This window comes from Zingiber officinale, chromosome 10B (assembly GCF_018446385.1).
Source record: "Zingiber officinale cultivar Zhangliang chromosome 10B, Zo_v1.1, whole genome shotgun sequence".
Taxonomy (NCBI): domain Eukaryota; kingdom Viridiplantae; phylum Streptophyta; class Magnoliopsida; order Zingiberales; family Zingiberaceae; genus Zingiber; species Zingiber officinale.
Genome location: NC_056005.1, coordinates 5,149,662 through 5,220,025, shown reverse-complemented (window position 1 = coordinate 5,220,025; position 70,364 = coordinate 5,149,662). Strand labels below are relative to the sequence as shown.

The window sequence follows — 70,364 nt, the reverse complement described above, 5'->3', positions numbered from 1 at the left end:
ATGCAGGGGTGAGTCAATTAGTGGGGCATTCCATACCAATTGAGAATAGATTCACGACTTATATGTGGCAACGCCATTGTGTGAATTTGTAGGATCATATAGAACGTGAGAAGAGAGGTGTATCACATTTTTACATAAACTTTTTTTTCGGTTTGAAAATCAATGCGTAGCGAAAAAATTGTATAAGAAAAAGAACAGAGGAATCAGAACATAGTTGGTTTTATTTGATTCGAAGCCTTCGACAACTCTCACTCCAAGACTCATGATCCATTCGACCGTATCAATTGGGCAATGCACTAACAATCGTAAAATGAAATACAGATAAAGAAAGTGTAACAACCTACACTTTCTAATGTAATAAAAAATTAACTTAAATCATTACCAACAGTAGATTGAAGATCATAGCTTGAGGTTGGTGTTGTTCTGACTACAACACTTGGGCATAGTAAAGTCATAGCAGAGTCGTAGCAAGAGAACGATGCACCAGAATGATTGAAGAAGTTCGTACAAAAGTTGTATTGAATGCACTGGTTGAATTCTCCTTTTAAAGGATATTGGAGGGGCCTCCAATATCTTCAGGGCACCTTCATTCGAGTGAATTCTATTCGTGAACTTTGGCCTCTATCCACTTGGAGGCACCTCCATTCTACTAAGGGCACCTCCAATACTCTGACCCAAGGCGCCTCCATTAACTCAAGTGCCTCTAGCACTTGAAGTTTTATCCTCAACACTTATCTGCTTAGGGCGCCTCCACTCACCCAAGGTACCTCTAAGCCTTCACTTGGGGCGTCCTCCATTACTCAAGGTGTCTCGATCATTGTTCATCCGAAGTTGATTTTTTACATTTAACTCCTGCAAGAAAGTGTTAGTCTAAATAACAAAATTTCCTAGAAAATAAAGTTAGCACAGATGTATAAATTAATTTATGAATTGGATAAATTTTTAAAATAGATCTAAGTTGGAGATGTATAAAGTTAGCACTCTGACCTATAGTCCCACTGGATCTTTCTCCTCCAATGACTTACCTTACTTACCATAATCACTTGATTTGTCGTCGACCCACCAGGTCTTCCTACTAGATGTCTTATTTAGATTTCAGCCAATTATCAGGCTCTACATGTCAAATTGGACTTCCTGTCAAATATGCGATCATCTTTTGATCTATGTAGGCTTTCTACGAGCTATTATGTTCTCCTGATTTAACTGGACTCCAACTTGATGTCAGGTCTTTCAAATTCATAAAGTCTTTTACTCTACCTACTTGATAAATATTATATAACATATTATTTAACTTTAATTTTTTTATTATTTATCAAAATTTAAATTTGATTATTAGTATTGACTGCACTAACATAATTATATGCGCCATCCCGTCATCAAAAACATGCATGTTAGCATCAACGAATCATTAAAATATTAAAGGATCTTTAGGTGAGATCTTGATTTGGTGACATTAGGCCCATTCCTAAGAAATGGGACAAATCTGTCTTCCTCTATTCATCGCTTCTTCCCTTTTTTTGACATGTGAATTTTGCCCTGTGCTAGATCGCCAAATATTACCGGAGAATGTCGGTACGTGTTTATTTGAAGTCAAAACAACTCGCGTCTGCATTTTGTTTTGGATTAAGGATCTCTTTCTGTTAATTTGAGGACAATTAGTTGGTTTAAGAATTGAATTACCTAAATACTTCGTTTTATTGAAATTAGGCACAGCCAAAGTCTTCAGTCGGTAGGAAGAATAACAGGCAGAGATAGTTTTTCAAAGTCAAACCCTGTTTTCATAAAGCACCCTGCGTTCTTTGCGTTCAATTTGCAATTTTATATGACCTGCGCGGTTTTCGCTTAAACTCGTTTTATACGTCGACTTGGACAACCATTTTTAAATCCTTGAATTTGTACGCATAAGAAAAAGTGCCTTGCTCAATTTGTCGTGGCTTAAAATGTCAATGTACAAGTCAACGAATCACAACTTGGTTTCAAGTTTTTCGCACCGATAAAGAGAAATAAAGAATAAACTGCATTTCCATGATTTTCAAGGATGGTAGGTGATCATGTCCGAGCGTTAAGTCGACGGATGCTCGGAACGTGGCATGCTCTGCTGTCTCCGACTGCTGATATAGATCTTCAGCGAACCTGCAAAGAAACCGAGCCGGGAGAGATTTCCCGGCGACGGCCCTCCGACACTCAAGTCAGGCGACGAGAAATGAGAGAGACAGCGTAACTGTGACTACAGTGAGATCGCGCATACCTTCGTCGACATCTAGGGGTCCTTATATAGGATCCCGGGGAGGCGCGGGTATGCTTCTCGATGTGTGCACGTTTCCCCAAACATACCTTAACGAGCCCGTGTCAGAAAAATATCTCTGACGTCATTCCGCAATCATCCGAGCATATCCCGGATGTGACGGTGGAAGCTTCCACCGTATAATCCTGTGTACGGCTCAGCCGCCAACTCTACTACTTGTCGACGGCAGATGTCTCGAGGATGATGTTATTCCCAGTCTCCTTTGTCCTCTTGCATTCCCTGTCTGTTCCTGGGCCTAGCGGTTCGGTCGCTTGGCAGACATATCACTTCTATCGCCGGTTATAGGTATCGGTTCGACCGGGAGGACTCCCGGTCATATGCTCGAATGAGATTGCTCTTGCCTGTCTGTTGCCTTGTGTCCCGGCCGAACGGACAGCCCGCTCGACCTTGAAACCTTCTTACCTTGAGCATCGGAAATCCGACCCTTAGTCGGGTTGTCTTTCATTCGACGGGGGGATTCACGGCCGGTCGACATGCTTCGTCTGATTGGTCGAATTTCGGGGTTGAATCTCTTGACCTTTGACCTCCATGTATCATTGATCTTCCGTCAATGAGAATCTCATGTCCTTACCACCGGATCAGTAGGAAATTTTCAATCCTAGAATGAAACTCTATGTCTTGTAAACTTTTCACTGTGACTTAATTGACTAGTGAATATGAAACAAAAGCGCCCAACCTCGCCACTTTGACTGAAATCCCCATCATGTTCTATAGCGTTGTAAAGTCGCACCAGATCCTCGACCTTGGATTTCAACACGCCATCCCTCGTCCAATTGGTGGGAGTAATATTAATTATTATCATAAGGCAGAAGATAATTGCTTTGCCCAGTTATTCTTATCTTATCGATAGTTTCATGAGGCGGTTTGGTGGCCACTGGGTGCAGCTCATTAAATCATTCCTCCATGAAACCCGTACTGATCTGTCCATTTAAATCACTAATAACCAGTCGCTCCATCATTGGATGCATAGTTTGTCTCTAATCCATAAATTACTAGCGTTTAGTACCGTTTGTTGGCATCTAAAATCATTCCTTCATCGAGCTCTAAAATCTTAAAAATCAATAAACTTTCTCTGACCAACGAAGCTTTGGCATAGGCACATGCATGCTTAAATGCTTAGCACAGTGGTTGGAAATTAAAGTGAGTTTGGATTTTGAATGGAAAATTTTTCTTCGCAAATAATACTTGGAATCCTAGGATTTTAATCCCACCCTGTTTCCAGGGTATCAGTTGGTTGGCATCTATGTTTTAGGTGTGAAGGTACAATTTAGAAAATTGCACAAATTAAGCCTAACATATAACACAGTTTGATAATTATAAGTAAGGTCTCATTAACAGTGTCTGAAAATGATGGAAGGAACCAATCATTTCGGGGCTATAATTCGTCTGAGATATTCCTGAGCTCCACGTGATAAAATACTGGTTGCTCAGTTGCCCATGCTGAAAATTATAGAATTGCTTTTTTAATATGTTGGGATGACTTCACAAATCCATCATTGGATCATCAAATCCATTTTATGATCTGCACCAGAAACGACCTACCTGTTAGCATTACTGCGCTCCCATTTAAGTCTTTGCCAAGATGAAAAAAATTATAAAGTAGGTGGGAATGGAAGTATGAATAGGAGAATTCTCAAGGCTACCGGTAAGTATTGAAGTAAATTCCACGCGAAGTAGAAGTTGTTCCAGATAGTATATAATAGACGGGCCGGTGCCCTTGTTTCAGAGGAAAAAGGAAGAGCCTTGACCTTCTGCTGCAGGTTGGTATTCTCGTTTCTGCCTTGATTGGTCTTTGGCTTCCGTAGTTCTACCACAAGTTTTCAATCTCTAATCAGATGATGTTATTTGGTTAGATCTATGGTTTTTTATTCTCTTTGATTAAAATGCTTCACTTCTGGGAAACTTTTGTTTGTAATCTGAGAAGTTGGCGATGATTCTTGAATCAGGTTTCACACCTATCTTTTATCAAGAGGACAGCCCGATCAGCATGGACACACAAACTGCAGCATGGTATTCTGACATGGTGAGTAGATAAATTTCAAGGCGTTTGAAGAAATATTAGAGGATTAAGAAAATCTAAGATACTTCGCTACTATTGATAGGGAATGGAAGGCAGCTTCTTTGATCATTGGAGAGTAATAGATCAGCTCACAGCTGACGAAATTGCAGCAGCTATAGGACAGGACTTCCGACAGTCCATCTCCTCAGAGAGCTACAACTCATTCACCGCTGACCAAGCTCCGATCAGCACCGAGAGTCCCAAGAAAGCTCTCAAGACCACTAGCTTGAGTTCTTGCACCACAGAGCAGAACTCGTCCCCAAGCATCCTCACCTTCGGCAACCCAGAATCGCCCTGCGAACAGAAGAACCTTTATGGGAGCCTTGTGGGAGTGGTGAAGCCAAAGAAGGAGGTGGTTGCTATGGTTGGATCCAAGAGGAGTTACGATGCCATGGTTGGGCAAGCGAGCAAGGGTTCCCATGTCAGGAGTAGATCAACCTATGACAATAAGGAACACATTATCGCTGAAAGGAAGAGAAGGGAGAAGCTCAGCCAGAGGTTCATAGCTTTGTCTACCATTGTGCCAGGCCTAAAGAAGGTAGCTTGTGGATTCAGACTTCAATTTCTTTGCCGAGAGATGAATCGGTGCAAATTTTCTCTATTTTTTTTTTTGACTTGCTTTTCTAGATGGACAAGGCTTCTGTTCTTGGCGATGCAATCAAGTATCTGAAACAACTGGAAGAAAAGGTGAAGGTCCTGGAAGAGCAATCGGCAAGGAGAACAGTTGAGTCTGCAGTCCTCGTGAAAAAATCTCAGCTCTGTGCAGATGATGGCAGCTCCTCCTGCGATGAGAACTTTGTTGGCCAACAGGAACTCGGTGAGTCTCTCCCAGAGATCGAAGCAAAGATGTCTGAAAAGTCCATCCTCATCAAAATTCACTGCGAGAATGGCAAAGGCGTGCTCGTGAAGGCACTCTCTGAGGTCGAGAAGTTCCACCTCTCTGTCCTCAGCACCAGTGTGATTCCGTTTGTTGGTTCTTCCCTTGATATCACTATAATGGCTCAGGTAAGATCATTATGAATCTTCTAACAATTCATCTCTCCTAATCAGTAAATTATCGTGAACATTATTTAATTTACAGACTGAAGAAGGATTTGATATGACAGTAAATGATCTAGTGAAGAAGCTGGGTGCTGCTTTCAGGAAGAATACATGAAAAAAAAATGGCATAAACTCTTTTATATTCTGAATTAGGTTCGTTAGTCTTTTTAAAGCTCTTTCTTCAAACAAGGGCATCCCCTCGTTTACCTCAAAGATCACCACTTTTGTTGCCTGAGCTTTTCTGGTTTCATCTGTTTCCCCTCCTCTGTTTTTTACTGTCTTGTCCAATTTTTGCATGATCAATTTTGTTGACCATGTTTGTGAGGAACAAGACATACCAATTGCTTGTATAATTCTACCTCGCTCCATGTTTTCTACCATCTTTTCGAGGGCTTCCTCGGGGAGTTTGATTTTGCTAAAATACAACTCTTCTTTCTCCCCTTTCAATTAGCCCTTTGCTTGATGTGGTTGACTTTACCAAGAACTACTTGCTTCCTATCTTCTTATCATCTTTGTTTCCAAAAAGCTTCCATGTGGAAAAAAAGTTGGTGATTACTTGGGGTTGTTCCTTGTTTAGGAAAAAAAGGGTGGTTCTTTTTCTAGGATCTCGAATCCTATTTGCATCTTTTCTGTGTGTAAGCAGCAGCAATGTATTTCTGATAGTTCACGATTTGAGCAATAAAGTAAGTTCTTGTTTCTGAGAAAGACAGCCACTAAATGTTGGTTATCATGTGCGATGCGATTGGAGGATCTTATCAAGAATCTATCATAATAACGTGGTGGTTGATGCTTAGAAATATTATAGAATTACAGTCAATTAGATGATTATAATTGCTGAAGCAGTTATATAGATTTTAATTTACATCCGGCATTCCTTTTTAAACTCCATTTGCACATGGCATCCTTTTTCCTCTATTTGGGGCTTCTTCCCGATGTCAAATACCACAATCAATCTACGTGGCAACCAATTAATCACTCTAAGACCCAAAGGCTTGAATATAAAACACCTGGTGCTAGCACAGTTCGCATCATACCAAACATTCTTTCATCACAGGGGTTTGGAACTTGCGACTTCCAAAAGTGTACAGAGAGTGGAATTATGAGCCAGAATTCTAGTCTAATCATTCGGCGAACGAAAGACGTCGTCACTGATGTCATCCAGACAGAAAAATAACTGCAAAAGGTGAAATTGCTAGCTACTAACCCACGGTCAAGTGATGGGTGAGGAGGATCCGGATCCGGATCCAGACAGAAAAACAAGAACTAAGAACGAGATGAGCTAGGAAGAAACGCGCACGCTCAGCCCAATAGATCCAAATGTCGCAGATCCATAAGCCCAGTGGAAAGAATTAAAAGCAACGCAGACGAGGGCCGAGGGGCCTCAGTGCCTCAATCATTCGACGAGGGGCCCCACTGAGTGCGAGATATGGAGATGTCACGAGCGCTACTGCGGCAGATAAGAGAGCGATGGCGGGCCACGCGGCTCGCGTCCTACCCTGGCGCTCCCGATTTCACAGGCCACAACCTTTATCGCTTTTCGAGATTTGAGGGAGAAACAGAGGCAACGTGGTGATTTTAAGGTATTTGATTGGGAGGAAGGGGCGATAAACAGGCGCGAGACAGATAGACAGAGACCGCGTTCCATGGGAGAGGAATCGGTTCTGCGTCAGTGTGCACTGCCCCCCACGCTCACTGTGGGCCAAACGCGCCATCATCCGCTACAATCCATCACTGCCCGCGGTCCCTTCTGCACAGCCCGTCGCTCGACGGCCACCACCTCTTTTCGTGCGAATCAACCAAGATGAGCGCTCGGCGGCGTCGCCATCTCGATCCAGTCGATAGAGATGTCGACAGTGCAGTAGTTGTACCATGACAATCTTTGTTTCTTATTTTCCTCATTCAGGCCTGCCAATTGGAGGAGATTTTATTAACTACCATTAACGAATAATTTAGTCCGTCCTCGATGTTAATTAAGTCTAAGTAGAAAAAATATAATGCTGTTATGTACTTTAATTAAGGAGAAGTTTTTTTAAATGAAAACATAGCGTACGACGTTGGAACGAACAGTGGGAAATTTTACCGTTGGCATACGAGTCCATGCCGTGTGAGCTCACTTGTTTTGTCATTTTTGTGTTAGTGGGGAGCTCGATCTCGACTGGACGGCTGACGCTTCATAAAGAACACCTCCGTGATGTGAACCAGTACAGCGGAATCTGTGTCTCATTACATCGGCCAAAAAACAAAAATGGATTGTATAATACATAAATTTTATATATATGGCGTAGATTTCGATAATTACCAGGAGAAAAAGAGAAAGAGGAGAGAAAAGTCTAATGAAGACAAAAGAACAGGGAGGAAGATGAGGAATGTCTTTAACAAACCAACTCTCCATCTCTCTCACCTTTTAATTGCCTCCTTTCTCACTTCATCATTTATAGACACTCAACTCACACCAAAAGAAAGCCAACCATTCCGTTCCCATTTCCATCCTTCTCTCTCTCTCTCTCTCTCTCTCTCTCTCACAATGTGATAGGTTGAGAGGGGAGAGCATAAAGCAGAGAGAGAGAGAGAGGGGGGAGGGAGAACTGATACTTTCTCTGCTGCCATGGCGAACGCCCAGAAGAAACCCTTTTTCCGCATCGCCTCCTCCACTGACGACACCGCCTCCGGGCCCGGCGGCACCGGAACCGGATCTGCGAGGGCATTTTCGCCAACGTAGACGTTTCTCTCTTCCCTCTACCTTCCTCCAAGGCAGACAGGATGGAGCCAGGCAACCAGAAGCAGAGCGGGCGAGTACGAGGAGGGAGGGGGGCGAGCCGTCTCTTCTTCGTATGTACGTACGGTACGGGATGATCTACCAATGTCGTCGTCGGATAGATCGATCGGCCAGTCGGTCATCGTGGTTTGATTGATTTTTTGTTTTCTTTTCAATCTTCCTCTCTAAAAAAAAAAAAAAAGGAGTGAAATGAAATGAAGTAGATTCATCTAGGTTCAGCGTTTCGGATGTGTGGTTTCCCCGATTGGTTAATGTCTTCATCCTGTTTTAACCCTCAACTTTTATAGCGTTCGACACGAAGACTTCGACATGCTCAAGTGTGGATTTCCCCTAATGTTCGTCTTTTTTCTTTTTTTTTTTTTTCTCACTATTTCTACAATGCGATGGGTGCTATCCAGGTGTTGTTGGTGCCAGCTTTGTTGTGAAGATGCTCGAGTTGATCGATTAATCTGATTGCTTGTTATTAATTTTTGTTCCTCTTTGGTATTGGATTGTGCTTTCACTGTTCCATTTACTTTCCCCTTTATTTGACTTAAGAATTGGCTCTCGATACTGGGCTATTTGGTTCTACTTTTTCTTCCCACAATGACGCAGCTTCATGTGTAATCATGACCACTTATCCGTTCAGGACTATAAGCTGTTCGCAACATCTTTGCTTTGCTCATCATGGTTCCCCAACTATGCCTATTGAAGTCGGGATATTGAATTGATCACACTGATTTTGCTACACTCGAATGTCATGCAATTTTAAAATAACTATCTTATGGGTTAAGGTAAGAAGGGTTTAAGGAATCCATTAAGGAAAAAAACGATCTTTATCTCTTTACAAAGAAGAGATCACTATGGGAGGTTATATCCTTGCTAATTAAAGAGCATCAAGATTAGCAAACATTAGTATAACAATAGATTCTGTTTGGCATTGTTATCTGACTTAACTAGGAAATTTGTTCTTCCTTTTAATCATTTTTTAGTGTGAAATTGCTAGATGCAAATGCTAATGATCAAATGATGTGCTCTCAACGATATTGATGTTGTTTTTTAGTGTGAAATTGCTAGATTATCTGGAATAATTTTGTTTTGTCTGTGATGTTGCCGTGCAGCTTATGATTTCATTTGACAGGTAATGGTAGTGCTTCATACTTAACACGGAAATATGTTCCTGCCGTTTTCGTGTTCATTAGTACCATAATCTCGAGGATTGTTCTCTCCATATTATTGTCCTGAAATTTCTAGCTTGCTCCTCTTATTCCATTTTCATGGCTGTCTTTATGTCCTTGCTGAATGCTGCTTGCTTAACCAAAATGAAAGAAATAAGGAATAAATTCAGACGAATAAAATATGCCCTACAATATTTTGGAATTTAACACTCATATCTCCCAGCTGCATCATTGATAATTTTCCAAGAACGTGACATGAAAATGATTAGTTTGGTTTACCTCGCAATCTTATTGGTGTTTTGTAATACATTTCACAGCAATGGCATGTGAACAACTTGACATGTGGGCAATACTTCCCTAAAGGACAAATGCCTTGTACTGTTGATCTCAGGACAATGCCCAATACAGGTGTTCGGGGTCCCATTAGTAAGGAAGTGTATCTGATTTTAGTTTGTACTAGCAAATGGTCAAGATGAAGAAAGCCATTGAGTCCGGAAAGTCATAAGAACACTGTAACTGAGTTAGCTAACTGTTAGTAAACATGCTTTCATAAAGCATGCATATAGACATATAATGATGGTTGCATTTCTGCAGTGCTGAGAATTATCCTTCACAGGAGCTGACATGATATGAAATAAACCTTTCATACTTTTTTTAGGTAGCAACACTACGCGAGTTAGGTTTATTTCAGGTTTTTTTTCTGGTTAGTTTATGCGCCGATGTATTAGAGTTGTGATAGACAATTTCTCAGTATTGCATTGGCTTTCATCACAAAAGTTTAACTTAACCTCAAAGTACCATCCACTTGGTGATAAACTACGCTTTCTGTTCTTATGGAAAAATACGCTAGGGGTGACATGTCCAACCGCCATGAGAAAATGAAAAACATTTGGAGCAACTATTAATTGAACAAGATAACGATGACGTTGAATAAGATAATGATTATCCTACCTGTTGACAAGAAAATATAATTGAGGAGAAGACCATGATAAAAAAAAAGCCAAAAACAAAGGAAAAAATGCCATTCGGTTTTATAAAAAAAAATATCAAAAATGCCATAATAAAAATTCTAACAAAAATAAATTAACAAAATAGGATACTAAACTCTAACTCATAAATATCAAAAATACTAAAAAATACTCTAAATATCATAAAAATAGTAAAGAGATCTTGAGAAGCTTTGAAAATAGCCTAAACAATATTTTTGGACCAAAACTTAGTGGTTACGAGTTCTCCGATAAAAAATATATATTTAAAAATTTTAAACGTGTAAACGCTCACAGAGCCTGATTTCGAGCCCTGAGTCAAAAATTATAACCCTTTGAAATTCAAAGGGTCATATTGGATTGATCCTATATCAACTCCAAGATGACTTATACTTAAAGAGACACTATCCAATGATACTAGAAGAAAGTCTATTGTGCTCCTAGAACTATAGTGTGATGGTAAAAGGTGGAATAGATTCCCTAGACAAGAGAATTTAAATCTCATCAGGACGTACTACATTTGGGAGTTTGAAAAATTTATGACACTGACTGTCCATTAGGATATCAAAGGAAATCAAAAGATATGTATTTACATTAGGGGTGATCAGATAGTTGCTCCTCATTCATCCCTTATTTTTATACTCCAGCACTTCTTGTATAAAAAAAAAAAAAAATGAGAGGTGCCGCCTCCTAGCTCTGCCTTGGCTTTAAAATTAGTCATATGAATACCTGAATTACTTAGAAGACAGTGTAGTGCTTGTAGTCTTTCTCGTGTATAAATCACCCAAACTGGGATGAGGTAACCTTAGGAAAATATAGTCGAGTGAATTTTTTGTCGAATACAATTGTTTATTCAGTCAAAACGCCAGTTTATGGTCTTGTTTGGTGAGAACCATTTGCCAATTTTCTAAAACACGTAAAAATCGAACAAAAATAAAATAAAATAAATACTGTACATATGTATTCCAAATGATATTTTATCTTTTGCAAAAAGCCACTTAAAAAAAATCAAACAATAAAAGTTCGACGACTGTTAATGATAGGCATTCAATAACCAAGGCCGAACTGATCATCTAGATTAATAAACTGGATATATAATATAATGTCAACTAAAAAAAGTGATTGAAGTCTAAAATATTGTCCAGCCTATGGTTCAAGCAAATATTATATTACCTGATTTGGAATATCCCATTCAGTCATCTAAATAGTAAGAGTATTCCACGTCATTGATGTTTGTACTGCAGTGCTGAAGATGAGAGCAGCCATCTTTGATTGGCTAAAATTTTGCAAGAGATTAAAAAATTGACATTTATTAAAAAAAAATTCAATAGTAGAATTGAGCAACAGTGATCTGAAACATACTATAAATACGGTTTCAAGATTTGTCTCGTCAGCCAAAGTTCAAGATTTACAAGGGGGCAATCTTTAGATAATCCCCCATTTAAAGGGGACCTATGAACAAGGCAGGTATAATAGAACTTGGTCTGAAATGTGAGAGGAAGTCAGTACAGATTCGGAGCCACCTGAGAGAGGCTTTCTTCCTCTAGCAGTGCATATGGATCTACGTGCGGTGGTGACGATACAGGCGCTCTGTTGCTGGCATCATGGACGAAGCTTGGCCCTAAATACTGTGCTCAACACAATACGTAGATCAGGTATGATAACAAAACGTATCAACAAATGATCTTGTTTATCAGCTTGTCATGGTTGCTGGAGAACAATGAGTATGAAAATATATATCAAGCATTTTAACTGGATTATAATCTATATGTATCGTTCATGAGTATATTTTTCCTTTATTGTGATGCAGGACCAACCCGATATGATCCTTTGAATTTGGTTATAACTTTTGACTTAGATTCGAAATCAAGCTCGCTCACGCGTATAAAATTTAAAAATTTATGTTTATTACGGGGACCAGTAAACGTCAAATTTCGAACTCAAAAAGCACCGTTTAGTCTCTTTTCAGAGATTCCTAAGATCTTTTTGCTATTTTTAATAATTTCTGTTTTTGGTATTTCTGGTATTATGATTAGGGTTTGTCTATATCAAAGTCATTTTGTTAATTTCTTTCTATTAGGATTTCTATTAAGAATTTTTTTTAATAGGAATTCTTTATTATGATTTTTTTTTCTTTTTTTAAAGTCTTGGGGTCTATTGTCTATATAAACATCTATTTAATTGTTAAAAATTTATCATCTACTATTAATGAAGTTTCATTTTTTTTTACAAACAGCGGATTTTTCTTTGTTCTCTTCTGTTCTCTTCTTACCTTCTCCTTAATTTTTCTTTCTCGTTAGTTTGTAGGATAATTGCTATGTTGTCCGACTTCATGTTGCTGCTCTACAAGGTTTCACATAAGTAGTAGCTGCCGGTTATCATCTTTGCTTGAGAAATAGCTTCTCATAGGTAAGGCCCCGATTCCTTTAGTGGAAGGAACTGACACCGTTATTCACCTTATTGTTGTGTTGGATTAGGTAACAAAAAAGTGCATGGTCGGGTTTCTCCTATAGTTTAGGTTGTCTGCAAATTAGGCAAATTATAATAGCCAAACACCTACAATTGTTATACTTTGCATAAATAAATAGTATTCACATTCCATCTTGCAAATTTCTACGTCACAAAACAAAAAAGTACGAAAATCAGGAATAGGAATATGAACACTTACAATGTACAGAGCAAGAAAAAGCGCAAATATGACAAGCATCACAGGCCCAAAGCCTAGAAAGAATGTTCCACCAATAGTTAGAAGCACTTTAGCCCTTGGAATTAATCCCTGTACAAAATATATATTGTTATCCTGATAAGAAAGACAGAGACAGATAAGCATTAAGTAAACCATGTGGCAAGTCTACCGAATCAAGTTTTCTATTCCAAAACTGTTAATGATTACGAATTGCTGCTACAGAGTGAGAGCTCAATAGCAGAGATAATTTTAGTAATTTCGTTCCTTCTAGCCGTTTTCCCTCTTTTCCTACTCAACAGAAAGTAATGAGCGTTATGGTGCTTACTCCCAGTCCCATCTTTCCTTTCCTTCCTCACCTCTCCCATCTGAAGTAACCAAAATCTCAAGTACAATATGATTTCTTATAATTTTATGTTGCTGGTGTAATTTACAAGGAAGAAAATACAAAAGCTTAATCCTGGGTAGCAATGAAACTGTGTGGGGTGAAAGAATTAAGGTTGAATTTAGTGCATCTCAAAATGGAAGCTACTAACAGAAATGGCACCAAAAATCAATCAGACATGGAATTTAGTGCCTTTGATTCATGCAATCGATAACCACTGCACAATTAGATGCTGATTGCAACAACCCTCAGTTTTGCGAGTTCAACTCTGAATCCAATCTACTGACTCGAGCTCAAAGGAAAGCATTGGATCTACACGTGGTTGAATATTGTTCTAGAAAACAACTGATCTAAAAAGAAAATTGCAAATCGAAGGAAATCACAGCGAAATCGTCGAATTCTTAGATAAGAACTGATTGATTGAACGAATGAAATCAGTAAAATCTCAACGATAAATAAAGAACAGCACGAATCTCTGTAAAAATATCCCCGGCGAAAACGTGCAATAAGAGCGTTGAGGCAAAGGGAATAAACCTCGAGGCCCTCGCTGTTCAGAGACATGGACAGTTCTCTTTGATCCGACAGCTTTTTTTCGAGCTCCGCCGACGCCACACCATTCCTCTTCGTCGACCCACCGTTCCCCTCGCCACCGCTGCTCTCTTCCTTCGACTCCAACGGTCCGATCGACGCACCCCCATCACCCTCCTCCAACAGCGTGGTGGGATCCAAACCCCTTCGCTTGAGCTCCTTCATGAACAACGACTCCGGCTGCACATCCCCTGAATCCACCTCCCCGACAAAGAGGACAGATTGAGAAACAACGAAAATAAACTTTCTAGCCGACCAAAAAGGACGAGACTCTAGCAATTCACTTGCCTTTGGACTCGCCGCCGTCCTCCTGCATGCGGCAGCGGAGAAAGACGGCGGAGGAGCGGGCCGAGCGGCGGTGAGGCGGGAAGGACCGCCGTAGACGGAGCGCCAGCGAGAAGCCCGGTCTGGCGAGCTGGAAAGCAGCCATGACTGCCTCAAAGGGTTCGGAGAAGTGAGCGGAGCCACGCAGCGTCGTGTGAAGGATCGAATCACCGTTCGTGTCGATTGCCGTACACACGCCACGAAGCGAGAAGCCGAGAACACGGGAGAGCATCGGTTAACGGATAAGAGAGGCCGGAGGGGTCCTCCTACTCCACTGGTTGTTTGCCTCGAGACGGGATTTGGTATCTCAGGCGTCGTGGATTGGTTCTCTCATGTTGTCCCCACGTGGCTCTTCGATTTGTGTCCATCCACACACACTTCTGTCAATGACACGCGGATGGCAGGCGCCGGAAGGGTCTAAAAAACACAGCCGCATTTGGCGTCCGCTTTCCGCGGGATTGCGTGGCGAAGGGGCAGCCTTGACGTGGACGTCGCCTTCGGCTGACACGCTATGCCTGCTGACACTGCATTGTGGTGTAACTTTGTGGGGGGCAACGTTGGGTCACCGAATCCAGCGATTTAAAAAGCCGTTTAAAAAATCGAACCGGACATGCTGGGTCAACTGTGAAAGGATGGCAACCCAAGTGGATGCGGATAAACATTAAACATACAGAGGCTGATCTCTGTTTGTAGATAAATTAAATATTACTGACTTAAAATAAAATAATTCACTTATTCAAATTCATAAGGATTTCAACGAACCTGATTTATTCATGTTTAACAGCCATCTTTTTCGTTCAACTACACACAGGAAGGAAAGAAAGAGGATTCCATAATTTGGGCTCCGCGGCAGAAGCAGTTGTGGCCGTCTGTATCACTGGAGTATTTAAAGTAATGATTTGACATATAAATATATTAAAAAAAATTTGCCAATTAGAGAATATTTTTCAGTCAAATTATTTTTCTTATAAAGATGCGATTAGGAATGTGATAGGAATTTCTTGACAGGTGATAATTTATTTTTTTTCGGAAATTACATCGTGGTTCATTGAAGTAAAAGCAATCCGTTGGTTGACGTTTCCGCTTCCCAACGGCAAAGCGAAACGGGCGGGGTCCAGACGGAGCTTCGTCAACGTCGCCGAGTCCAAGATCTCTTCCATTTCCGTGATTCCTTTCATGCTTTCACCGGAGTGAATGCCGCGCGAGTCGATACCGACTGTTATTTAATTCAATGCGATCCTTTCCTCTGCTGCATGCCCATGACGACCACCATCGCATTGGCGGACTCCGACGAGGAGATGGCGGATGAACCGAGGCCGCGGGCCTCCCTGGGCCTCGCGTGTTTCTCCTTCGCCGCCTACGCTAAATATCTGGTCGGCCACCTTCGCGCCTCCGGCGTCCCGGTCGCTCCTGGACTGTCCGAAGCAGAGCTCGCTGCCGTAGAGTCCGCCTACGCGTTCGCCTTCTCGCCGGACCTCCGTAATGTCCTCCGCGAGGGCCTCCCCGTTGGCCCCGGCTTCCCCAACTGGCGCTCCGCCTCACCGCAGCAGCTCCGCCTCCTCCTCGCCCTCCCAGCCGACGCCCTCCTCCGAGAGATAGCCGCGGGTGGCATCTGGCCCCGGGCTTGGGGACCGCGGCCGAGAGACAGAGCGGTCGCTGACGCGGTGGCGAAGGAGGCGCTTCTCAAGGCCCCGCGGCTCGTGCCGGTGTACCGCAATTTCTACCTTCCGTCAGCGCCCTGCCTCGCAGGAAACCCGGTGTTTTACGTCCGAGGCAGCGACGTCCGGCCCGCGGGGATCGACCTTTCCGACTTCTTCCGACGAGGGCAGCCGCGCGGGTGGGCCGCAGGAGCGCCGATGCCGGCGTGGGCGGCGACTTCTGCTAGAAAGGTGGAGCTATGGACGCAACTGGCGGAGGAAGGAGCGCCGCGGAAGTCACTGATGGATCGGCTGCTGGAGGAGGCGAGGCGGCGTCTAAGACAAGGGGGGTGGAGCGAGACGGAGGTGAGAGAGATGGCGGGGGACGACGACGGAGACGGTCCGAGGGCTTTCTGTCCTGCGAAAACCTCGTCGTTTCGAGTGCAGGGACAAGTGTCGCGGCAGTTGGGTCTGCTGTCCCTTGCGATGCTTCGCGGCGGTTGGAGCGCTGACGACGTGGTGGAGTCGATGGGGTGGCGGACGAGGACAAATTAAACGAATGGCCGAAGCCGATGAAGTTCTGTGAATAATTCTTATACTTTCGCAAGCTTCATTCGATTTGGGATTCTCTTGCACTCTGTTGCTAATTCTTTAAATCAGCCTAAAAAATAATTGAGGGAAGAATTAACTATTCGATAATAATTTTTAATTGGGATGACAAATCAAAAGGACTGACTTGCAGCAAGCAAGGAATTAGAAATGTTGGACTGGACTTGGTCTATTAATGTACGAACACTGTACATTTGGGTCCACTATGGAGCTTGGTTAACCACGTTCCTGCTGCAGTAGCTAAAACTTAAACCAACCCTGCTACGGCACCACCCTCTGACACATGAACAGTTTGTGCAGGTAAAATTAACCTTGAAATATTAAAAAAAAATGGTTTTTTTAAGAAGGAAAGGAAATAAGATGGCACTGTGTGGATGAAACTTTCAACCTTTTGACCACGGCAGCTTCCTTCATTTACATCATCTCTGCTCTGCCTTTCATTTCCTCTTCCTCTTTCTCGTCCTTGTCTTCCTCCTCCTTCGTCAACAGGTTCTCAGGGAAGGAAACAGGAAGAAGCCGCTCTTCTCTGGTATGCTCTGTTTTCTTTCTTCTCTTTTTAAGTTCCCATGTAAAAGAAAAGATTCGTTCTTTTGATGAGCTATGGGGTTTGTCTAGGGAGGGTGCTTCCGTTTTGATCGTATTTGGTGATCGAGTATTTTTGTTTCTTTTTTATGCTTCAATTTTTTAGGAGTGAAGCATGCAAAAAACATGCCCCACTGTGCATTAAACTCAACCGAAGTTGATTGCTACGAGGATTTTTTTTGTTTTTGTTTTTGTTTCTTTTTTTGGCAGACGCTGTTTCTCGGTGTCTGTATTGTGGAAGAGTGCGGGAGTAACTTGGGGGGCGAAAGAAGACAGAGTGTTGTTGTTGACGGGGATCAACATGCTGAGGCAGGTGTCGAGTAGAAACCATAGGGCCAGAGGAGGGTTTAGAGCAAAGACTGCTCTCCAGATATCTACCTTGGTTGCTGTTTGTATCTGGCTGCTCTATCAGATGAAGTACTCTCATGACCACAGGGAGGCTTATGAGGATAAGTTCAATATCGATGAGAAGCAGTCTGAGCTCACTAGTTTTGGCAGGAAGGATCTTGAAGAGGTCAAGCAAGGAGAAATCAAGGAGAAGGTGAGCCAAACTGAACATTCTGAGCAAAAGCTACAGATTGCGCAGAGAGTGGACCGAGATAGGAAGAAACGGAGCTCGCCCAACGAACATGAAGAACGCTCACATGAGGCTCGGGAGAAAAGCTTCAAGGGAGACGATGCCTCCAGTGAGGTAGTCCACAACACCGAAGAAGTGGAACACGACGAACGGACTCGCGAAGCTCGAGAACGGAGCTTCAAAGCTGATGATGCTTCAAGTGCTGTTGGCCATGTTCCCCTCAACGATTCTGAGTCTGAGATCGGAGGGTTTGTTTCGGTGGAAGAGAGTAATTCGAGTTTGGCTCATGAGTTCAACCAAACTCTTCCTGAGACACTGGAGAAGAGGAATGCTTCCTCTGGTGGTGAGCCAAGTGATTTGGAAACTGATCACATTAGAAATGAAACAGGAGTGCTGAAATTTCATGCCAATGAATCAGAAAGTCAAGTTGAGTTAGGTTTGAGATCCAGAGATCTGTCGAATAATCAAAGAAATGTTCAGAAGATTACGACTGTAACATCTAAAAATTCCACACAAGCTCAGAGCAACGAGACAACAGAGGTGGATCCAACAATTGTTGCCAGAGATCTACAAAATCAAACTTCTGTGCCTCCACTTCAAGCCTCAATTGATTCAGCTAACTCGGAACTTCCAACTTCAGAGAAGAAGTCAGATGGTGAAAATCCCAAGACATCTTCACCAGAAAATAAAAGAGAAAGACATCACCTCCCAAAGTCTTTGGACATTGAGAGCATAAAACAGGGCTACAAAGGAGGAGCTGCAAAGTGATAGTATGGATGTAAGTTTTTCATTGCAAGTCATCGATACTATCTATTAAAATGGTCGAGTTCCAAGGTGCCTGTTCTGCTCTTTTACATGCCTCTTAATTTTCTACTTGTATTATAAAATTCAGGAGGCCCAGATCTTGGATAACTATCCTACACATGCGATGAGATATCTTTTGCCTTCAGGACTGATTCCATTTTGACTTGCTACGATCTTATTTATGGAGAATTGATTGGCCTTGCAATGGTTTGTTAATCAGCCAAAGAAACTTATCAATAATGAATGCGTGTCTCCTTGTTGTCCTTTCTGTTAAATCCATTAGCACATTGAAGCCATCCAAACAAAACCCTCAGAACGTTGGACTGTATGAGCCAAAAGCATTTTAATACAAATATAAGCATTGTCAACGGTTTGGTGGTCTGCAATAAGGCAGCAGAAGCCATGAAGACGACTCTGGAGCATGCGCTATCATTGGGCTTGGCCATAATTAAAAGAAGCAACTGTTTGATATTTATTGCAGTAGTGAGTAAAGACTAATGCCTCCGGCCAGCTACCAAGCTTAATTTCTCGCGTTTCCAATGCTGGTGGAATTAGTGAGGGCATCTGTTAGTGCTTTAAATGATTTTTTAAAGAACTTTTTTATTTGATTTTTTGATTTTACAAATCTCTTCAAAAACGGTTTATCGAGTTGCCTTGCACTGAGACTGTATCCTCTGGCATCGCCATAATATGGAGTAGTTTGATATTATGATTTTAATAAATAATAGTAGAGGCGTAAAAATAATATTATATTTAATGTGTTTTAAAAAAAAGGATAACTTATATGAATTTATAAATTCATATCTAACTTTTAAATAAAAGTCCTAATTTTATGTATTCAAATTGCAAAAAATTTAGTTCTACAAGTCTGAGTTTAGGTAATAGAAAAAAAATTTAAGGAAAGCGACCAATCAAAAATTAAGTTGAATTTATTTTTGAAAAGTAAGTTATACATCATTTTAAAAAATTAATTGAAAATATCAGAAGTAAAAATAATGTTATTCATTTTTGAAAAGTAAGTTATACATCATTTTAAAAAATTAATTAAAAATATCAGGAGTAAAAATAATGTTATTCAATGATTTAGAAAAAAAATTTATAATAGAATTTCAAAAGAAATTATATGAAGAATTCTAGTAAAGAGAGGTGTTAACGTAATATATATATATATATATATATAATGCTGTTAGCCTGCGGGACTTAAGAAATGTGCCTGTGCGCAATTTGTTTGCTGGCACTGCAGACGTGGCAAAAGTCAGTTTCTTTAATATGGATTGCTTTTTAACAAAAGCTCAGCTCTCTCCGCACAAACAGTATAGACGAAGCTAGGGCACGATACGCGACTTCCTTCCTCCTCGCACAACTCACCTCCAGATCGTGCCCCTCGGATCTCTCTCGGCAACCCGTCGAAGCTTCTGCTAGGGCACGAAGCTTCCAGATCGTGCCCCTCGGTTCTCTCTCGGCAACCCGTCGAAGCTTCTGCTAGGGCACGAAGCTTCCAGATCGTGCCCCTCGGTTCTCTCTCGGCAACCCGTCGAACCTTCTGCTAGGGCACGAAGCTTCCGTATCGTGCCCCTCGTCGCCTCGCGCGATCTCTCTCGGCAACCCGTCGAAGCTTCCTCGCCTCCTCGCCCGATCTCTCTCGGCAACCCGTCGAACCTTCTGCTAGGGCACGAAGCTTCCATATCGTGCCCCTCGCCGCCTCGCGCGATCTCTCTCGGCAACCCGTCGAAGCTTCTGCTAGGCACGCCCCTCACCGCCTCGCGTCTGTGCGCACAACCCCTCTCTGTAAGCCGAATGAGCTTTGTTCATCTCTGTGATCTCGAATGCTTGATTTTTTCATATCTGTTTTTGAAGAAATATGCACATAAGAGTGTTATGTTTTGTGTTTTTGTCTTGGTTACATGCGTGAATAGCATGTTTAGAGACCCAGTAGTTTATAACTATCTAAATAGCATGTTTAGAGATTTATAAAAATATGAGTGATAGCAAGGACCTGTTCGAATTCATGATTTTCCCCTTGACTACGATGCCCTTCTGTAAATGTTTTCTAAATGTCCATTCTTCTTACCCATTGGCTAAAAATCTTACAAAGCTTAATATTAACAACTATGTTTAGCAACTTGAGAGTCAAAAAAATATGCACATAAGAGTGTTCTGTTTTTATGGATTTCATAAGTTATATCTGTGTGTTTTTGTCCTGGTTGCATGAGCTTGAAGTATACATTTACAATGTTTATTCGGTTTATTTGATAATGATATGCAGAATTTCATTTCATCTACATCTGAAATTTCTTAGCAATGGGTGAAAATCATGGTGAAGATCAGTTATACATTCCTCAAGTTGCAGATGATCGAAAGCCAAAATATAGAATGGAATTCTCATCAATAGATGAGGCATTTTCATTCTATAACTAATATGCACGCGAATCTGGATTTAGTGCAAGGATAAATAGTAGCAAGAAAAATAAGATAACAAATGAGGTTGTGTGGAAAATATTTGTATGCTTTAAAGAAGGGCATACGGATGATCAACGGAATAAACAAGCAAAGGGTGATCAACGTACAAGGGAAAGAACACGTGGTGAAGTTAGAACTGGTTGTAAGTCAAAGATTTCACTTGTCAAGAAACAAACTGGATCTGCATGGGTTGTCACTAATTTCACGGAAGGTCATAATCATCCACTATCGACTCCTTCAAAGGTGCATTTGTTACGCTCACATCGTCATGTTTCAGCAGTTAAAAAAGTATTGACTCAACGGTTTTCAGAGGCCAATGTGCCAACTTGCCAACAAATGCGATTATTGGAGATAAAATATGGAGGGCCCGAGCAAGTAGGTTGCACAGAAAGAGATATCAGAAATTTTGAAAAACAGCAAGTAGTTATAAACTGCTGGGTCTATAAACATGCTATTCACGCATGTAACCAGGACAAAAACACAAAACAGAACACTCTTATGGCATATTTCTTCAAAAACAGAGATGAAAAAAATCAAGCATTCGAGATCACAGAGATGAACAAAGCTCATTCGGCTTACAGAGAGGGGTTGTGCGCACAGACGCGAGGCGGTGAGGGGCGTGCCTAGCAGAAGCTTCGACGGGTTGTCGAGAGAGATCGCGCGAGGCGGCGAGGGGCACGATATGGAAGCTTCGTGCCCTAGCAGAAGCTTCGACGGGTTGCCGAGAGAGATCGGGCGAGGAGGCGAGGAAGCTTCGACGGGTTGCCGAGAGAGATCGCGCGAGGCGGCGAGGGGCACGATCTGGAAGCTTCGTGCCCTAGCAGAAGGTTCGACGGGTTGCCGAGAGAGAACCGAGGGGCACGATCTGGAAGCTTCGTGCCCTAGCAGAAGCTTCGACGGGTTGCCGAGAGAGAACCGAGGGGCACGATCTGGAAGCTTCGTGCCCTAGCAGAAGCTTCGACGGGTTGCCGAGAGAGATCCGAGGGGCACGATCTGGAGGTGAGTTGTGCGAGGAGGAAGGAAGTCGCGTATCGTGCCCTAGCTTCGTCTATACTGTTTGTGCGGAGAGAGCTGAGCTTTTGTTAAAAGCAATCCATATTAAAGAAACTAACTTTTGCCACGTCTGCAGTGCCAGCAAACAAATCGCGCACAGGCGCGTTTCTTAAGTCCCGCAGGCTAACAGCATTGTGTATATATATATATATATATATATATAAGGATGTAACAATCACAGGAAAAATTTTAGATGGAGTAATTGAAGAATTTTCAATAAAGATAGGGTTACATCAAATATTAGTTCTAAGTTTCTATCTTTTTTATATTAATTATGGACGAACTCACTCCACATATTCAAGGCATAGAATCATGGTACATGTTGTTTGCAGATGATATTATTTTGATAGATGAAATACGTGAATGAGTAAATGCTAAACTAGAATCTTGACATTAAATACTAGAAGGAAAATATTTTAGATTTAGTAGAATAAAGACAGAATATATGAAATTTAAATTTAGCAATATTAGATGTAATAAGACAATTGTCTAAAACTGAGAACTTTAAATATTTAGGATCATTTTTATAAAATTATGGATGAATTGAAAGAGATATCTTACAAAAAATACAAATAAAATAGTTAAAATGGAGAATGTCGGGTGTTTTATATACTTCTAAATTTAAAGAAAAATTTTATAAAACTACAGTTAGACCTGTTATGTTATATAAAACTGAATGTTGAGCTATAACTTAAGCACATTATCAGAAGAGTAGAGTTGTAGAGATGTTAATATTAAGATGGATGTGTGGACATACGAGAAAGGACAAAATAAGAAATAAGAGTATTAGAGAGAAAGTCAAAGTTATATTTATTGAGGAAAAATTTCGAAAGACGTGTTTAAAATGATACGACCATGTACTTACACAATTAATAAATTGAGGATCTGGAACTATGACAAACACGTAAATCAATTGAGGAAGATAAAGACCAAAAAAGACTTGGTTAACAATAATAAAATAAGATACAATTTATTTAAGTATATATAATAGAGGATATAATTCAATGACTTAAAAGGATCTATATAGTCAATCACATCTAATGAAATAAAGTTGAGTTATTGTTGTTACTGGTCTGAGTTTCTATTTCAACTTTTTTTTTTGGTTATCAACACCAAATATCTAGCTTATGCTGAATGGTGATATGTTCGATCCTATAAAAATTTCTACCATTTGGTAGGGTAAATATGGAGTGATCCAATCAAATTGAATTGGCCTCTCATTTGCGTTTCCATTTAACTGGTTGTACTGACCGTAGATCCCAATTCGTGAAAAATTGCTTCTAGGTTAAGACCGAGTAAGTTGGTATTCCAATAACAAATGAATATAAATTACACAAACATTGATAGTCAGATTGATATATCCCGGTTTTTAACTACATAAAATAGAGGAAGAAGACGGAAATTTCAATGCTCAAAATCCTCTTACTCACATTGACATAGAACATTGATTTACAAATATGAAAGGGTGTGCTTAACCCTAATAGTCTGGGGAGCCCACTCCCCCACTATTTCCACAAAAAATGTTGTGAAAAGCCAATTGGCAGACAAAGGAACAAATAATGGGACAAGCTTGGGTAAATAAAATTGAGATTGCCCAATGCCATATTGTATAATTTCTGAAGCAAACTTCAAATATCGGCTATAAGCGAAAATTGTCAATCATGTGGAATATAACGTCTGAACCATCTGAATTTATCATGTAGGTCTTCACCTGTAGCAAATAGAGAAAATTTTCAAATTTCAAACTAAATCGTGTGCTAAGTGTGTGCATTTCGATCAAGCAAATTGCAAAATTTATGCATTTGAGTAACATTAAAATTATAATAGACAATTTCTGGTCTAGAATCAAAGAAGGAAGCACAATTTCTTGCATCTATATTCTTTACATGCATGAAGTGTGTGAATGTCTTATCTCTATATGTTCTAGTGGCGTCAGATCAATACCTGAATAGTACTGTGAGCAAAAAATCTTTGTTTACTTCCACGGAAGCTAACATCTACTCTTTCCCAAGGAACTCTATTCAAACCGTCAATCATAGCATCTGAAAAATTCAAAAGAGATGCCTATAAGTGGATATAGAAATCTTGAAGACGGTATTTGGATGACAGAAAACAGCGACTAAGATCATTCACAATTTATAAGCATGGTTTTTTATGAATAATCCTGAAAGGCCCTCATCGATGTTCTATAACAATCAGGTAGCTTCACGAAAGACCATACTGTGTTATTTAGGAAAGTTCATCTTAGAATTTTAAAACTTAATTGCATATAGGGTGATCACCCTTATATCAGGTAGCTTCACGAAAGACCATACTGTGTTATTTAGGAAAGTTCATCTTAGAATTTTAAAACTTAATTGCATATAGGGTGATCACCCTTATCTCATAGCTCCTCCCTTATGCAACCTAGAAGGAAGGTAAATCCGGCCTGCGATGTATTTCGCATACGTTGAGAATCGACCCCATGACCAATTGGGCAACACCACATGCAACACCCCATGACCCCAAATCCTGTTTTGTTTGCTGAAATCAATTAATATCCATGATTAACTAAATATAATATCCTTGTCAAATCTACTTTTCTGGCCACTTTCAGAGCGAATGATTGTTTGTAGCTGTATCCTAGTCAAAAGGGGTTAAAGGACAACCCAGGACAACCCCTTTGAGAATATTCAGTAGCATGTAGGAACAACCAATTCTTTCGCCAAGTCCATTCACCTAAGATTGTAAAGGTGGTGTTCATTCTTACAAAGAGGCAAATAGATGTGTAGGGAACGTTGTTCCGATGCTTTAGTTTTCATATGATTTCATCGTATTGCTTTCATATTTTAAACCTGTGAACCGGTTTGATGTAACTTTCAGGTTTTTGCCACAGCATTGTTAGAACCTAGGACAAACTTTATACCAATATTGTTATGGTGGAAAATATTTTTTTATTGTTATATGATGGATTAAAAAAGATGCACACTTGTAAGGAACTTATAATTAGGGCAAGTTAAACAAGTCAGAATATTCATGCAACACAATGTTAATTGCTATTTGGGAAAGATTTAACTTAAATCTCATCTTCCTGATGAACTCTATATAAGATCACCTAAGAAATCCACAGGTCTCGCTAGTCTTATTCAACTCTAATTTATTCAATACTAATTGGGTAAAGAATTGCATCCAAAGGATACTTTTGATGAGAAAATATAATAAAAAAAATTTTAAAAAATAAAAATTAAACAAAAAGTAATGGGTAATGATGAACCTTCCATATCACTGATAGTTTTTAATTCTTTGGTGGTTGCTGGAAAATTCATCTGAGGGACATCAACAGTTGTCGGTTTCTCAACATAAATAATGTGTGGATATTGGCTATTTATCATGAAATCTTGGCGCTGCAGCATGAACACACATTTAGATCTGACTAAAGCACAGCTACATTATATCTAATAATGTAAGTTTTACCTTAGGAAGCTCATGTTCACGTCGTATTGATGATGTCTTCCTTCCAACGATGACTGAAGTCGAGTTAAGTATTTCTGGAAGATACACATGATAGAGTATGCAATGATACTAACAATCAAACAAGGTAATAATTTCAGCTAAATAAATTACTACTAGAAGGCAGAGCTGGATACAGTCAAAGCAAACATTCGAGTATGCAACGCGCCGCTTAAAAGATAGCAAAGCAGACCTGTAATTCATAAAACTAATCATTGAGATTACAATTCTTAACGGGGGGTGAAAGTCTTAATATTTAGGTCTATAATAAAACAAAGCTCACATGAATCGAAGATCTCCACAGTCACTGACCATCTGAACCAGAAGAGGAAGTTTCCCATTATCGTGGTCTTTAAGAAATAGATGCTTTCCTGATCTTCTGAAAATCCAACAAGTTCGGTATGCCATCTTTTCTAACTTATAGGAACCATGAAAGAGTGGAATCTGAAAATTTCAAGTAATCATTACCTGAAAAAATGCTTCAAAGATGACAATGATTTATCAAACCTCAAATATTCTCCTTACAATAAAAAGGAAACCTACAATTGATTTGTGCCTTTGGGCATCATCAGAATGATATATTTAGCTAGATGGGAGTAGACAACTTAGTGACTTGGTTTGAAGCCTTATATAGAGGAACTATTGGTTTGAAGCCAAATTAGTGAGTTGTAGTCTATGACTTATCTCTTTCCTGGAACTTTATGTAGGCTTACAGAAATAGAAGCTTAGCTAAGGAGGGACCAAATTCAATAAACTGAAGAAATTCAGTCATCTAGGGAGTTGCTTAAACTTGAGGTTAGTAAACAAAATATTCCTATTCGATCAACAATATCCTTCGGCACTGACTAGAAGGATTTTCTAGTTGACTAACGAGTATAGTGTTGTTTGTCTGATGATCACTTGTGCCCAAGTAGTTTACTAGTGGCTATTTCAGTTGACTGAAGGTGAACAAAAATAGACTTGTAGAGGTCTTTCTGTATAAGATTCTCTGAATACATTATTGAAACTACTACAAATAGGTGCTTACATTGCTCAATCCAAGGGCTTGGATAGGGTTTCATTAAGCTTTCACCATAAAAATCAAATGTTTGAAATGTGTCAACCATCTCACTCAATCAAAACTAGAGATCAATAATATCAGTCAACCAACTCAAATCATTTGTGTGTTTTGCCCATATAAAGAAGTAAACAGTTTAAGGGAATTGAAAGCCAAATTGACTTCTATTGTAGATTAGATTATTTAAATGCAAACAAAGAGTTAATATTAAATATCATGCTATGGTATGATGCAACATGGATGCCATAAAGCAACTCTTACTAATTTGAACAAGTGAGAGTATCCACTCAATATCTGAACATAAACTTTAGCTTAGGAAATCACCTGTTTGTGCAATCTTGACCCAAGATGAGGTGTTGCAAAAGTGATAAAATTCATTGGCTCAAGTCCAGCGATCTTGCCTTTAATTTTTTCATCCACAGACTTTGCTCCCACAGGATGATATTCGCAAGCACCATGTTCCTCTAGAATACATTTTGGTACTGTTTTCTCATATAAGATACCAATTGCATATCTTGCAATCAAGCCCCCTAGTGAGTGCCCCACGAATGATATCTTTTGAAGGAAAGGCTTGCTAGCAACTATTGAGATAACCTGATATAAAATTTTGTTAGCTGATGAAATAGAAAATTCATTGTAAACAACAACCAATTGATAGATAATCCAGCAGGTTTTGAAATAAATGCATAATTCATCATTTAGATAACTAGGTGGTTGATATCTAGGATAAATTTCTATATCTCTCAGAGCAGCATCTACTAACAGTGATATCTACTATCCAAGCAAAAAGATGGCAACCTCTTTTGCTAATCGTTCGCCCATTACATCAACACCATGGAAAGTCAAAGTTCCGTAGTTAGATTCACTGCCTGCAAAAGCAAAAAGTAATGATGAGATCAAATATACTAATAATAATAAAAAAAGTATTTGAATTCTTTTAAACTATATCTCTATCAAGAGGAAGGAATACGTTCTTCCGTAATTTTCAGAACAGAAAGCATAGGTGAGCAGTTTTGACAAAATTTGCGACTGTTCATGTGAAACAAGGTTACCTACTGATCATATTGTTCCGAGTATTGTGGCCGTTAACAAACAAAAACTTGTTTGAAGTGGAATTATCTATGTAATCATAAGATGAATAAGCATAGAAGATTTTCTCACAAAATTTACTTCTATGGAGATTGGTGATTTTCTCTAGTTTTTGAGAATTCCACATTTTTTTCTTGCTAGATATGGATAACTATTTATCAAGTATTTGATTATCTTCAAAATCTTGCTAAGGAGAAGTTGTTCAAAAGTTTACATAAACACAATGAATACGCAGAGTAGATGTATTATAATATCTTCATGAAGTTATGCGCACCCATTCTCTCAAGTATAGAATCCAAGCATACTAATATTTTCTATACATCATTAAGCAATTCCAACAATTCTGTCAGATCATCAACTGAAAGTTATATACTACCAGATCAAACAATGGAAGATGGTAAACACCAACATCATAATTGTGTATTGAAACTACTATTCAATCACCCGAATTAAAAGACTTGTATTTATCTGATAGTTTAAAATTCACCTCTTGTTATTACAATTTTAGGATATAGAAAGAAAAGCTGCTTACAGTGAACCATAATATCCACCGGATGCTTTTTCACGAATTGTTTGGCAGCGTATTTCCAATTCGCAGCACTGCAAGGAAAAGACACGTATGTCAACTGAAAGTTATGCAAACTGCGTTTCAATTTTTAATTAATGAGCATCACATGTCAAGCAAGCCCATCGTTCTAAATACGCATTACCATCGAACCCTAGGTCGCACGGATCGCCGAAAAGCGTCATTCATCAATCAGCTGAACGTTTCAACTGGAACTGTAATGAACTACCTGCCAAGGTGATGCCCATTCATGGCGCACTCCGGTAATAAACAAATAGAAAAATTGATCGTCGTCTGCACTGAGAACCAACCACTTTATGGATCCCATATCGGTGTCCGACAAAACGGTCTTTGCTGTCACCAATTCGAGCATAGCGATTGGTAGATGACGCTGCCTGGTGTTGCAGCTCTGTCCCAGATTATTAACGAGACCATGAGACAAGAACACACGACAATTTTCGCCATCATCCCTCAACTCTCAACTCGACAAGCCCACACAATACCGTGATTTGGCGTGCACTAAGATGCCACCTTTCTATGCTTCAGCTCCGTGAAAGCAGCGCCAAAAAAAAAAAAAAAAAAGATGAAAAGGGGGAAAGGCCTCGATTCAAAAAGCACACGAAAACAAATTCCAAAAAGGAGAAAATGACAATAAAGCAAAGCAAATAAGCAAATTCGTTCGGCAAAAGAAAAACACAGGATAAGAAATGGTGGAGATAGGTGCCACCGAAGAAGCATACCTTCCGACGATGCCATTGACCATCACCACCAGATGCGTCGGCAATGGACTATCCTCTGCCACTCCACCATCCTGCACTGGAGGCGCGGCTGCTCGAGCCCGAGACGACTTAAGGAAAGTAGGCAGCCGGAGGTAGGACGAGTACCGCTTCCGCTGCCTCTTTCCGCTACGCCTGCCCGCATCTCCGAGCTCCGCATCCGATCCGCCTGGCGCCATCTTCCCCGATTTCTCTGTCCTGCTCTCACGCCTCGGATTAATTCGCCGATATCAGATGCCGGGGGGCTTCAACGATGCGATCGTGGCCTTCTTCACCGTTTTATCGCTCCAAATCTTCAACTCGCGATTCCAATTCTCAAATCGTTCAGGTTTAGCGGGCGATTGTTCTTGTTGGAGCAATGAGCAGCATATCCCCTGTTTAAATCCAAACACAAGTCACCACTTTATTGACGAAACACAAGTGGTCAAACACGTGGAGGGAAAAATCGCACTTTGCGCAGCGAAAAAACCTTCGATCCGTGTCACGGATGATACATACGAGCCTGACTTCCAGAAGCCGATCCGTGTTCTCCTTTGACCATCGATCGGCCGCCTAAACCTCTCCTAGCTCTCTCAGTTTCCTTCCTGGAAGATCGTGCCATTGCGTTATTTGCAAGCATCGGTCGCTCAACAAACAAGGGACCCACCTGATTGACCACTAAAGATTGCGTTAATTAATTAAAATCTTAAATCACAGTCACCAACGTCAAATTGATCGAATATTGATTGCATTTTCATTTTAAAAAAATTGTCGACACGATGTATTAAAATATAAAATCTATTGTCGTATATTTACTTTTTCATTCGTATTTCTTTTTTATTTAAATTATTATTATTATTATTATTAATAACTTTACTGATAAAAAAAATAATTTTACTATTTTTTAAATAATATTAAAAATTTTACAACTTAAAAAAAAAGAAAATAAAACAAAAAATTACGAGAAGGGTGTTCAAACCTCCTCTCTCTTGTGAGAATATTGGGATGCTCTAAGCAGCCGAATAAGCACAATTAAACGAAATAGCATCGACAGTCGACCGTCATCATTGGAGCTCCGCGAACTGCTACCCTTCTAGTGATTGGAAGTAAAGGTAGGCGGGCTCCAGAGAAACTCGAGGGTAAACTTCAGAGTGAATCTGTTAATGGTCCGTTCTCCCGATTCTTTCGTCGAGTGGCCATCTCGACGTTGACTTTGGCGTCCTAGCGTGTTGGACAAGATTCTGAATTCGAAAAAACGCATGCGTTATGTCAAATAAATTTAGAAACTTCCAGAGTGAGATTCGTTTTGCTTAACAGAAAAATAATTTTAAAAAATAAATTCTAGAAACTTGAAAATTTGACCAACCGTCGATCCAGATTAGGAAAAACAAAACCTTGATTATAAAATTTAAACTATCTATCACATATTAAAAAAGAGAAAATAGTACAGATATTATTTAATTATTAGCGCTGCTTTTAGATTCCCAATCGAATTAATTTTATTTCTTTTAAATGAGGCCTGGCATTATCACGAATGTTCAATGAGTGTAGCTTCAGAATCGAAGCCATTGCCAACCAAGAAATGTGGTACGTAGACACTAAAAATTACGAGATTAAATAATTATACAAACAGAGCATTCACCTTAAAACGACGACGTACACAGACCTAGCGATCGAGTAGCATGACGACAAAGTGTAGCATGCGATTAATACAGACAGAGGGCTTATAAAACTAGTTATTAATTAACTTGCCCAAATAATTACTCGGTTAGGAGGACAAGGCCTCTGATGCAGTAACATAACCGATCGAGATCGATCTCGACTCAAGGTCCGAGATAGAGGCCGTCGCCCATGAAGTACTGGCCGTCCATGTACAGAGCAGCATTCGGAGCGTGGTAGCCATCCATCACCACGAACTGCATGTCCTCCGAGGGCTTCCAATGCCTCTTCCTCTGGTTTATGAACCAGTTGTTGATCTGCTTCAGGTCGAGCCCAGTCGACTCCGCCAGCGCCACCTTCTGCGTCTCCTGTTCATTCGGAGTTATGGTGCTTCAGCCGTGTGTTCGCTCGAACGGTTTTACTAGCGGGAAAGTTATTGAATAGTGATGAAGAACGACTCACCGAGGGGTATGGCCATTTGTAATGGAGTTCCCACCAGTTGAGCAACTGCTGCCGCGCGTCCTTTGGGAGCTTGCCTTTCTTCTTCTTCTTGGACAGTTCCTGCCTCAGACTGCTCAGATAGCCACTGTACTTCTTCAGGAGTTGGTGCTTCAGCTCGCGGTCTTCGGCCGACGCGTCCGGCTCCGGGAGTTCAGTTTCGCCGCCGCTACCATCTTGGTCGTCTTCGGAGGAGCAAACCCCAAACTTATCATCTGTGTCATTGGCATCCCAACAGGTGAGCACGGAGATCGCAAGAAAGAAACAACAATGCTTGTTGATTACTAACAATCAATGCGCACTGGATTACTAGGAATGCTTGTTGCTTAAAAGCTGTTGTTAATAAAAGGAGAAACGATCGAACAAGTAATTATCAAGCATGTTCAATAGAATTATTTACTAACCTTGAGAATGGAAGGCATTGAAGGACCTGTAACAATACATATCGATATAACAAAATGATTTAAGATAATGATAAAAGAAACCTATACAAGTGTAACCATATGCTTAAAGCTTCCTTTAGTTCCAGCCTTAGGTAGACTTTTTCCAGCTTGCAAAGAACAAACATAGTTGGCAATTAAATTTCATAATCTTCATTCAAGTTGAAGAAATTCAAAAGCCTAATTTTGATTTTATAATTAAAGGATATGGCACAATTGCCCCCACAAGAAAATGATTGATAAATAAAATATGCAAACTAAAATATTTTACCATTAATGAGACAAGTTTTTAATCAAAACTCAGATTTTGCACTGTAGTAATAAGAATCTTTAAAACACTAGTCAAATTGTATATAATTAAAAAACAGAAACCATATTACATCAGAAAAATTAATCAAAAGTTGTACATAACAGCAAAATCAACCAAGGCATTCTATTATGTCAGACAATAAACATATGAAGATAAGTGAAGAGAATAATCAGATAAAGGTTTTAGGAAATAGTTTTCTTTTAAATTGAAAAAAATGGACATGAGTGGCATAAACTCTTGCTATACTCAAGCTGGTTAAAAATGTCTAATAGACTTTAACAATTGCAAAGAGGGTATCATAGGGAAAAAAATATCTAGTAGATATTTCCCTCGGAAAAGCCATTGACGCCCATGTGATCATTGGTCACATAGCTTACTATCCCTACAATATAATGATCCCTCCACAATCATCATTTCTGGTTAGTTAGTCACGACCGAATAGTTGACCTTAATGAAGATCACCATAATTAATGTTCATAAGTCAGAATTATTGGTTGGAACAACCAAATGGTCCCTAATTTTTCAGAGATCATGGGTATGATAAAGAGATCGTGAGCACAATCTAGGAGGTATCTATCCATTCCATATATATAAATACTCAAGTACATCTATCATTTAGACACTAATGATTTTCTTACCTTCTATCTTCAAATTGAGGTTCATATATTAGCTATTTAGTAAAATCTTATTTTTCATTTGCAACAAACCCTATAATAACATTAAATATAGGAGATACATCTATAGGCTTTACTTTAATCTTCCTCTCTTACTTTAAAGAACACATAGAAAATATTACCAATATAACAAATTTATTTCAAATAAATACATGCTTCATTTTTTATATTAACTTGTGCAGTAAATTATGAAATATCATTTCAAGCCATCTAAAATATATTCAAAAAAAATTGCAACAATGATTTTTCTTGAGAAAACACATATCAAGTATTCATCACAGAAAAAATAAAGGAGATCTACATATGTGAAAAATAACAAATGGATACAAATTAGGTTAAAAAAATCATATACTATAGACTACAAAAACACCAAATAGAAAATTATAATTCCCAACTTTTTGGAGTCTAATAAATGACATAATTGCTAAAATCAAACATATTTTATTAATGAATCATGTAAAAAGGAAATCCTATCTTTTATTTAAAAAAAGGGCGAGAGAAATGATTTTGTATGAATTATAATTCCATGTCAACTTCAATATATCTAGTTTAAGTTATGATAATACACATGGTACTTGAACTGCTTTAATTAAAATAAGACGCGGAGCCAAGTAGAATATCAATTTAACCAGTATAAAAACAGTCAAAAACTATTGTATGAACATCAATAGATCCACAGTCGATTACACATGACGTGCAGTACTATTTAAAGGGGGTTCATACTTTCAGTTTGGCGAGAGCTTAATTACAAGAAAGAAGCCTTGTTTATCGATATTTGCCATCAAGTTAGTAAATCTGATTTGGATATCATACAAAAACATTTTAGCTTACACAACGTTAACTATGTACTGTGTTGAATATAGACGATCAACTTTTTACAATAACGTGCTGTCGATTGAACGTAGGACGGATTCCTGAGGAGAAAAGCCGTAGAATGACAGGGAATAATACAAGTAAAAAAGGCGAAGAAAATTGAAAGCTTGACAAAATGAGCATCCTATGCCCCCCTTAACTCCTTGCGGATCCATCACGCAGAAGCAACTCGAAATGAAAAAGATATCAAAAATGATAGTGAGGTGAGAGAGAGCAAAGGGCGAGAAATATAAAAATAATTAAAATACAATTTTAGCCAAGAACATGGGGAATGATTAATCGATTATTCTCGAGGTAGAGGGAGTCAAGGCGCATGTTCTCCTTGGAACCCTAAGAACACCACTCTCCCTCCCCTCGTCAGAACTCAAAAGGCTAGCTTTATGTCAGTCTTCTTCCTACTAGTTTAATAAAGAGGGAGTCCCGCACACAAACGAGAGAAGCGTTGGGGTGGAAGAGGATCGGTTTTAAGCAAGAACTAAAAGAGAACTGTGAGATGGCCAGAGTACCAAGCGAAGCCTCGAGAAACTAAACCCTAAATATACATCTATATATATAATATATAAACCAACAACCACAGGCTACTTTCCCATCCCAAGCCTGAAAAACTAGCAAACTAAACTATAGAAACGTAGCTAGATAAATAGTGACCACAAAATAGAGTGAAAAGTATTGATTAATAATAGGGGCAGTGGTAGTAGAGGAAATCGGTAGAGTGTGGAAGTGTTCGATTAACTAATAATTAATTATATATTAAGGGGAAGTCGAGAGCCGTTCACAGAAGATCTTTCGCCTCAGCTTTGCGTGAAAGAAGGGATTCTCCTCGTAAAGATGCACGTACTTCGCCTTCTGACATACGGCAGTAGTAGTAGTGCATCTTCATCCCTTCCCCCTCTCTTCACTCTTAGCTAGAATCCATGGAAGGGAGGGACAAAGGGCTGTGCTAGCTTAGCTTTCTCACTCGAAACTCATGCTGTGTAAAAGTTACCGAGTGGTGTATCCGATGATAATAATAGTTAAGTTACCTGCTGTCAAGATGCGAAGGGAGGCATCGGTGAGGGAGAGGGAGTTGAGTTGAGACTCGACCCTGCGGAAGAACTCCATAGCTTCCTGCAATGGCCTCGTCAGCTCTTCCCTGTATTTGACCAGCATCTCGTGGTATGCTTCCTGGTTGTCACCATCAACACAGCATGATTAATAATATATATACTATTCCCTAAATTGGAGGGAGGGAGGGTTTGTTTGGTTAATTAGGGCACCATGAACTGGTCCAGCTCGGGGTCTGTGTGTGTGTCCCGGCAGATCAAGCTCGCCCGTTGCCTCATCTCCAGCTCCTGTGCCACGGCCGAGAGCCGGTCCACCACTTCCGGCGGAGCTCCGACCTGATGATTAAATTTTAGAATTAGTCTGACATATATACACATATATATACGCGCGTGTGTATATATATAGTCGGAAAGTTAGGTTAGATCGGCGAGTGACGGAGTGGTGCATGCCTTTTGGCAATCGATGTAAGCGGTGAGGAGGTTGGAGTACTGGGGGTGCGAGACAATCTTTGCCTTGATGGCGTCGATGTCGGAGGCGGGAGGGAAATGGGAGGAGGAGGCGCCTCCGACGCCTCCCTCGTGCTTGCCTTGGAATAGAAGTGCGGCCGCTGAGTTTTGGTGGCCGGCGAGGAGTGTCGGGGCGGCGATGCCGCACCCACCGCCGGCCTTGTCAAACACGGAAGCATGAGCGGTGCCTCCGGAAGTAGGCGGCGGCGGAGCCGCAGCGACCGTTGCAGCATGATCAGTTGCAGGTTTCGAGGCCGCGGAGCACATGATGCCTCCCCAGAGACTGCCTCCTAGCTGAGAGAACTCCTCCATGAGGAACAACAGTGGTATAATGAATTAGATTAGGATAGAGATAGATAGATAGATAGATGGGTGGATACTGAAATGGAGGAGGGCAAAGCGGAGGAGAAAGATGGGGAGCAGGAAACCCTAGAGGGGGAGGAGCTCGCCTTTAATCGATGAAAGGTGAGAAGAGGCAGAGCCCCTGGAGGAGGTTCTAAAAGGACCAAGAGAGATGGGGACGCCACGAAAGAGAGAAAGGCATGCAATCCAAGTGCAACTGTGAAAGTGTGGTGCCCTGGTGGGCCCACGTCAAATCATGGAGATGGTATTTAGATTTGCAGTGCATCATTAAATTAAGAATCCAACGCCGAGAAAATTTAATTAATTAATTAATTTATGGTATATATATATATATATATGACATGTATCATACGTAGTCCCCATTGTCCTGCTAAGCCAGGAAAGCGGAAAGCCTGTACACTACTGTAGATGGAGGATATAGATCTTATACCAATTCATCCATCCAGTAGAAGGCTAGCTATTTATTAATGCCATTCGTTCTCTCGTTCTTTGTCAAGCTAACGTGTCAGATCAGACGACTCTCGGGAGCTTTGGAAGTTGGACGGTGGTAATTACTTGATCTAGTTTAATTGGCTTAAGTATGCTTTTATTCTTATTAAATATACTTGTCGATCGATGTCTTTTCTTAAGCGTCTTTATAATAGATACTTAATTAAGAATGTTTTGTTTATGCTACCTTCTCCTTGTACGTTTTCAGATAAGAGGTTCGTATGAAAGTCAAACTCGGTGAAAACGACGAGTATAATTTGTAATAATATATTGTCCGAATAATTAATTGCATTGTTTCCTAAAAGGAAAGCAGGGTATTAGGCGCCATTTGTTTACGTATTATCCTGTCTGAAAATTAAGTTAGACAAAGGCCTATAATCGTTGTAAATAAATCAAATGTTCATGAATAAATTTTATGTTCGGTTTGATAAAAGTTTATTTATGTTCATTCAATATACATTAAATTAATTAAACAAACAAATTTGAACAGCTCGTTAAGCTAAACAAATAAGCTTGAACACATATGTGTTCAACTCGTTAACGTTCGTGAATAACGTTCGTGAACAATATTCGTGAACAACGTTCATGAACAATGTTCACGAACAATATTTATTAATAAAATTCTTTTCAATATGCTAAATAAATAATAAAATAAAATAAAATAAATAAATAAATTTAAATTATCAATCTTAATAACCATTCAAATAATTAAAAGTTTCAAACAATCAAACAAGCTTAAATTAACAATTAAAAGTTTCAAACAATCAAACAAGCTTGAATTGAGAACTTGATAACATCTAAACGAATCAAGCTCAAACCAAGCTCAAGCCAAGCTCGAACCAAGCTTGAATTGAGAGCTTGATAGCATCTAAACGAACCAAGCCCAAACCAAGCTTGAATTGAGAGCTTGATAACATCTAAACGAACCAAGCTCAAGCCAAGTTTCAAACAAGCTCAAGCTCATAAAAAATAAACCAAACCAAGGTTGAACACTCATTTCAAAAGCTTGGTTCATTTTAAGCTCGGCTCGGCTCGGCTCGGTTATCTTATCAAATAAGCTTGAACACCCTAAAGCTCGGCTCGGCTCAGCTTATTTACAACCCTAATCATAACTGAGAGGTAAATGAGAGAGGAATATAAGGTATTATAGACTCATGTACTGATTGTCCTCAAAAGAAGGGAGGGGGAAGGACGTCGCCAAAGGTACCATAGACTTACACACTCATATATCAAGCGCCGGGGAGCATTGTGCCCAAAAATTAGAGAAAAGGTCTCTGGAGCAGGTCCTCCGACATTTAAATCAGTCCCCATAGAAAAATATGTACTAAAGAAGATGGACAGTAGTAGATGCGGACGCATGTGCACGTATCTGGTCAACAGAGAAGCCTCCCCTTTTTATATTGCTTTATACAATCTCCGGAATTATGCCATATCAGAGAACGTCGGATGTCAAAGTAGGTTGGGAGATGGAGAGTATACAGCGGACTCCCTTTGAGTAGAGGAAGGTTCCATATTTAACATGTGGCAGAGTATCAGAATATTCCCTTACTAATAGTTGTTATTCTCTTACAGATGGTTGCGATTTTCTGACAGATTATGATTCTCTGATAATGTTGTATCTTAGCGTACCAACCGCCCTGAGTCCAACACAGAGTTGGAATGATATTGACATCCAGGAAAGCATGGAAGGGGCAATGGCCTGATGACCTGATCGACATATGGTTGGTCGGAAGTACCCCTTTTGAGCCCGGTCAAGAACTGAAAAGGCCCGACTACCACCTATCCTTCATTGTTGACCTTCATCTTATCGTGACCTTTAACTTTTACGTCCTCTCAACCATTAATTTCTAAGTGTTGTTGGTGTGTATATATATATTTGATATGCTAAGCGACGTTTTGTGCGCGATCGTGAACGACGCACAGACGTGGTGTTGCCAGCTCAATTTTTTTACAAAAGAATATTCCATTTATTTTCTCTCCCCTTCGGCCTTCTTTTCAAAACATCACCTAGCGAAATTTTCCAATTTCTAAATTTCCCTCTCCACTCTCTCTCTTGCGCCTTCCTTCTTCGGCATCCGTCGGACCTCACGCTCCTGTCAGGAAAGTAAAGCAAAGTTGCTACAAGCTACTTGGCTCGCAACTCTCTATCTCGCCGCTCTCTCTCTCTCGCTCTCGTCTCTTCCTTCATCGACAACGCCACGTTTGACAGCTACTGTTGTGCTTACCATCTCTCTCCAATCTCGATCGTAAAGACGACGTCTTTAATTCCTTCTATTTCTTACCCAATGGTAATTCGTTTCATTTAATTTGTTATTCCCCATCGTGATCCGAACATATATTAGAAGGATTAACACTATAACGTGCAAGGACGATGCCTGCTACAAACGCTTGCAGACTGCAGCCACATGGAAAGGTAGCTGCTACATGTTGTAGCAGCTACTTCAGTAGTTAACTGCTACACCTTGTAGTAGCTAACTGTCCATGTAGTTGCTACAATGTGTGGCAGTCACTTGCTAAGTCATTTTTGTAGCAACTACATTTTCTAGCAGATATTTTCCCTAAAAATATTTAAGTTGATGTATATCAATTTGGTAAAAAATTATTTGAAATTATTTTTGCTAATGCAGTGCCTTTGCTTTACTACTAAACGTTACAGCAGTAACTTCGCAGATAACTATCCATATAGCTACTACAACTTGTAGCAGCTAACTTAGAATGGTGGTCGTAGAAGGAAGGATTTATACTATAACGTGCAAGGCCGACGCCTACTACAAATGACTACAGCCACTTAGACATTGAATGCTGCTACAAGTTGTAGCAGCTATTTCGATAATTAACTGCTACACCTTGTAGCAGTTAACTGTCCATATAGATGCTATAACGTGTAGCAGCCACTTGGTAAGTTGCTTTTTCAGTAGCTACATTTTCTAGCAAATATTACCCCTAAAAATATTTAAGTTGATGGATATCAACTTGATAAAAAATTATTTGAACTTATTTTTGTTGATGCAACGCCTATGCTTTGTTGTAAATGTTGCAGCAGCAACTGCGTTGCTAACTATCCATATAGCTGCTACAACTTGTAGCAGCTAACTTGGAATGGTGGTCGTAGAAGGAAGGAAGAATTTATACTACGACGTATAAGGCCCACGCCTACTATAAATGCCTGCAGCCACTTGGACATCGAATGCTATTACAAGTTGTAGCAGATATTTCGACAGTTAACTGCTACACCTTATAGCAGCTAACTGTCCATGTAACTACTACAATGTGTAGCAGCCACTTGGTAAGTATTTTTTTTAGTAGCTACATTTTCTAGCAGATATTACCCCTAAAAATATTTTTGTAACTATATATCAACTTGGTAAAAATTATTTAAAATTATTTTTTGCTGCTGCAACGCCTTTGCTTTGCTGCTACACGTTATAGCAACTACTTTGACAAATAACTGCTACACCTTGTAGCAGATAACTGTCCATGTAGCTGTTACAACTTGTAGCAGTTAACTTGAAATGTTAACTGCTACAATTTGTACTAGATCTTTCTTCGTTTATGCTCAACAAGATGTTACTCTGCATTTTCAGCCATTAATAGATCATAACAATCTCAGTTTTTATTTAGATCAATTAAAAGAGGTTCTACACGTTGTATCAGTTAATGTATAAATAGTTAGAAGCTGCTACACGTTGCAGCAACTACTGCAACACATTGAAGTAGCTAGTCGTTAGAAGTTGCTACACGTTGTAGCAGCTTCTTAAGAGTAGCTGCTACACTGTGTAGTAGTTACTATAGATTAGCTACTATACATTGTAGCAGCTACTCTAGAATAGTTGCTACAACGACTAGTAACTACCGCTGATATCCAAATAACCTTTTCTGCATAAATTGGTAGGTTAGACATTTTCTAGTGATTCAGCTCTGTACAATTTTTTTTCACCATATATATATCCTACCAAGCGCAAGCCCTAGCTGCTATGCTACCAGCTTTTTGCTTATATAATTTGTAGGTAACTTGCTTATATAGTTTATTGTATTATCAGAAGAAAATATTTTACTTTGTAGCAGCTACTTGGTAAGTCATTTCATTTTTCGAAACATTGTAACAGCTACTTAGAATGATAGTTGTTACAACGCTGTAGCAGCTAACTCGACAGTTAATTGTTACAACGATATAGCAGCTAACCGTCGAGGTAGCAACTAACATTGCAGCAGTTACAACATTATAGCAATTACCTGGAATGTTAGGTGCTACAACGTTGTAGCAGCTAACTTGGAATGATAGCTGTTACAATGCTGTAGTAGCTAACTCGATGGTTAGCTATACGTAGTAGTAGCTACTTCAACAATTAACTGCTACACATTGTAGTAGCTAACTATCCATGTAGTTACTACAACATGTAGTAACTAACTGTCCAAGTAGCTGCTACAACGTTGTAGCAGCTCTTACGTAAGCCGTTTCATTTTAAATTGTAATTCCCTCTTCTCTACTCATATTATATACCGTTTATCTATGAAGTTAGGTTTACCAAACTTTCAGCTAGCGATAATTTTCTTTCTACTCTGATTTTTTAATTGTTAGTCCATTAATCATCTAAAAAGTATTGTATAAAGTCTCCCTATGTGTAGTAACAAATTCATTAATCCATTGATCTTGCTTTCATCCTCGATCCCTAATTCTACCATTAATGAATTGATGGGTCTCCAAAAATCTATTAATTTCAAATTATATAAGTGACTATTGAATTATTAATAGGGATTGAGGCTTGTTAGCTGCATCAGCAATAGCACAGATACATGTAGCACCTCACTTCTCTAGAGTTGTTGCTACAATATGTAGCAGCTAATCCGCAGTAACTGCTACACAGTGTAGCAGCAACTTATGAGAAACTGCTACACATTGTAGAAACTCACTTTAATACTGGATCTTGAGAAAGTTTGGCTTATAATTGTCTTTGTTATACTAGATCTTGATAGGTAGCTGCCACAACATGAAGTCTATGTTGTGGTAGTTACGAACCAGCAACTGCTACAACATCAACTTGATTAAAATTGAATTTCATCGAATTCTTCCATTGCATTTAATGTGTTATCTGGAAATGATTTTTTCACTTGCTACAATGGTGTTTATGACTACCATACACTAGCTGTTACAACGTGGACCTCATGTTCTTTATTCGCGAGCTTAATCAAGACTCATTAATCCTCTTTAATTTACTACATCATGATATGACAACATACTTAAGAAATAAAATAGGAATAATATATACAAAAATAATTTTATTGGGTAATTAAAAATATTGGAGAACAAATTCAAGCACGGTGTTTAACATCTACCCACAGAATAATCACAACAGATAATTGGCAATAGCTGCTACATCATGTAGCAGCTACTCAGGAATAAGAAAACAAGGTGTAGCAGCTATAAAATATATTTGTACCTTTCTTGATAAAATATTGTCAATAAATTTATATTTCGATTATATCGTAAGTTTAATTTTTAACACGGTGTTCAGAACCCCCATGAGCGCTCACATTGTTCATATAAGTTGTACAACATCATTTTCATATTGGCCAAGCTGCGTCCACAATCTTCTATATGAGCGATCACCCTTAATCAACATACAGAGTGTTGTGAACACCAAATAACTTCTATTATTTTCCATGTACCTCGCATCCTTGGGTCGTGGCTGGGAAAAGGTCGTCGAGGCGATCATCCTCTCCCTAATCCACGAGCATTCCTCAGGGCATTGCTGAGGCTCTTCGTCGCCAACACGGAATATTGGGCGAACTTAAACCACTTCATAAGCGGCCTAACCTTATCAACATACACTCATCGAGGCTAGACACTAGTGGTCGCTTTAAAGAAATTCCTTTACGAATATGGAAGCTTACACTAGATCGTGGAAGGCAACAAGATCACTTTGTCATTCCCGATTTGGGAGCAAGATACACTTCAAGATTTATAGTGGATGTCATGAAAGAAGGGAGGGGGAAGGTCTTCGCCAAAGATACCACAAACCTGCACACTCACAAACCAAACACCAGGGAGCGTTCGGCCTAAAAACTAGAGAAAAGTGTTGGTGCAATATCCCTTAGGTCAAGGTTGACTGAGTTGACCAAGCTTGAGTCTTAGTCATCGTTTCGATGTTTGACAATACATGTAGACACATGGACAATGCAGATGCAGTTGTTCATGTGGGGAGATTCTGATCAGGGACTGATCAATGTGGATGAAGAAGAGTCAAGTAGGTTAAGAGTGACCGGATACCTGACTGGGAAATCCTAACTGGAAGGTTAGGCAGATGGAAAACCCTAGTGAGTAAAGCTAGGTGGAAGTCCTAGTGAGTGAAGCTGGGCAGATGGAAAATCCTAGTGAGTGAAGCTAGGTGAAAGTCCTAGTGAGTGAAGCTAGGCAGATGGAAAACCCTAGTGAGTGAAGCTAGGTGAAAGTCCTACTGAGTGAAGCTAGGCAGATGGAAAATCCTAGTGAGTGAAGCTAGGTGAAAGTCCTGGTGAGTGAAGCTAGGCAGATGGAAAATCCTAGTGAGTGAAGCTAAGTGAAAGTCCTGGTGAGTGAAGCCAGGTAAGGAAAAAACCAGATGGGTCAAGGTTGACTAGACATCTGGTGGAAGTCCAAGTAGGTCAAGGGAGTGACCGGATACTTGGCACGAAGAGAAAAGTCCAAGTGGGTCAAAGGGATTGACCGGACACTTGGTGAGGGAGTCCTAGCAGGTCAAGGAAGTGACTAGATGCTAGGCATGACGTACCAATAGGTTAAGGTTGACCGAATGTTGGTTTGGGAGGCTTGGGACTTGGTTTTGGGTAAAAACCAAGAGCTAGATCAATCAGTGGATCGATCAGTGGATTGATCAGTGGATCGATCCAGGCAGTTTCCCAGCGCACGGAAAGCCTCTGGATCGATCAGTGGATCGATCCAGAGGTCTCAATCGATCAGTGGATCGATTGGGACGCTACTGCTTCGCGCGATAAGCGCTGGATCGATCCGTGGATCGATCCAGGTGTTTTTCCAGAGCACAGAGGCGCTCTGGATCGATCCGTGGATCGATCCAAAGCCTCCCCGATCGATTGGGAGCATTCCAATCGATCGGGATTCGACCGTTAGCGTCGATTTAAGCTGCAGGCGTTCATTTCCTTCGGCATCGCTTCCACGACAGAGCTCAGATCTTCACCAACGACTCCACAGAGCTCTCCACGCCAGTTCTTGAAGTTCTTGGAGGTTCTTCCAAGTCAAGAGGCAGATCTATTGCAAGAGGAAGAATGCTAGGGTTAGGGTTGTCTTGTACTCATTGTAAGCTTTGTACTTGTATTTTGTATCCTTTCCCCTTCTTCTTGTAGTGTGAACTTGTAAGGCTTCTCCGCCTTCGGCAATTACCGAAAAGGAGGGTTTTATTAGTGGAGGGTGCGTGAGTAGGTGTGGATCCTTGGACTAGTTACCTCTTGTGAGGTGGATACCAAGTAAACCAACCTTGTTAGCGTTGTGTGGTTTGTTTCTTGTTTTTCCGCTGCGCATCTTTGAAGAAACAAGCAACGACGAGCATCTAGCACGCGACGAGCTATTCACCCCCCCTCCCCCCTCTAGCTACTTTTGGACCTAACAAAAAGGTGTTGGAAATGTGAATGGAATAAAGAGGTGGAGACGAAGAGACTCTATTGTGCATGAATTTAGTCCCACATTGGAAGTCTCTTGGATTTATTGTTAGTTTAAAGTATGACACGTGCATTGATATTGTAAACATATGCATGGGGAGAGACTCTCTCACGTGTGAGTGCGCAGGGGTGGGTGTAAATCCAGGGCCCGGATTGTATTGAACAAAGGTTGGGTCATGTACGAGCACGACCTGCACATGTCAAATGTTAGACCGGTCGAGACAAAATTTGTCCAAAAGAATAAACCAACATATTACCACTTGAATCTCTTTTTGCTAAATGCTCAAGAGTGTAACGGATGCATTAATGTGAAATTAATGATGATTCTGTAACGTCTCGACATTAATGGCGGCATTAAACTCATTAATGGCTTCGTGACGTCTCAGTATTAATGGCGATATTAAATCTATTAATAATGATTTCGTAATATCTCGACATTAATGAAGACATTAAACTCATTAATGATGACATTAAACCCAACATTAAATAATCATAATTTGATCATTTTATTGCAGGCAAGGTGAGAACTCCTATATAAGGAGGCTGGATCTTGAGCAAAGAGAGACGCGTAAGAGAAGCAAAAGCAAGAGAATTCCTCCACCTTCGTTCCCCGATTCTTCTTTCAGTCGTGCATCTGCTTGGCTGAACTACTCGTGATAGCACTCAAGTGCATTCTCAATTCACCACGAACAACCGGTGCTTGGTTGCATCGTGGTTTTGCCGTTGTATCCTGGGGAACAGACGATCCGTAGAAACCTCGAAGAATAGCCGGAGGTGGGGCGAATCTGTTTCAAGGAAACTACAACCATCGCAGACCTTGGTCCCTTCGCCCGTTCAGCCGCTTCGCCCGCTCAGACTTTGCTGCTCGAACTCAGTGCTCTGTCTGCACTCAGCAATTAGCAAAAATCAGCCTCACTGGCAGCCTGAAATTATCATCTCAGGTCATCTCGACAGATAAGTTAGAATTGATTTTGTGCAATTTCAATTCAGTAAATTCCCTAATATCTCCAACAACAGATTGTCCAACTAAAGGTCTCTAGAGAAAGCCCTTCGACACTCAACTCAGTCCCCACAGAAAAAGCATACTAAAGAAGATGAATAGTAGTAGATACGGGCATATACCTAGTCAACAGAGAAGTCTCCCCTTTTTATATTGCTTTGTTCAATTTCTGGAATTATGTCATACCAGAGAATGCTGGATGTCAAGATAGGTCAGATGATGGAGAGTATACGGCGGACTCCCTTTGAGTAGAGGAAGGTTCTATATTTAACATGTGGCAGAATATCAGAATAGTCTCTAACTAATAGCTGTTATTATTTTACAGATGGTTACAATTCTCTGACAGATTATTGTGATTCTCTGACAACATTGTATCTTAGCATTAACCCACCGGCTTAAGTCTTATTAAAAAAATAAACATTTCTTTATATAAATTTCTAATACATTAATATATCCCCTCAACATATTACAATACTCAATAAATACTTAAATTTATTTTATTTTAATTTTTTTAAAACCAAACACTATAATATAATTGGAAAGTCTGAACCTTATAGATAAAATCTAAAAAAAAAAAATAGCTTAAAAACTATAACTCAAAGTCTGAACACTAGAAATAAAAATTTACAAAAAATATTTTATTTATTTTTTTAATTCAAAAATTAAAAAAAATAAAACGAGTGATATCCTGCGCGCGTAGAGTTGGCACTGTGCGGGCGCGCAAGATATCAAAATTATATATATATATGATCAGCACTGATGAATTAGAGAATAGACAGACGTTTGTTGATATTTCAACCTTTCTTCTCCTTTCAAAACTTATTCGAAAGATAATCCAATATCTCTTAGTCGTGAATATCTGAATAGGCTGACATCTGTTGTGATTCTCTTAATTTATCGTTGCTGGCTTCCTTAGAAGAACCAAAAGTTGACATTTTAATTTCCACTCGGGTACATTAAATTACTAGTAAAAGTAATATGGATCACATCGTCTATCCTAATAGTTGAATTGTAAAATTAAAATATCTGTATAATTTTTTTTTAAAAAAAAATTGACATGGTCATATTTTTTTGCATGGGATATTGGAGCTCAAATAGCTATTAATTTAGTATTGGAGCGTGACGAATTTATTATTCTTGTAAAAGTATTAATTATTTTTCTCTTAAATCGAACGTTTCCCTTCTTCATGTATATGACAAACTTTTTTCATCGGATATACATCCTCCTCCTCCTCCTCCTCCTCCTTCTTCTTCCTCCTTCTTCTTGTTAATGGAAATCTTCATTAATAGTTAGAAGGAGAGTTAAAGTTTTATTTTTATATGATTGTTGATCTATTACATGCTAATATATATTAATTTTAGAGTTGACGATAATATATCCAAACATCAGTACTGCGGCTATTTTATTTTCTAGGACGCGATAATTACAGTAAAAATTTTTGCCAGTAAACTATTATATACATTTTTGCCACACGTACAATTTCACATGGAGATACGTGGTGCCGGCTATATAAAAAAAATATACTTCTTTAGACTATTAAGTTGTTTCATTTACCTAGAATATTATTTTTAAATTGTAATTAAACTTTTCTAAGTTACTATCAAAACATTCAAACAAGTCGGCCGACAACCTACTAAGAATGTGGAAAACATGTTTTTTTTTTGTCAAGTCTATAAGTTTTTGTTTTACCAAACAACTTGACAACAATATTTGATATCAAAACGGTATCAAACTAATTTAAGCGATACGAATACACTTAGACGTACTAGGTTATGGACACATCTCAAGCAGATGAAGTTCCAAAAATAAAATTGACTAGATTTCAGTCCGTATAGTTGTTCACCGAATAGTAAATAACAACTGATTTTGATAATTATAATGCATGGAACTTATGCTTCAAAACTTAAAATAGAATGAAATATGTCTTTTTTTACAGAAGAGTAATTATATAGGTGACGCTATATAGAATAGTGATTATTCTACAAGTAAATAAGAAAAAAGATGGGTGGAGAAGGTAGGAAGAGAAAATGCTGAAAACAAAGCAAAAATTATCGTTCTCTAAGTTTTTTTTTTAAAAATAAGTAGGTTTTTTCAAAATAGAGGATTAATTCCTCAAACAACTAAATATATATTTATATAAACTCTACACTCTAAAACTCAAGAAAGGAAAGAAATACTAATATATAGACCTCAATTCATATCTTATAAAGAAAATACATAAATTCTTACTAAAAAAGGAAAATTTATAACATAAATCCTAACAAAATAAATTTACTAAAACAAGACGTTTACATAGACAAACTCTAACTCATAAATATCTGTTATATCAAAAATATCCTAAATATCATAAAAAGAAAAATTACTAAAAAATAAAAAAAAAGTTCAAATCCTCCGAAAAGGTCCTATACGATGTTTTTGGATACAAAACTTGGCAGTTATAGGTCCCCCAAAACAACATAGATTCTTAAATTCTGCACACGTGAGTGTAGACAAAGCTCAATTCTGAGTCCTAAGTAAAAAATTATGATCCGTTGAAGATTAGGTCCTTCTATATTATATTACATCAGTTTGTTGGGGTTGCAAGGTTATAAACATAGTCTCACATTGAAAACACATGAGAAAGATCATGAGCTTATAAGAAAAAAGATATCTTCATTGGTATGAGGCCTTTTGGGTAGAACTCAAAATAAAATCATGAGGGCTTAGTTCCAAAGTAGATAATATCATGTCATTGTGGAGATATCTAAATTCCTTTTGGTCCTAACAATTGGTATCAGAGAAAGGTTACTCTTTACCGGACTAACTGTTGGAAGAAGCATGAGCTAGAGCCATGATCCGAGATCGAACAATGTGGGTAAACCTTGAACATAGTAGGAGAGGTCCTGAGCAGGTCAGTGACTTGATGCTTGAGGGGAGACCCTGAGCAGGTCAAGAGTGACTTGATACTTGAGGGGAGGCTCTGAGCATGTCAAGAGTGACACGATACTTAATAGGATCCTGTGGTCCTTTGTTTAAGAGAGAGATTGTTGGGGTTGTAAGGTTGCAAACATAATAGTTTCACATTGAAAACACATGGAAAAAATATCATGAGTTTATAAAAAAAATATATCTCCATTAGTATGAAGTCTTTTGGGTAAAACCCAAAAAATAAAATCATGAGAGCTTAGGTCCAAAGTAGATAATATTATACAATTGTGGAGATATCTAAATTCCTTTTGGTCCTAACATAGTCACCCCGGGTTGAAAAGAATTCATCCTCAAATTCGTAGTAGTATCATCAATAACCACAGAATAGGAGTCAAGTGCTTCACATTGAACACATCAGAAATCTTCAAATGACTAGGAAGGCCTTGTGTGGTTAAGTTAGACCTTCATTACCTAAGAGGGAGCTTGCCCTCTAGAAAAGGAGGAGAATAAAGGAAACCATCATTCTTGCATTGGCATGAAGGAGAGTTGAGGCTATGAGATTAGCCTAACTTAAAGGTATTGTCAAACATCAAAAAGGGGAGATTGTTGGTGCAATATTCCCTAGGTCAAGGTTGACTTGGTTGACTGAGCTTGAATTGGTTCAAGCTCGAGTCTTGATGTTTGGGTTTCGATGTTTGACAATACATGTAGACAACATATGGAGATTGCAGGTGCGATTGTTCATGTGGGGAGATTGTGAAGGAGAGTCAAGTAGGTCAAGGTTAACTGGATACTTGACTGAAAAATCCTGGTGAGTGAAGCCAGGTAAAAGTCCTAGTGAGTGAAACTAGACAGAAAAAAATCCTGGTGAGTGAAGCCAGATAAAAGACCTAGTGAGTGAAGCTAGGCAGTTGGAAAATTCTGGTGAGTGAAACCAGGTAAAAGTCCTAACTGGGAGGTTAGGCAGACTAGACTGGAAAGTCCTGGTGAGTGAAGCCAGGTGAAAGACCTAGTGAGTGAAGCTAGGAAGTTGGGAAATCCTGGTGAGTGAAGCCATGTGAAAGACCTAGTGAGTGAAGCTAGACAGTTGAGAAGTCCTAGTGAGTGAAGCTAGGCAGTAAGGAAAGACCTGGTGAGTGAAGCCAAGCAAATGGAAAGTCCAAGTAGGTTAAAGGGATTGACCGGATACTTGGCACGAGGAAATTCAGATGGGTCAAGGTTTGACCAGACATCTGGTGAAAGTCCAAGTGGGTCATGGAGGACCAGACACTTGACACGAGGAGAAAAGTCCAAGTGGGTCAAAGGGATTGACCAGACACTTGGTGAGGGAGTTCTAGTAGGTCAAGGATGACCGGATGCTAGGCATGATGTACCAACAGGTCATGATTGACCAGATGTTGGTTTAGGGGACTTTGGACTCGATTTTAGGCAAAAACAGGAGCTGGATCGATCAGCCGATCGATTGGCTCATGCCCAATCGATCGGCTGATCGATTGGGTGAGTCCCCACGACAAACCTCCTCCTAATCGATCAGTGGATCGATTGGGGAGAAGTGTCGCGAGAATAGAAAGCCTCCCAATCGATCAGCCGATCGATTGGGAGCCTCCAATCGATCAGCCGATCGATTGGGAGCTTCCAATCGATCGGGCGATCGATTGGGAGGTGCGTTTTTACGCGATAAGCCCTGGATCGATCGGTCGATCGATCCAGGAAATTCCCGAGAGCACAGAGACGTTCTGGATCGATCGACCGATTGATCCAAAGCCTCCCCAATCAATTGGGAGCAATCCAATCGATTGAGATTCGACCGTTGGCATCGTATTTAGCTGTTGGCGAGCGTTTCTCTCGACAGATCTTCCACGGCTTCAATCCTTCTCTTCAGCAATCTTCACATCGACTCCACAAAGTTCTCACCGCCAGTTCTTGAAGGTTCTTGGAGGCTTGTGCTGGTGCACGTCCAAGTCAAGAGGCGAGGAAGAAGTTAGGATTAGGGTTTTCTTGTGCAAACTTGTAAGATCTTATTGTATTTTGTTTCCCTTTCCTTTCTTCTTGTACTGAGAGCTTGTAAGGCTTCTCCACCTTCGGTAGTTACCGTAAAGGAGTGTTTTCATAGTGGAGGGTGTGTGAGTGTGTGAATCCTTGGACTAGTCACCTCTTCTTGAGGTAGATACCAAGTAAATCCTTAGTGTTAGCGTTGTAGTTTTTGTTTCTTGTATTATCGGTTGCACATCATCATCAAGGAGCAAGCAACGACGAGCACGAGATCGCGCCGAGCTATTCACCCCCCCTCCCCCCTCTTGCTACATTTTGGTCCCAACAAGCCTAACCTATAGTCACAGTCGTAGATCTTCTACAATATCTTATACGGTCTGATCTTTCAATCTTTGAACTTGTTATACTCACCCCCAGGGAAATAATCACAAATCAATACAGCCCAAACAAAGTCACCAACATCAAATAGTACCTGACAATAATGGTGTTATTATCTTGAATAGCCTACTTCACTTGTTCATGAATATTGCGAAGATGCTTTGTCATCTTATCTACATTAGAGATAGGGGCTAAGTCTAGTAGCCCAGTTGGATTCCTTCCATAGACAACCTCAAAAGGACTCAAACCTGTAGTCCTATTTCTCGATCTGCTGTAGACAAACTTTGCTTGAGGTAACACCAAGTCTCACTGCTTCAACTTAGTTAATTTTAAACATTTCTGAAGATTGTTTAAACTCCAATTCATCAACTCAGTTCGGTCATTTGTTTGGGGGTGGTAGACACTGCTGAAGTTCAACTGCATGCTCAAATTTTCTCATAAGCTCTTTCAGAAATGGCTGTTGAACTTGGTATCTTGATCTAAAGTCTTGAATTGAGAAATGCTATGTAAAAGCATGATCTTTTTGAAGTAAAGATTGGCAATCCGAATAACATCCATAGTCTTCCTGCAAGCTATAAAATGTGTCATCCTTGAAAATATATCAACCACAACTAGAATATAATCCAAGGTTTGTGAGGTGCAGGTAGTCCCAATATAAAATCCATGTTGACATCAAACCAAGGAGCTTCAGGAATAGATAAAGGAGTATACAATCCTGTATTGATAAGAACTCCCTTAGACCGTTGACATACAAAATACCAATCTATAAAGTAAGTCATATTAATGGTCAACTTGGGCCAATAAAAAATAACAGAAATAAGGGCAACATCTTATCACATCCAAAGTGCCCCTCATTCTGAAGCTCACTTATAATATGTTGCTTCGGGAGCAATCTAGGATGCACAACTAGAATCCATGAAATAGATAACCATTATGTAAAATAAAATCATGATGGAGATCATCATGTACCTCCTGGAATATCCTTCTGAATGATGGATCAATTATGTACATATCTAAAAAAATCTCAAAGCTTGTAACATTGATACTCAGGGTGGTGAGTAGTAAAGAGCGATGACTTAGGGCATCTACGACACAATTCAGACTCCCAGCTTAGTGTCTAAGAGTAAGGTGAACTCCTGCAAGTAAACCACTTGGCATGTCGTCCACTCAGCTTGTGTTGACCATTGATGTACTTCAAGAATTTGTGATTAGAAAATTGGATGAACTTCTTATGTACTAGTTAGTGATGCTAGTGCTTCAAAGATTGAACAATGACATAAAACTCTATGTCAAAGATAGAATAATTCCTCTTTGATTCAAACAGCTTCTCACTAAAGAAAGTAACTGGTCCCCCAGATTGACTTAGAACACATCATATACCAATGCATTATAGGTGATCTTAAATACTTTTTCAAAATCGAGAAGTGCTAGAACTGGTGCCTCGGTCATCTTTTGCTTGACTAGCTGAAAACTAGCATCTGCTTCTTCACACCACTTGAAATATCATCACTTGAGAGACTCGGTGATAGGAGCAATCAGAGTGATGAGATTTTTTTATCGACCAACAGTAGAATGAAGCTAAGCCATGGAAACTTCCAACATCATGCAAGGTCCTCGACTGAGATCACTCAACGACTATGTCTTTCTTCGCTTGATCTGTGTGCATACCATCGATAGACACAATAAAACTAAGGAAAGTCACCAACATAGTAAAAAATAGAACACTTTTTCTTGTTGACAAATAAACACTTCATTTTTAGCTTTTCAAAAACAACATGAAGGTGATCGAATTGGGATGCCCATGTCAGACTATAGATGAGAATTGATCCTGTCCGAACGGCTGACTCAACGGACGCTGGGCACGTGGCGCTCTCCGATTGCTGATGTGGGTCTTCGACTGGTCGTACGAAGCTCCGGCGACCCTCCGACGCTCAAGTCAGGCAAGCAAGTGGTAAAGAAAGTGGCTCCAAAGCTTGTAGAATGCGTACCTCCGGCGAAGTCTGCGGCTCTTTATATAGAGCGGTGAAAGAGCCTCTACACGCCCACCGAGGCGCGTACGTGTCCGCAGCCCATACCTCGGTATGTGTTTGTCAGAAAGCTTACCTGACGCCATACTGCAACAGTCTCATCGCGCCTTCGATGAGACAACAAGACACCCCGTTTTCAGATTAGGAGTATGGCTTAGTCATATGACTTGACGGCTGTCAGAAGATGTTCCTGTTCTCCTTTACCCACCGCCGGCCGGGACGTACGTCCGGCCGGCTGGACGGAGACCATCGTCCGGACGGCCTTCATCCCCTGCGCCGGCCGGGCGGCACGCCCCTCACGTCTCGCCTGTCGCTTGCGTTGAAATGCTGGGGAGACTTCCGGGCGAGTGCCTTCCGCTTGGCTCTTAGACATTGTTTCATTGAGCGTCGGAACCCCAACTTTAGTCGGGGCGCCTATTGCCTCAGCTATTCACCGGTTGGTCTGCCTATCCGGTCGGCCACTTGGCCTTTTGACTCCAGCGTGGCATGGACCCCTTAGAATGGGGGTCCCCCGTTCTAACCGCCGGATCACTTGCCTCCCCCTCGAGTCTAGTCGAAGGAGGCGAAGTCCGACTGACTGGACTGCCGATCTGATCGAGCAATGATCACTGCTTTAGGCCGCTCGACCAGGCATAGGGATACTCATCCGTTCGGCGGTATCTTGTCCGTGCCTTGTGTTCTCTTGGAATCCATGTCCGATGCTCTCCCCTACTACCCATCACATGCGCTGCGCACAGTAAGGGGAGCTCATTAAATGCGGCCAATATCCTGCTGACACGTGGCGATCATGCGTTTGTCAGCGTATGGCGGTGGCGTCACTTCCGATGGGACAGCCGCCGTTTGAAATGAACGGCTGGATGATGACCTCGTTATCGACGACCTGGATCGGACGGTGGAGGTTGCTCCCGGGCGGCGATATAAAGCCCGCGACTCCGTTTCCGCCGCATTGTTGCTTCATCCTCCTCCGGCGCTCCTCTGCTCGTTTTTTTCTCCGACGACCTCGCCCCTCAACTCTTCGGCTACCCCCAGGCCCCCGTCGATCATCTTTCTTGCTCGTAAGACCCTCTTTCTCGTTCCCAACGTTTTCTTCTTTCTGTTAATCGTTTCCTTCAGTCGGTTTTCCTCCATTCCTTGCTTGAACCTTCCCTTTTGGTCCCGTATTCTTGTCTTTCGACCATGACTAGCACCTCGCAGTCGACCGGCGGCGCTCCGGGTCTATGGTACACGACCATGGAGAGTCGTTTTGACGAGGAGGACGCGTTGCGTCTCGCTCGGACTTACGACATTCCTTCCGACCACCAAATAGTATTAGCCACACCGGCCGATCGGCCTCATGAACCGCCGCCCGGCACAGTTCTTTTTTTCCGAGACCAATTTTTGGCCGGGCTACACTTCCCATCCCATAAATTTTTCTTGCAAGTTTGCAACTACTTCCGCATCCCGCTCGGCCAACTAGTTCCGAACTCCGTAAGGCTGCTGAGCGGGGTGATAATTTTATTCAAACTGAACGGCATCCCCCTCGACTCTAAGATTTTCCACTACTTTTTTTATCCCAAGCAAGCCGAGTGGGGCACCTTTGTTTTCCAGTCTAGGATAGGTTTCGTCCTCTTCGATAACATGCCGAGCTCCAACAAACATTGGAAGGAGCATTTTTTCTATATATATACGTTTTCCCGAGCGGCCAATTTTTCGCACCAAGTGGTAGACGGCGATGCCAGCGCAACCGGAGCTCGGCAAATTTAGAGGCGACGCGTCCTATCTTCATGCAGCCGAACGGCTGGTTGGTCAGCGCTATCATATTGACAAGCTGCTCCTTCCGGGAGTAATGCACATATTCGGCTTGTCTTCTACCCCCGCCGATCTGCCCTGCAGCATGAGTAAGCGATTCTTATCCCTCCTTTTTCTTTTGTTCTAATTGATTTAATCTTTGTTTCTGCAGTTGAAGTTATGTGGCGTGCTAAGGCGACCGAGAAGCTCAAATTGAAAGCCGCTCAGATTGAGGCGGTGAAGAACCAGGAGGTCGCCGAGCGGGGCATTGATCCAGCCGATCCGACTGGCGAATCAGGCGAGGGGACTCAAGATGCCCCTGAAGCCTTGGCCGCTACTACCTCTCACGACGTGGCAGCGGGCGGCACAGAACCTTCTTCCCATGCCGAGGTGGAGGGCCGTTCGGCAGATGATGTTCCGCTACTCACTCGGAAGCGCCGACGACCGGAATCTGCATCTGCCTCAACTCCACTTGATGAGCCACAGCCCGAGCGGGGCGAGGATGCTCCGGTGTTGTCCGGGACGGTTTCCCTAGAGAGCACCCCGACCCCACATGGCTCTCCGAGGGCAAGCTCTGAGGTGCCGCCGTCCATCCCTTCAAGAACTTTGCGCCGTATCAGGCGTTTGAGCGAGCTTCCTTCCTCGTCCACCGGTGGGCCATCCGGTAAGGCCGATGCTTCGCGGGGCGAGCCGAGCGGCTCAAATTTAATTAAAACCGTCCTGCGCCTCCCCTCAGAGGAATATATGGCTGCTGCTGATCGGCCAGTGGTCCCCGAGCAGCAGATCACCTTGACAGGCCCTCTTGCAAAAGCTTGGGAGGACGCTCGGCGCCGGATAAAAGCGATGACTCCCGGGCAGCTCGGCGACAGCAACCTTCAACAGGCCACCGGGGTATGCTCTTTTCCTTTGCCCGTGTATTTGAATTAAGTTTTTAACCTGTTCACTTTTGCTCGTAGAATTGGGTGGAGCAGATTGCCGTTAGCAATCGGTTGGCCGAGCTGGAGGATGAATTGAAAAAACTCAAAGCCGCGGGGGACAGCCAACAGTCGACGGGCGCTCTGGAGAAGGCCAAAAAATTACTGGAAGCCGAATGGAAACGAGCTTCCGATCTAGCGAGCAAGGTCGTTCGGCTCGAAGCGATGGTCAAATAACGAGATAAGGATATCAAGACGGCGATCACTCGGAAGCGACAGGCCATCGATGACATGGATCGAATGAAGGTGGAGATCAGAGGGCTGGAGCAACGCATCAAGGATCTGGATGCTCTTCTGGCCACCGAGAAGGAGAGCCGCTCAGCCGATCTTCAAATATTTGATGGAGAATTGAAGGATCTCCAAGCTGCCAGCGACGCTGCCCACACCGCGCTTAAAGAATATCAAGAGGGGGAGTCGACTTGTTCTGACGAAGTGAGGAAGGCGTATCTCCGCTCGGAAGATTTCGGAGAGAAGTTTACCGACAAGATATCCCTCACTTTCGAAGAAACGATCAAGGCGGCGATGGATTACCTGAAGACCAAGGGCCACCTGCCCGCCGAGCTGGCCATCCCTCCCGAGGACCTTGCGACCGTGATGGGCGCCATCCCTGACACTCTTTTTGACTTTGACGCGTGATAAGCGTTTTTTCTTTTTATGAACTTTTTTGTATTCAGGCCGTTCGGCCCAACTTATTTTTGTAGTAACTTTTTTGGTTAGCCTTGTGCTTAGTAGATAATCTTTTCCTTTCCTTCAGCTTTTGTTTTGGCAAGAAATTTTCCTCTCGTCATAACTAAAGTGTTCTTTAAAACTCCTCTGCTCGGCACTACGCTCTGTCAGACAAGGCGATTGTCTTTAATGTCTTTCATTATGCGACTGAGCAACCGCTCGGCACTACGCTCTGTCATAACTAGTGTTCTTTAAAACTCCTCCGCTCGACACTACGCTCTGTCAGACAAGGCGATTGTCTTTTATGTCTTTCATTATGCGACTGAGCAGCCGCTCGGCGCGCGAACGTCACTCGTTCACTTGTTCGCATTTTTAGTTCCGATTAACCATCTTTTGCTTCGCGCCTTACCTCAAAGGGGTTTTCGCTAGATTTTCGCATGCGAGCCGCTCGGAAGTTTATAGACGCCGGCTCGTCTCTCGATATTTAACGTCGGAGCTCGACGGTCTTCCGCTCGGACGTTTATAGACGCCGGCTCGTCTCTCGATTTTTAACGTCGGAGCTCGACGGCCTTCCGCTCGGACGTTTATAGACGCCGGCCCGTCTCTCGATTTTTAACGTCGGAGCTCGACGGTCTTCCGCTCGGACGTTTATAGACGCCGGCTCGTCTCTCGATATTTAACGTCGGAGCTCGACGGCCTTCCGCTCGGACGTTTATAGACGCCGGCTCGTCTCTCGATATTTAACGTCGGAGCTCGACGGTCTTCCGCTCGGACGTTTATAGACGTCGGCTCGTCTCTCGATATTTAACGTCGGAGCTCGACGGTCTTCCGCTCGGACGTTTATAGACGCCGGCTCGTCTCTCGATTTTTAACGTCGGAGCTCGACGGTCTTCCGCTCGGACGTTTATAGACGCCGGCTCGTCTCTCGATATTTAACGTCGGAGCTCGACGGCCTTTACGGCTAACTTCGACATTGCCAATCGGCGGAACCCTCGGCCATCCTTTGAATTAATTTTGCTTCCTGCATTACAAGGACCTGGGCGACTAACATATACAAAAATAATTTACATTCGTGCACCTTTCACCCAGCTCGATAAGGCTGGAGATGATTCGCACTCCACGGTCGATCCAGCTGCCGCCCGTCTTCATCCTCCAAATAATAAGCTCCCGAGCGGAGTTTTTCAATAACCTTGAAGGGACCCGCCCAAGGAGCTTCAAGCTTGCCGACGTCGCCGACCGGCTTGACTTTCTTTCAGACGAGATCGCCGACCTGGAATGATCTGGGGATTACGCGGCGGTTGTAGTTTTGCTTCATCCGCTGCCGGTATGCCATCAGCCGAACGGACGCCTTGGCTCGCTCCTCGTCGACCAAATCCAGCTCCATGTTCCTCCGTTCGGCGTTACCATCATCATAACTCTGGATCCGGACGGACTCAACGCCGACTTCGACCGGAATGACTGCCTCGCCGCCATACACCAAATGGAACGGCGTGACGCCCGTCCCTTCCTTCGGCGTCGTTCGGATGGCCCATAAGACGCCCGACACTTCATCCGACCAACTTCCTCCCAAATGGTCGAGCCGAGTGCGCAGAATACGGAGAATTTCCCGATTGGCTACTTCGGCTTGACCGTTGCTTTGGGGATAAGCCACGGACGTGAAGTGTTGCTCGATGCCGTAGCTTTTGCACCACTCCTCTAGCATCTTCCCTGTGAATTGCCGCCCATTGTTGGAAACCAATCGGCGAGGGATGCTGAACCGATAGATGATGTGTTGCCAGATAAATTTTTTGACCATCTGTTCGGTGATCTTGGCTAGCGGCTCGGCCTCCACCCACTTGGAAAAATAATCGACCGCCACTAGTAAAAATTTCCTCTGCCCGGTCGCCATCGGAAATGGACCGACAATATCCATTCCCCATTGATCGAACGGACATGAGACTGTTGATGCCTTCATTTCCTCCGCCGGTCGGTGGTTGAAGTTATGGTACTTCTGACATGAGAGGCACGTCGACCGGTCCGAGCGGCGTCTGCTTACAAAGTCGGCCAAAAGTACCCGGCCAAGAGGATCTTCTTGGCCAACGATCGTCCGCCCGGATGCCCTCCGCACGATCCTTGATGTACTTCTTGGAGGATGTAAACCGAGTCCTCCGAGCTCACGCATTTCAACAACGGGCGTGAGAAGGCCTTTTTGTAAAGATGATCGCCGATGAGTGTGAACCGACCGGCTCTTCTCCTTAGCTGCTGGGCTTCATACTCATTGGATGGTGTGGCGCCCGAGCGGAGGAACTCTATGATGGGTGTCCGCCAGTCGCTTGGAAATGTGAGGCCTTCCATCCGGTCGACGTGCGCCACCAACAGTACTTTTTCAATTGGCTGCTGAATGGCGACCGACGTTATTGAGCTTGCAAGTTTGGCTAACTCATCAGCTGCTTGATTTTTTGCTCTGGGTATTTTCTGGACAACAACTTCTCTAAAATTGGCTTTGAGCTTCTCGAAGGCTTCAACGTAGAGCTTGAGTCGAGCATTATTAATTTCGAAGGTACCAGAGAGCTGCTGAGCGGCCAACTGCGAATCCGAGTGAAGCGTTACCCGACCGGCTCCCACATGCCGAGCTGCCTGCAAGTCGGCTATGAGGGCCTCATATTCTGCTTCATTGTTGGTAGCTTTATAATCCAGCCGGACGGATAAGTGCATCTTTTCTTCTTGAGGGGAGAGCAACAATATTCCAATCCCGCTTCTGAGCCGAGTGGACGACCCATCTACATATATTCTCCACATAGCTTCCGGCTCCGGCCTTTGCACCTCAGTCACGAAATCGGCCAAGGATTGCGCTTTGATCGCCGAGCGGGGCTGGTATTGGATGTCAAACTCACTTAACTCCGTCGTCCATTTGATGAGCCGCCCGGATGCCTCTAGGTTTAGCAATACACGTCCGAGCGGGCTATTGGTTTTGACAATGATGGTATGCGCCAGGAAATATGGACGAAGGCGTCGAGCGGCGAGGACCAGAGCGAAGGCTAGCTTTTCGAGCCCAGTGTAGCGAGATTCAGCATCTTTTAAAATGTGACTAAGGAAATACACAGGCTCTTCTCCACTCGCCCTCACTAAAGCCGAGCCGATTGCATGCTCGGTTGAAGACAAGTACATATGAAGTGGCTCACCCGCAGTCGGCTTGGCTAATATCGGCAGAGAGTTCAAATATGTCTTCAAATCTTCGAACGCCCGGTCGCATTCTTCGTCCCAGTGAAATTTTGTAGCTTGGTGTAAGATCTTGAAAAAAGGAAGGCTCCGGTCGGCGGTTTTGGAGATGAATCTGGACAGAGCGGTTATCCGATCGGTCAAACGCTGCACTTCCCTTGTATTTCTTGGAGGCGGCATATCTTGTAGAGCCTTCACCTTGCTGGGATTTGCTTCGATTCCCTGCTCGGTCACTATGTACCCCAGAAAGCGCCCTCCTTTTGCTCCGAACAGGCACTTCTGGGGATTTAGCTTGACTCCATATTTGCGCAGCGTTCGGAAGGTTTCCTCCATATCTTTGAAGAGATCGGCCGCTCGGACGGACTTAATGAGAATGTCGTCCACATAAACTTCTAGATTCCGCCCGATCTGCTCTCTGAATACTTTATTCATCAAGCGCTGATATGTGGCCCCCGCATTCTTTAATCCGAACGGCATCATATTATAGCAATAAGTGCCGTCGGCCGTCACGAAGCTGACTTTTTCTTGATCTTCACGAGCGAGCGGCACTTGGTGATAGCCCTGGTAGGCGTCGAGCATACAGATTAATTCGCAGCCGGCCGTAGAGTCCACCAGCTGATCTATCCGGGGCAGAGGATAAAAATCTTTTGGGTAAGCTTTGTTGAGATCCCGAAAATCTATGCACACTCTCCACTTGTTGCCTGGCTTGGAGACTAATACTATGTTAGCCAACCAGCTCGGGAACTGCACCTCGCGTATATGGCCGGCTTCCAGAAGCTTTTCCACCTCCGCCCGGATGATGGCATTCTGCTCGGCGCTGAAATCTCTTTTTCTCTGCTTTACCGGCCGAGCGTCCGGTCGGACATGCAACTCGTGCTGCGTTATGCTCGACAAAATTCCAGGCAGCTCATGTGTCGATCAGACGAAGACATCATGATTTCTTCGGAGGCATTGGATCAGTTCTTCTTTCTGCTTTTCGTCCAGATCGGACGCTATAAAGGTTGTGGCTTCCGATCGGGTTGGGTGAATCTGCACTTCCTCTTTTTCTTCATAAATTAAAGAGGGTGGCTTTTCGGTGATGGCGTTTACCTCGATCCGGGGCGCCTTCCGAGCGGAATTGGCCTCTGCTCGGACCATCTCGATGTAGTATCGCCGAGCTGCTAGTTGATCTCCTCGTACTTCTCCCACTTTATCCTCCACGGGGAACTTGATCTTCTGATGGAAGGTTGAGACGACCGCTCGGAATTCGCTGAGAGCCGGTCGTCCCAAAATGACGTTGTAGGACGAGGGAGAGTCTACCACCACGAAGTTTGTTGTCCTTGTCCTCCTGAGCGGCTCTTCTCCCAGCGAGGTAACCAGTCGGATCTGTCCGACCGGCTGAACTTCGTTACCCGTAAACCCGTAGAGCGGAGTTGTCATGGGCAACAGCTCGGCTCGATCAATTTGCAGCTGATCGAACGCCTTCTTGAATATGATGTTGACTGAGCTCCCTGTGTCAACAAATACGCGGTGAATAGTGTAATTAGCTATTACCGCTTTGATGAGCAGAGCATCGTCGTGGGGTACTTCAACTCCCTCCAAGTCCCCGGGCCCGAAACTAATTTCGGGTCCTTCCGCTCGTTCTCGGCTACAGCCGACCGCATGAATCTGGAGCTGCCGGACGCTCGCCTTTCTAGCTCGGTTAAAGTCTCCTCCGGTCGGCTCACCAGCAATAACGTTGATCTCGCCTCGGGAAGTATTGCTTCTATTTTCCTCTTCCCGAGCGGACGGTCGGGAACCGTTCTCTGGACGCTCGGCGATTCTCCTTCCTTGGAGAACGATGCCAATCGGGAGTCTGTTGCTGTGGCCTATCAGCTCGCGTCCGATCGGCTTCATGAGTTCTCTGTTGCCTGTCGACTGAGGGAGACCGTCGTCCAGCATTCCGGGGCATAGGACGAGCCACGAAAGGAAGACTCCGACAATCCCTTGTGTTGTGCGTATCCGTCCGGTGGAAGGAGCAGAACATCGGGGTCCATCTCTTCTTTGGCTTGGGCCGGGCGGCAGCTACCTCTTGCACATGGGACCTGGCGTGGGGGGATCGGATTGCTTCGGCCCTTGGTCCTCTAGGCGGCTGATGAGCGGCGTGCTGTTTCCGCTCGGCTGGAGGAGCCCGTTCGGTTGGAGTTTCCTTTTTCCTGGCCGCTTGCGCCTCTTCCACGTTGATGTATTCGTTAGCCCGATGTAGCATGTGATCGTAATCTCGGGGCGGCTTTCGGATGAGTGATCGGAAAAAATCCCCATCCACTAGGCCTTGTGTGAAGGCATTCATCATGGTTTCTGAAGTGGCCGTTGGAATATCCATCGTCACTTTGTTGAATCGCTGGATGTAAGCTCGGAGCGATTCACGGGCTTCTTGCTTGATGGCGAACAGGCTTACACTCGTTTTCTGGTAGCGTCGGCTGCTTGCAAAATGGTGGAGGAAGGCCGTTCGAAAGTCCTTGAAGCTTGTGATGGACCCGTCCGGCAGCCTCCGAAACCACCGTTGAGCCGATCCCGAGAGAGTGGTAAGAAAAACTCGGCACTTTACTCCATCTGTGTATTGATGGAGAGTAGCTGTGTTATCGAACTTACCCAGATGATCATCTGGGTCAGTTGTCCCATTATACTCACCGATCGTCGGAGGCACATAGTGCTTTGGCAGAGGATCTTGCAGAATAGCCTCTGAAAATTGGCAATTAATCCTCTCGGGTGATGCGTCCGCTCGGGGGGCTTTCCCCTTTCTGTCATCCCGTCTAGGCATTTCATCCGAAGAAGATCCCCTATCTCTATGAGCTGGTACGACTTCAGGGGTGCGGAATAGGGCTCGATGAAATGCAAAGGGGGCCGGTGGTGCTTCCGCTCGACCACCAGACGCTGATGTTGCTTGCTGCTCCGGCCGTTCGGCCGCGGCTTTCTATTTTTGCTCCACGAGCTTGGCGGCCCTCATCTCGATCAGAGCGTCGAGTTCCTCGTTCGAGAGCGTCACCATGTGTTGTCATCCAGCCTCGTCCATAGCTGCCGATCGGATGCAGGAGCGTTCCCACAAACGGCGCCAAATTGATCCTGTCCGAACGGCTGACTCAATGGACGCTGGGCACGTGGCGCTCTCCGGTTGCTGATGTGGGTCTTCGACTGGTCGTACGAAGCTCCGGCGACCCTGCACAGAAGCCGGGCCGGGAAGGGGTTCCCGGCGGCGACCCTCCGACGCTCAAGTCAGGCAAGCAAGTGGTAAAGAAAGTGGCTCCAAAGCTTGTAGAATGCGTACCTCCGGCGAAGTCTGCGGCTCTTTATATAGAGCGGTGAAAGAGCCTCTACACGCCCACCGAGGCACGTACGTGTCCGCAGCCCATACCTCGGTATGTGTTTGTCAGAAAGCTTACCTGACGTCATACTGCAACAGTCCCATCGCGCCTTCGATGGGACAACAAGACACCCCGTTGTCAGACTAGGAGTATGGCTTAGCCATATGACTTGACGGCTGTCAGAAGATGTTCCTGTTCTCCGGGACGTACGTCCGGCCGGCTGGACGGAGACCATCGTCCGGACGGCCTTCATCCCCTGTGCCGGCCGGGCGGCACGCCCCTCACGTCTCGCCTGTCACTTGCGTTGAAATGCTGGGGAGACTTCCGGGCGAGTGCCTTCCGCTCGGCTCTTAGACATTGTTTCATTGAGCGTCGGAACCCCAACTTTAGTCGGGGCGCCTATTTCCTCAGCTATTCACCGGTTGGTCTGCCTATCCGGTCGGCCACTTGGCCTTTTGACTCCAGCGTGGCATGGACCCCTCAGAATGGGGGTCCCCCGTTCTAACCGCCGGATCAAGAATGTCATTAAAATAAACACCATAAAATTTTTGATGAAAGGTCGTAGGATCTGATGCATAAACCTCATGAATGTGTTGGACACATTGGACAATTCAAAGGTAGAACCATCCACTCATATAGCACATATTGCATCTTGAATTATGTCTTCCATTTATCTCTCGACCTTATTCTAATGTGATGGTATCATCTTTTAAGGTCAATTTTTTAGAAAACCTTAGAACTCGATAGTTGATCCAATATATCATCTAAGCGGGGAATTGAAAACTTATACTTCACTATAATCTTGTTGATGGCTCGATCAACACACATACGCTACGAGTCATCCTTCTTATGCGCTAATGGGCCAAGAGCTGCACATGGACTTACACTCTCACAGATGTGACCCTTTTTAGCAACTCCACCACTTGATACTTCAATTCTTTAGCTTCCTTAGAACTGAGGTAATATGTTGGTCGATTTGATAAACTCGATCCTTGGACAAGATCAATCTAATATTGGTTATATCTCATAGATGGTAATCTAGAAGGAAGATTCTATAGCATCAGCTCTGTAAAATCCTCTAGCAACTGCTATACTTCGATTGGTAACTCAATGTCCATGGTGAGGACATCATTTTAGCATGGTAAGAAAGCATAGACAACGTCTCCATACTCCATCTCATCTAAAAACCTCTATATAGATAGCAGAATCGTAGTACATCACTCTAGCATGGTAGCAAAGCCAAGACAATGTCTCCATACTCTGTCTCATCTAAAAACTTGTATGTAGATAGTAGAATCGTAGTTTTGGCTAGCGAGATTAAAGTGGTTCCTTCTCGCTGCGGTTCCAACATAGCCTTCTTTACTTTGATGTGAAGGGTATAAGTATTCTTTCTTCTATTGTGGATAATGCTATGATCATACTGCCAAGGCCGCCCTAACAGTACATGACATGCATCTATGGTCACCACATCACACCAAATGCTATCAAAATATTTGCTACCAATGAAAAAATGAACAAGGCATCGCCTGTCTACTGTTACCTAGTTGTATTTATTCAATCATGATAGCTTATACGACTTAAGATGTCATTCTGTCTTCAACTGTAATTTCTAGGCAATCTTTTCGAATACTAAAATTCTCACAACTACCGTTGTCGATGATCATCTTGTACACTTTATCGATGATGGTACAAGTAGTGTGAAAAATATTGGTTCTCAACTACTCATCTCCTAATTCACCCTCGGGAGTTAGCATACTCTTGCAAATAACCAAAGTTTAATGGCCATCATTGTAAAACATGTCATCAGCTTCATACACCAATTGTCATTGTCTCTTCTTCCATGTCTCACTTGATCAATAAATTTTTTCCTTTCAAATCAACAAGAGCAGGTTTTCTACCATAGTTTACTCGATGTTCCTATTCACCACAATGATAACACCTAATAGGGGTCTTAGAATTAACTTGTTATGACTATTGTTGTGAAGGACAAAAATCTTGACAACTAATTGTCATTTATTTTTGGTCACCTCTACCTATTGGTTTTCGATTCTGTTGTTTTTCTATTGCCAGTGCACAATAGTAGGCCTTTGAAACTGTTCACAATGAATGAAAGATGAGGATATTTTGCAAAGTTAGGCATGTTGGTGTAGTTTGCATTAATAACCAAATTCAGATTTTGATATATGACAAAGTTTAAGGTTAGACTCATGATTTAACCTATTTACCAAATGTGCATGACTGAAAGACTTGATAGATACTGACACCAGACTGAAGTCTAGTTGGGAACTAGCAGGAAGACCAGATAGGTTGATATCTAGTAAGAAGTTCAGTTGAGTCCACGAGACCTGACAACTGGCTGAAGTTCAGATAAGACATCTGGAAATAAAGACCTAGTGGGTCAATAGTTGAGTAAGTCAGCAATGGTAAGTGAGGTGATCATTGGAGGGGAATGATCCAGTGAGGACTAGCTTCAGTGGGATTGTAAGCACCGATTCAACTTAGATCTGTTTTGAAAATCTAAGTTGAGACTATGACTAGATCCTGCTCTTAGAAAGACAGGATCTAATTGTGAACATCTTGTTTTTAATGTGCTAACTCTATTTTACAGATTGCCATTTTTGTTATTTGGACTAATGTGTCTTGCAAAAATAAAGTGGAAGGGTTAACATCAGATGAACAGTGCTTAACACACATCGAAGCGGACTAGAGGAGCCTCGAAGGGCATTAAAGGTGCCTCAGATCTTATGGAATGCACCCTCGTGTGGATAAAGACTGAAGTCTTTAGATCGGATAAGCGCCTGGAGGCGCCTCGTGTGGTTGGAGGCACATCCAACACTGTTTATAAGAAGTATTTAGCCAGCAACTTGGACAGTACTTCTCTATGAGCTTCCACGATCATCCTATTGCGTCATCTTTGTGCTACAACTGTGTTGCGATGCTACTACACATGACTACTACAGTCCGACCAACTCCAACACCCAAGCTCAATCTAGATCTTCGTCTTCACATGTTGGGTAACAAAATTTTGTTATTTCAGTTATTACTTTAGGAAGTGTAGGATTGTTACACTCTCTTTATATTATAACTGATTTTGTGAATATTAGTGAATTATCGGTCGAAAAGATCTAAAGGACCTTGTTGGGGATCTTGTGGCCGGCTAGAAGGAGGGTTGAATAGTCGTGCACCCCCAAATGATTTACTTCCTACGTATTTGTTAGTGCGCAAGCGGAAATACAACACTAATATGAATATGAAAGCTAAAGAACAAGCAAACAAATCGACACGTTGATTTACGTGGTTCGGAGATAAGGCTCCTATTTCACGGTTGTCCGTAAGATGGGCGATCTCTATCCATCGGTGGATTAGTCCTTGAAAACTTTGGTTATCACAATCCTCCTTGTCGATGGAGAAACCTCGCCACAACTCGATCAAGAACACCCAGATTACAATGAGAGTTTGGAGACTCTAATTAGAGTTTAACCAAATCCAATTTCGTCACCTTGGCCAGCCATCCTAAGCTCCATCTTATATAGCTTGGGAAGAAACATCTTTGCTATTTTACCATTACTAGTCGACTGGTCTTTGCACCAGTTAACTGGTGCTTAGCCAACGACTCTCTCAATGTCTCTCTATCAATCGATTGGTTCATACACTAGTTGACTAATCCCAGCCGTTCGGGCACAGTCAACTGGTACAACCCTAAACCTAGAATTTCCCTTCCCAAGTACATTTCTCTCGCACTCGGACCCTCACGACCCACTTGACTCTTCTTTGCAGCTTTGACCTCTTGCCTTCAGGCTTACTTCCTTTTGCTCTTGTCCCTTGGATGCATTCAAGCCCACAGCTCGTCCCCAATGTCATCCTTCGTGTATGCCTCGAAGTCGCTTCCCTCGGCTCTTGTTTTTGCTGCCTTGTCCACGGTCCCTCGGATGCTCTATCCTTTACTGGACCCAAAGCCATCAAGCTGAGTCGTATGTATATCCTTCAAACCTACACACTCATATACATATATCATATAATGAGGGTAAATCTAACTTAAATTTTTTTCCCAAACACCAAAACACATGACCACACGGACCATTGGGATTCCTCCAACAATCTCATTCTTTTTTATGTTTGACAATACGTTTAAGTTAGGAAAAATATAATAGCAAAATAATATGCTAAAAACGAATGGACTTACGTTGCCAAGGCTACACACTTGGACTTACATCGTCGAATGGACTTACGTTGTCAAGGCTACATACTTGGACTTATACTGACGAAACAAAAATGCAAACATGCATTGGAACCTATCCCAAGGCTCCTCTTACACCTAAGCTCCTCATTGAGCTAGGAATTTTACCACAGGGATATTTAAAAACCTATCACAAGGCTCCTCCTATGCAAAGGCGCTTAAGATTTTCCCAACTAAACCTTACTTCTCCCCCTTTACCTAACGTTAAAAAGCCTCCAACAATATCTCGATTATTGAAAACTTGATCATCAAACTGATCCTAAACTCATGTATTTATCCTCATAGATCTCTTACATCTAAACGAGTTGACCTGGTCAAAACAAATGCTAAAAAATAGTATCAACTTGGTATCAGTCGACTGCCCTAAGCACCAGTCGATTGCTCCCTTTGACATAAACTCACAGAAATATTCTGTGGTTGAAAAACACTGTTACTAGTTGACTGGTAACTGCACCAGTCGTCTAGTACCATTTTTCAGCCCATTTCAACATTCTGAACCCAATTTCAGAAATACACTAGAAATTTCACAAATATCCAAAAATCCCCAAATTTTGTGGAGATGCCTATTTTACCTGTGTCTATTTGGAAAAAAATACATTTAAAATGTATATATCTCGGATCCTAAGATTGACACAAAAATCTAAAACTATCTAAATTGTTCAATTGAACCTTGACCTAAAGTCGTAGTTTTGACTTCCTCTTGATGTATTTGCCTATACTAAACCACAATGCATCCTTAGCATTGGTTTATATGACATCTATACATCTAAAATCAATTATCATGCAATATGACCCCCAATATCATATTTTCATGCTTGAAACTCAACTCATGTGTGCCAAATCCCTAGGTTTGATACTCAAATTCGTCTCCAAACCACTTGGCACATTCCATGACCCAATCTAGACTCCCAAATAGAACTTACTTGAGATCCACTTGACATGAGTCTCAAATTGACTCTTAGAACTCCCCCTAGAGCTCTTAACCTTAGCCACCTCCCTAGGTGATTCATCCACAATTGCTAGGTCACATCGGTGTACCTCCAGTGACACTTGGCCTACAAACCTAACCTTCTTAACTTTGGACACCTTGTCTTTGGTTAATTTCTCCTTACCTTTAAATGACTTTCCCTTGCTATTTATTAACTTCTCCTTGCTATAGTCATATCAACCCTACCATAAAACTTTCCCTTAGCACTGGAGGAACTAGGTCAGTATCCCAAACCTGATCTATCATTATTGGATCTTTGGCTACCCAACACCATATCTAACCTTCTAGATCCAACAGTGAATCTAGCTAGGGTTTTCTCCAAACTATCAAACTTTGCCTTCAAAGGTTGATTTTCCCTTTCTAGGTTCCTAAACCTAGAGTTAACATGCCCAAACATACCTATTTTTTTAGGTATATGTCTCCCCTTCTTGAGATTAATGGCTTGGGTCTCCTTAGGTCTACCATTACTAATTTTATCATGAATAGGTCTTCAAGGGTTATGATCTATGGCCCTATTTCTATCATGATATTTAAATCTAAAATTTTGCATGGGTAAATAATAAAAATTATTTCCAGTATGCATGGAGGAATTTAAATTTGAATTAACCTTCAAGTTAGGATATACTTCCCTTACGCTTGAAACTCCCCCTTGACTTGAGCTTTTCTTCTTTTTCTTCCATTTCTTCAGATGCGCAAGTTTCTTGATCTCCCTCTTCATGGGGCATTTGGTGTAGTAGTGTCCCATTTCTCCACACATGAAGCATATGATGCGCAATCTCCTTCCTTGGGTTTCTTCATTCCTGCAAACCTTATTAGTATTTAAATTAACTTGAATGAGTTTAGAAGTTACCTTCTTCTTATCCAATGGACACCTACTTTTGTAGTGTCCCTTCTCATTGCATCTGAAGCATATAATGTGGTCTTTTGACTTCATTTCGGTGGAGGTGCTCACTAGATTGACTTCCAAGACTTCTTCTTCTTCTTCATTTGTCTTGACTTCTTCTTCAACCCTTGTGGATATTTTCTCATTCACACTTGTGGATGACAATTTTTTCATCCTTCTCCTCTTCGGATGTTGAGCATGGCTCAACTTCCGTTTGCTCCTCAACTTGAGCCACTTCATCATTTCTTCGGATTTTCTTTCTTCTTGTGTGGCATGAGTTCTTTACCTAGAACCTTATTTACTTTGCTTCACAAATCGTGAGCATTCTCATATTCACTTACATCACTTATCATGTTAGAAGGCAAAATATCAATTAAAATCGATATTACCTTTGAATTTGCCTTTGACCGTGAAGTTTGCTCTTCCGTCTAATATTGCAGTCGGAGTTTCTTTCCATTCTTATCTCTCAAAACTTCGAATGGATCTTCCACCACCATCATTGTGTCCCAATCAGTCTCGAAGAATGCCTTCATCTTTATCATCCAATAGGTGATGTCCCATAAACATCCTCCTTCATACTTCTGTTGGTTGCTACTCGGAAAACCTATAGGTTCCACTGTACAAAAATTTTGTACAAAGGTCTGAACCTTTTCCTAGCTACCATGTGTTCTTTTAAATTAAATTTTGGATCGCCTGCGGAACTTAACACGTTTGATCCAAAACTTAATCTATTTGTTCTTTTAGGTTTTGACTTGGATCTCCTGCGGAACTTAACACGTTCGATCCAAGTCTCCTTAAGTTATTAATTCCATTAAATATTAATTTCCATAATTGGTTCCCAGTACTGACGTGGCGAGGCACATGGCCTTCTTGGATATGAGAGCAACCACCACCGACTAGACAAAACCTTTTATAGAAAGCTAATATTTAATTTCCTAAAATAACTTTAGGTTAACCAAAGAGAACAATCAAATCACAAGGAAAAGAAAGAAACAAAAGAACACAACTTCGAAAAAACATATTCGAAATTCTAGAACGTAAGCCTCTTGTATTTGGTATTATTTCTATAAATAACTAGTATGATGCGGAAAGAAAAATTACTAGTTATACCTTGTAGAAAAACCTCTTGATCTTCTACCGTATTCCTCTTCTAACCTTGGACGTTGTGTGGGCAACGATCTTCCGAGATGAGAAACCACCAAGCACCTTCTTCTCCTCCTAGCTAGGTTCGGCCAAAACAAGAAAGCTCCACCAAGGAAGAAGAAAAACACCAACCAAGCTCTAAGAGATGCAAGCTTCCTCTCCTTCTTCTTCTTCTTCTTCTCCAAGTAGTATCCGGCCTTCACAAGAGCTCCAAGCAATAGAGAGTTTCGGTCACCACAAAGAGGAAGAAGAGAAGAGATGATGGCCGGCCACAACACCAAGGAATAGAGGGAGAGAAAATAATAGAGGTTGTGTCTCATGAAGGCACCCTCACCCCTTCTTTTATATTCCTTGGCCTAGGCAAATTAGGAAATTTAATTACAATAAAATTTCCTCAATTTCCTTGACATGATTTAATTTAGAAAAATAAAATAAATTTTCCAAATCAAACTTCAATGGCCGGCCACATCATTGGAGAACAAATTGGACAAGTTTTAATCAACAATTAAAACTTACTAATTTGTTTCCGGAAATTTTTAAAAAATAAAATTTCTCTTTAAAATCTCTTCATGGTTGATAAAAGAAAATTTCTATAATTTTAATTTTATCAACATATGAATAATTTTTAAAGAAAAAATAAAACATCTCTCCAATCTACAAATAAGGAAAGAGATCTAATCTCTTTCTTTAATCTTTTATAGATCTTTTACAAGAGAGATATTTTAATTTTAATTCTCTTTAAATTATATCTTCCACATAATAATAAAAATTAAAATTAAAATCCCTTTTTAATTTAATTTGGCCGGCCCCCACTAGCTTGGGTTCAAGCTAGGCCCAAAATTATACCTAGGCAGGCCCTAGCTTGGTTCCCAAGCTAGCTTGGCCGGCCCCTTATTGGTGGGTATAGAAGGTGGGTATAGGTGGGTATAGAACTCTACAAATAAGAGGCTACGATAGGGACCGAGAGGAGGAATTGGTTTTGGTCTCCCGATAAAATTAAGCATCCCGTGTTCGCCGCGAAAACACAACTTACTTTTATCAATGATAATTCATTCCACTAGAGAACTATCATTGAACTACTGCACCAATCCCAAATTACATTTTTGGGCTCCTTCTTATTATGAGTGTGTTAGTCTCCCTGTGTTTAAGATATCGAATGTCTACTAATTAAGTGAGTTACTGACAACTCATTTAATTAATATCTAAATCCAAGAGTAGTACCACTCAACCTTATTATCATGTCGGACTAAGTCCACCTGTAGGGTTTAACATGACAATCTTTATGAGCTCCTCTTGAGGACATTATCAACCTAGTATCTCTAGGACACAGTTTCCTTCTATAATCAACAACACACACTATAAGTGATACCATTTCCCA

General features: G+C 41.6%; 6 protein-coding genes across 12 annotated transcripts; 3 read left to right on the top strand and 3 right to left on the bottom strand.

The window, feature by feature from the left end:
* The first annotated feature begins 3,901 nt into the window (after positions 1-3,901).
* LOC122029909 (transcription factor bHLH18-like) lies at positions 3,902-5,975 on the top strand. The gene is made up of 5 exons (XM_042589050.1): positions 3,902-4,065; positions 4,252-4,328; positions 4,408-4,902; positions 4,992-5,369; positions 5,446-5,975. Exons 2-5 carry the CDS (start codon positions 4,293-4,295, stop codon positions 5,518-5,520), a joined length of 984 nt encoding a protein of 327 aa, XP_042444984.1. The 5' UTR covers positions 3,902-4,065; positions 4,252-4,292; the 3' UTR covers positions 5,521-5,975.
* A 5,476-nt stretch (positions 5,976-11,451) lies between these two features.
* On the bottom strand, positions 11,452-14,625 carry LOC122030552. Of its 2 annotated transcripts, XR_006125466.1 has the most exons (5): positions 14,269-14,624; positions 13,927-14,171; positions 12,993-13,100; positions 11,687-11,952; positions 11,452-11,600 (listed from the first exon to the last, which is right to left on the bottom strand). XR_006125466.1 is itself a non-coding variant. In XM_042589761.1 (4 exons), exons 1-4 carry the CDS (start codon positions 14,534-14,536, stop codon positions 11,827-11,829), a joined length of 747 nt encoding a protein of 248 aa, XP_042445695.1. In that variant the 5' UTR covers positions 14,537-14,625; the 3' UTR covers positions 11,619-11,826. The 2 variants fall into 2 exon arrangements, 1 of the variants encoding a protein (XP_042445695.1); XM_042589761.1 differs by lacking the exon at positions 11,452-11,600 and having other exon boundaries at positions 11,619-11,952; positions 14,269-14,625.
* A 938-nt stretch (positions 14,626-15,563) lies between these two features.
* On the top strand, positions 15,564-16,496 carry LOC122030401. The gene has a single exon (XM_042589606.1). The coding sequence runs from the start codon at positions 15,564-15,566 to the stop codon at positions 16,494-16,496; it is 933 nt and encodes a 310-aa protein (XP_042445540.1).
* Positions 16,497-16,920: 424 nt separating this feature from the next.
* LOC122030086 lies at positions 16,921-18,702 on the top strand. Of its 3 annotated transcripts, XM_042589245.1 has the most exons (3): positions 16,921-17,079; positions 17,343-18,487; positions 18,602-18,702. In XM_042589245.1, exon 2 carries the CDS (start codon positions 17,434-17,436, stop codon positions 18,475-18,477), a length of 1,044 nt encoding a protein of 347 aa, XP_042445179.1. In that variant the 5' UTR covers positions 16,921-17,079; positions 17,343-17,433; the 3' UTR covers positions 18,478-18,487; positions 18,602-18,702. The 3 variants fall into 3 exon arrangements, with proteins under 3 accessions (XP_042445179.1, XP_042445176.1, XP_042445177.1); XM_042589242.1 differs by having other exon boundaries at positions 17,343-18,702; XM_042589243.1 differs by having other exon boundaries at positions 17,239-18,702.
* A 4,726-nt stretch (positions 18,703-23,428) lies between these two features.
* LOC122029906 (lipid droplet phospholipase 1-like) lies at positions 23,429-29,614 on the bottom strand. Of its 4 annotated transcripts, none has more exons than XM_042589044.1 (11): positions 29,472-29,614; positions 28,967-29,376; positions 28,194-28,261; positions 27,371-27,441; positions 26,897-27,166; positions 25,799-25,959; positions 25,653-25,708; positions 25,480-25,532; positions 25,280-25,409; positions 23,971-24,068; positions 23,429-23,737 (listed from the first exon to the last, which is right to left on the bottom strand). In XM_042589044.1, the coding sequence occupies exons 2-11, from the start codon at positions 29,179-29,181 to the stop codon at positions 23,666-23,668; spliced, it is 1,194 nt and encodes a 397-aa protein (XP_042444978.1). In that variant the 5' UTR covers positions 29,182-29,376; positions 29,472-29,614; the 3' UTR covers positions 23,429-23,665. The 4 variants fall into 4 exon arrangements, with proteins under 4 accessions (XP_042444978.1, XP_042444979.1, XP_042444980.1 ...); XM_042589045.1 differs by having other exon boundaries at positions 29,454-29,602; XM_042589046.1 differs by having other exon boundaries at positions 29,501-29,589.
* A 959-nt stretch (positions 29,615-30,573) lies between these two features.
* Positions 30,574-35,503, bottom strand: LOC122029305 (homeobox protein knotted-1-like 6). The gene is made up of 5 exons (XM_042588242.1): positions 34,929-35,503; positions 34,692-34,814; positions 34,458-34,599; positions 31,103-31,353; positions 30,574-31,008 (listed from the first exon to the last, which is right to left on the bottom strand). The coding sequence occupies exons 1-5, from the start codon at positions 35,295-35,297 to the stop codon at positions 30,805-30,807; spliced, it is 1,089 nt and encodes a 362-aa protein (XP_042444176.1). The 5' UTR covers positions 35,298-35,503; the 3' UTR covers positions 30,574-30,804.
* Between the last annotated feature and the right edge of the window lie 34,861 nt (positions 35,504-70,364).

Coding starts and splice junctions, on each gene's coding strand:
- LOC122030086 (XM_042589245.1), top strand. CDS start 17,434: ATGCTGAGGCAGGTGTCGAGTAGAAACCATAGGGCCAGAGGAGGGTTT.
- LOC122030552 (XM_042589761.1), bottom strand. CDS start 14,536: ATGCTCTCCCGTGTTCTCGGCTTCTCGCTTCGTGGCGTGTGTACGGCA. Junction 14,172..14,268: donor GGACGGCGGCGAGTCCAAAG/GCAAGTGAATTG, acceptor AGGTGGATTCAG/GGGATGTGCAGCCGGAGTCG. Junction 11,953..12,992: donor TTTTTCTTGCTCTGTACATT/GTAAGTGTTCAT, acceptor TGTTGAGCACAG/TATTTAGGGCCAAGCTTCGT.
- LOC122029305 (XM_042588242.1), bottom strand. CDS start 35,297: ATGGAGGAGTTCTCTCAGCTAGGAGGCAGTCTCTGGGGAGGCATCATG. Junction 34,815..34,928: donor CTTACATCGATTGCCAAAAG/GCATGCACCACT, acceptor TTTAATCATCAG/GTCGGAGCTCCGCCGGAAGT. Junction 31,009..31,102: donor ACAAATGGCCATACCCCTCG/GTGAGTCGTTCT, acceptor CCGAATGAACAG/GAGACGCAGAAGGTGGCGCT.
- LOC122029906 (XM_042589044.1), bottom strand. CDS start 29,181: ATGGCGCCAGGCGGATCGGATGCGGAGCTCGGAGATGCGGGCAGGCGT. Junction 25,960..26,896: donor GGTCAAGATTGCACAAACAG/GTGATTTCCTAA, acceptor TGAAATTTTCAG/ATTCCACTCTTTCATGGTTC. Junction 25,533..25,652: donor CTCGAATGTTTGCTTTGACT/GTATCCAGCTCT, acceptor ACTCGACTTCAG/TCATCGTTGGAAGGAAGACA.
- LOC122029909 (XM_042589050.1), top strand. CDS start 4,293: ATGGACACACAAACTGCAGCATGGTATTCTGACATG. Junction 4,329..4,407: donor CAGCATGGTATTCTGACATG/GTGAGTAGATAA, acceptor TACTATTGATAG/GGAATGGAAGGCAGCTTCTT. Junction 4,903..4,991: donor TTGTGCCAGGCCTAAAGAAG/GTAGCTTGTGGA, acceptor TTGCTTTTCTAG/ATGGACAAGGCTTCTGTTCT.
- LOC122030401 (XM_042589606.1), top strand. CDS start 15,564: ATGACGACCACCATCGCATTGGCGGACTCCGACGAGGAGATGGCGGAT.